General features: G+C 45.4%; 3 protein-coding genes and 1 pseudogene across 4 annotated transcripts; all 4 read right to left on the minus strand.

Moving 5' to 3' along the window:
• Positions 1-2,013: 2,013 nt before the first annotated feature.
• On the minus strand, positions 2,014-4,076 carry LOC147980900 (probably inactive leucine-rich repeat receptor-like protein kinase At5g48380). The gene is made up of 3 exons (XM_087516987.1): positions 4,068-4,076; positions 2,534-3,275; positions 2,014-2,066 (listed from the first exon to the last, which is right to left on the minus strand). Exons 1-3 carry the CDS (start codon positions 4,074-4,076, stop codon positions 2,014-2,016), a joined length of 804 nt encoding a protein of 267 aa, XP_087373113.1.
• Positions 4,077-11,711: 7,635 nt separating this feature from the next.
• On the minus strand, positions 11,712-13,392 carry LOC147980901 (uncharacterized; annotated as a pseudogene). Its single transcript, XR_015599837.1, has 2 exons — positions 13,286-13,392; positions 11,712-13,162 (listed from the first exon to the last, which is right to left on the minus strand). The product of XR_015599837.1 is annotated as an uncharacterized LOC147980901 (transcript).
• Positions 13,393-14,071: 679 nt separating this feature from the next.
• Positions 14,072-40,783, minus strand: LOC147980902 (probably inactive leucine-rich repeat receptor-like protein kinase At5g48380). Its single transcript, XM_087513659.1, has 6 exons — positions 40,488-40,783; positions 40,218-40,383; positions 39,718-39,868; positions 39,420-39,506; positions 38,524-39,234; positions 14,072-14,261 (listed from the first exon to the last, which is right to left on the minus strand). The coding sequence occupies exons 5-6, from the start codon at positions 39,201-39,203 to the stop codon at positions 14,072-14,074; spliced, it is 870 nt and encodes a 289-aa protein (XP_087369785.1). The 5' UTR covers positions 39,204-39,234; positions 39,420-39,506; positions 39,718-39,868; positions 40,218-40,383; positions 40,488-40,783.
• Positions 40,234-40,783, minus strand: LOC147980903 (2-alkenal reductase (NADP(+)-dependent)-like). Its single transcript, XM_087515789.1, has 3 exons — positions 40,771-40,783; positions 40,488-40,675; positions 40,234-40,383 (listed from the first exon to the last, which is right to left on the minus strand). Exons 1-3 carry the CDS (start codon positions 40,781-40,783, stop codon positions 40,234-40,236), a joined length of 351 nt encoding a protein of 116 aa, XP_087371915.1.
• Positions 40,784-72,089: the final 31,306 nt, after the last annotated feature.

Consider the following 72,089-nt stretch of genomic DNA (forward strand, 5'->3'; position numbering starts at 1 on the left):
ATGCGGCCCAATGTCGGCCGAAATTCTTAAAAAAAAAACTATTCGGCCGCTCGCTCTCGCCTCGCTGTAGGGCTCACTCTGCCGCCGGGGAAGAGCAGCCGCTGCTCCGCCGTCAGGGCGCGATACGCCTTAGCCGCGCCCCGGATCCGAGGAGCGAGATTCGTCGATGCGGCCGAGCTGTCGAGGCCATGAAGCCCACACGGCTGTCTCCATCGGGCCGCGACGCGCCTAGCCGTGGAGTCGACGGAGCCGGCTGCTGCCCCGCGACGGCCCGGAGCAAGCGTTAACGACGCCGCCGAGGTGTCGAGGCCACGAAGCCGACGCCGCCGTCTGCTCAGTTGATTGACTTGCATGCATTGCTCGGTACTGTCACTGGATGTTCCCAGCTACTTGTCTTGCCTTGCACTAGTTATTACTAGTTTCAGTTGGAACCAGGAGAGAAGCGACGGCAGCAAAGAAGGAAAATGCCATCTTGAGATGTACGTAATTGATGTGAATCAAGAGTGCAATGCAGTGAATAGTGTGACTGAATTTAAATTTCAGATTGTAATGTGATTTGAGAGTGGAGTTGAGTGAATAGTTTGACTGAATGCAAAATTCAGGGCTGTACACTGATGGAAATTGGGATTGCTAAAGAAATATTGAATGTGACCTTGCATACAGAACCTGTAGGTGCATTGAACAAAATCCATGCCAAACCGGACAGTATATCTCTTGAAGGAATGGCTAGAGATTGAGCATTTTAATTGCTACTTGTACATGAGCATAATTGGACTGAACTAAATGGCAAAATGTTGCCTAGAACTGAACTCAATGCCAATTGTTGCTCAGAATTGAAGCTGCCAACTAATGCTCAGAACTAAATGGCAAAATGACAATTGTACTTCACCACGACCCAGTGAAAAGATCATCTGTAATTGGTCCCTGAAAATTGAATAAACAGTAATATTACCATACACGCAAGATTTTGCCATCTCTTGTTGGATCATCTCTAGATTTCTAAACTATATGAGCAAGATTATACCGACAACAACTGAGTGAAGCTAAGATTGGTCCCATTGCCGTTATAAACTTTATCATCTGTAGCAGCAGCGATGCACTAAACACTCTCGAGACTGAAGATAGTCACACAAAATGTTTGATGCTAAAGATCAGATTGTTAGTTTGCTGGTCATTCGGCTCTCACTTAATTCGTTGATGTTTCAACAATCTAACACGCTCATTTTTTAAAAATCTAACGTGCTCATGTTTAAAAAATAACAAAAATGACCAGCGAACTAACAAATTGTAACTGAAAAGCTGAAATGATTAAAAAATGCAAAATTAGTCCTATTGGACAAGGGAAAAATGAATAGCGTAACACTTAAATTTGCATGCACTTGACATTCAGTGTACAATCTGTACCATATTACAGAAATTTGTACAATCTGTACACTAAAATGTCTTCAGGGATTGGTCCTGAGAGGCTGTTGCCTGACAGGTCTAGCCCGGTCAAATTGGTACAGAACTGAAGGCCTGAAGGAAACATGCCTCTGAAACAAAAGAATGCAGCTAGCAGAACATGCAATGTTCAAGGGCAAGCAGTGTGGTCTTCATTCGATTTATCAGGGGCCATCTCGCTCGCTATTACTACCCCTGTTTCTAGATATAAGACGTTTTTGCAGTTCAGATTGAACTGCAAAAAGTCCAATATTTAGGAACAAAGGGAGACTTGTTAGAGCCAACAGTAGCAGTATTTGCTGGTGCTTGAACATCACAATGTGCTGCCATTGGCCTGTTGTAGTATTGTAATGTAAGAGGCATATAACTCATGAGGACTGCATATCCTTTCTTTTCTAATTAAAAAAAAACAACCAAATCGTGACTTTCATTTTTCTGAAGAAATAAATCATCCAGCAGATCAACAGAAACAAATGTTGGAAGTGCAAATGTTTGGCCTTCGTAAGTTTTGACAGGCACGGTTTCAGAACAAGTGAATCATCTTTCCGAAACAAAAAAAAACATACAGGTGAATCATATATGAACGACGTAGCCATGGGGCCTCTTGGAACAGATGAAAGAGTGCGAGAAGTAAAAGGCGACGACGAATGCAATAGCTGCTCCAATATTGTAATGATCGTCGATCATGTGGCATTTACCCGATGGTTGTACCGCAAAGCAGGAATAGTCCCTGGTAACAAGTTGGCCGCAACACTGAATGTAGTTAATCGATCTAGCTTATCAAATTACAGAAACGGCCGGTACGCATTACAAGCAAAGCACTCACACTTGCTAAGTTACATATCTAGTGAAAAAGCTAGTAAGTTGTTCCTGCAGAAACAGAAGGCAACCTAAACTTGTACTCCCTTTGTGAAAAAATATATGAACATTTAGATTACTACTTTAGTAATCTAAACACTCTTATGTTTCTTTACAGAGGGGGTAGTTCAAAGTGCTCATTTGGCCACTGGTAGTTGGTGACAGACAAAAGGTTCAGAACAAGTGGATCATGTGCGGAAGACACAAGGAAGGAGCCTCTCACAACACAATAAGTGGAAGTAAAAGGCCACCACGAACCCTAGGACGAACCCGACAGCCACTCCGATACTGGACTCGTCGTTGATCTTGTGCAGCCTAATTGGTATCAGCCTCCATCTTCGACTCCGGGGGCACTCGTCCAATGGTGCACCACAAAGGTCCCGGTTACCAGCAAAGTATAAAGGCGAGAAGTCATGTGCAAAAGTAGGAATAGGCCCCGACAACAAGTTATCTGCAACAATGAACGTGGTTAACCGACTGAGCATGCTGAACCGCTCTGGAATTTGACCGCTGAGTTGGTTATGTTGAAGTTTCAATACATTCAGGTATGCCAAATTTGCGATACTCTCTGGGATTTCACTTGAAAATTTATTGTATGAGAGATTCAGAGATGTCACATATGGTATCTGCTGTGCGATACCGGAGGGAATGGGTCCTGAAAAGTTGTTATAGGACAGGTCCAAGATGTTCAAGCTTGTGCAATTTTGAAGACCCTGAGGAAATGGGCCTTCAAGTCCTAGGTTGCTGAGTTGCAGAGAGAGAACCTTGTTCTCGTAGCCGTGCCAGCATCCCACACCGGTAAAGTCGCATATGTAACCGCCGGTGGCATATCCGAAGTTCCAAGAGGATTTGAGTACGCCCAAGGGATCAATCACTGATTGTTGCACAGACCTCAGGCACGGGATATCTTGTTCAGAACCAAAACACAACGATGATGAGCTGCTCAAGAGGAGAAACAAAAAGAGGAACATGGTATCCTCTGTTGGAAATATGAGCAAATTACTACGAGATTTAATCCGAATAAACAAAAGATAAATCATGATCGCAGCAGCAGAGATTAAACTAATCATGCGAACTAGCATAGCAGATGAACATATCACATCTAGGGCACATACTAGAAACATGAATTCTACCACGATCTTGAACAGGAAGGATAGAATCACATACGGTGCAGCGGGTGCAGCACCGTCGGCGTTGATGATGTCGCCCATGTCGTCGAGGATGAGGTCGTCGAGGATGAGGTTGCCGAGGTCGGGGAAGAAGTCGTCGTTCGCGAAGTCGTCGCTGCCAGCAGTCGCGCGAGTGCGCTTCCCAAAAACCTGATCGCCCCTCTCCCGTACAGGATCACGAGAGGCGGGGTTCCGGAGGCCTGCTGTCCCTTCTCGCGGTGCACGCTGGAAGGAGGGATGGAGAAGACTTGCTTGGCGGCGCAATGATCTAAAAGGTGGTGAGAAACCATATGAAGCGGCAGCGGCTAGGGTAGACGTCTGCCTGACTATATAGTGCGGGCCGGGTACGTTAATTATTAATTAATGACTCATTAATTTTCCCATGCAGCAAAAATATAGACAACGTGCATAGCTCTGTCCTCGGCTCGGCTCAATCCCGCAAACCGCGGCGCGTCGTGACGAGGCGAGGCGTGGCGTGGCGAGGCGAGCGTGTAGGTCTCCTCTTCTCATGCTCATATAAGTGGTAGAAGAGCTCACCTTATAAAGATGTGTAACTCTCTCTCAACTTCCGGGGTGGGACTAAACTTTAGCCTCACTCACTCCACTCATATGTGTGCATGAATGGGCCAAGAGAATTTCAGAATTTTAGTTGGGCTTTGGGCCAAAGGCCTACTAGCAAAATTCCAACAATCCCCCACAAAGTCTCATTGGCACATCTCATCATTTAGTTCCAAAACATTGTTTTATATATCAGTGCTTAGTGGAGACTGTGAAGTTGAACTTCCACTTAGAAATTTATGCTACACTAGATCACAACTTGAATAGTGGACTATGCCTTGAACTACAAGTTTTCTGTGAAACTAGTTTCACACAAATTCTTGATCGATACTGGGCTGCCGCAAGGCTTCCCCGCGGGTGGAGCGTATACGTCATACTCTAGGGCCTTTCATGAATTTATTAGAGAACACTCAATTCTCACAGACTGCGACGTTAACAGTCAAATTTATATAGGTGTGTTCCTCAGAAGATGTTCTGTAGGACAACATCTCTGCTTACCCGAATAAGCCACTTGGAACACATTAAGATAAGTATCAACCTGCCATGCAGATCAGGAGAGTATTGCATCTTCATGGAGTGGGATAATTAATATAGGGATACTCTCCTCCCAGCTGACCAACAGCTTGTCTCCCACTTCTACTTCACGGGATCTCCGATCACATAGAGTGGGTTACCACTATGGACAACTCATGCGGTGGGTCTCAAACCCATCTCCATCGATGCATTATCTATCACATTATGTGATAGACCCTTTGTGAAGGGATCTGCCAAGTTTTTCGATGTTTGGATATAATCCAACGTAATAACTCTGGAGTTCCTCAATTTTCTGACAGATTTTAGTCTCCTCTTCACATGCCTTCAGGACTTCATATTGTCCTTAGAACTGTTTATCTTGACGATCACAGTTTGATTATCACAGTTCATCAGGATAGGGGGTATTGGTTTTTCAACCATAGGTAAGTCCATCAAGAGTTCACGAAGCCACTCTGCTTCAACAGTGGCAGTGTCTAATGCTGTGAGTCCTGCTTTCATAGTTGACCTCCTTAAGATGGTCTGCTTGCAAGACTTCTAGGAAACAGCGCCACCACCAAGTGTAAAAACATAACCACTTGTGGCCTTAATCTCATCAGCATCAGATATCCAGTTTGAGTCACTATAACCCTCCAGTACCCTTGGATACCCGGTGTAGTGAATCCCATAGCTCGCGGTGCCTTTCAAATAGCGCATAACTCTCTCAAGCGCATGCCAATGATCATCTCCCGGTTTTGACACAAACCGACTCAGCTTGCTCACAGCAAAAGAGATGTCAGGCCTCGTGGCACTCGCCAAATACATAAGCGAGCCAATAATCTGAGAATACCTCAGTTGATCTCTAGCAATCCGTCGATTCTTTCGAAGCAACACACTAGCATCATATGGAGTTGGAGAAGGCGTGCAGTCGCTATACCCAAAACGACTCAAGACCTTGTCCACATAATGAGACTGAAGCAGTGTGATCCCACCATTCTCATCTCTCAACAGCTTGATGTTTAAGATAACATCAGCTACTCCTAGATCCTTCATCTCAAAACAGCGAGATAAGAAATCCTTAACCTCCTTAATTAAATCAAGTTTGGTTCCAAAGATCAATATGTCGTCGACATACAGACAAAGAATAACTCCTTCGCCCCCACCATAGCGATAGTACACGCACTTGTCACCATTGTTTACTACAAAGCCGGCAGCAGTTAATGTTCTTTCGAACTTCTCATGCCACTCCTTAGGAGCTTGTTTAAGGCCATATAAAGACTTTAATAACTTGCACACCTTTCCTTCCTGACCAGGTACTACAAAACCATCTGGCTGATCCATGTAAATTTCCTCCTTCAACTCTTCATTGAGGATAGCCATCTTAACGTCCATTTGATGAACGAGAAGACCATGTGAGGCAGCCAGTGATAGTAGCACCCGAATTGTGGTCAGTCTAGCCACGGGTGAGTAAGTATCAAAGAAGTCTTCACCTTCTTTCTGGGTATAACCCTTGGCCACAAGCCGTGCCTTGTACTTTTCAATCGTACCATCAGGTCTAAACTTCTTCTTGAACACCCACTTACATCCTACAGGTTTGCACCCATAAGGATGGTCAGTGATCTCCCAGGTACCGTTAGCTAAGATGGAATCCATCTCGCTACGTACAGCTTTCTTCCAGTAGTCAGCATCAGGAGATGCATAGGCTTCTGAAATAGTCCTGGGTGTGTCATCCATGAGGTACACAATGAAATCATCACCAAAAGACTTTGCAATCCTCTGTCTCTTACTCCTCACAGGAGTTCCATTGTTACCCTCAACAGGATTCTCAACGTGTTCCATCGCAATGGTGGGTTCAGGAATTATAGTGAATTCCTCACTAGATGGAGTAGGTATCTCCTGATTTGATGAACTCGACATATCCTTCATAGGAAATATGTCCTCAAAGAAAGTTGCATCATTTGATTCCATAATCGTACCAACATGCATGTCGGATACCTCAGATTTTATTATCAAAAATCTATAGCCGATGCTATGAAAAGCATAGCCTAGAAGAACACAATCCACGGTTTTTGGTCCAAGCTTGCGCTTCTTGGGAATTGGTATATTGACTTTTGCCAAACAACCCCAAGTACGTAGGTAAGAGAGTTTCAACCTTTTCCTTTCCCATTCCTCAAATGGAGTCATGGTCTTATGCTTTGTGGGAACTCGGTTTAGGACATGGCACGCAGTCATTAGCGCCTCCCCCCATCATTCCTTGGATAGACCCGAAGTGTCTAACATGGTGTTAACCATATCAGTTAGAGTTCGGTTCTTTCTTTCGGCTACCCCATTTGACTGGGGTGAGTAGGGAGGCGTCCTCTCATGGATTATACCATGTTCCGCACAAAATAGATCAAATTCATTGGAAAAATACTCTCCACCACGATCGGACCTAAGCCGTTTAATTTTTCGATCAAGTTGGTTCTCTGCCTCAGCTTTATAGTTTTTAAAGAAAGTCAAAGCCTCATCTTTTGATTTCAGAAGATACACATAACAATATCTAGTGGAGTCATCAATCAACGTCATGAAGTATCTCTTTCCACCTTTTGTCAACACGCCATTCATCTCACAAAGATCAGAATGTATAAGCTCTAGTGACGCCAAGTCTCTTGCATCTGCAGTCTTATGGGACTTGCGAGGTTGCTTAGCTTGCACACATACTTGGCACTTGGAGCCTTTGACAAGATTTTCGGAATTAAATTCATATTGGCTAACCGTGTCATGCAACCAAAGTTAATATGACAGAGTCGTGAATGCCAAATATCAGACTCATTATTGTGGCAAACATTATTAATAACTTTAGTGCAAATATCTGACAAAGATAGGTGGAACAAGCCTCCGCACTCATAGCCTTTTCCAACAAATTGTCCATACTTAGAAATTACAACTTTATTGGATTCGAAAACCAACTTAAAACCATCTCGATATAAACGGGAACCGCTAACGAGATTTTTATTGATGGACGGAACATGATGAACGTTCTTCAGACGCACAGTCTTCCCCGAAGTAAACTTCAGATCGACCGTACCAACACCTCGAACGATGGCATGTGACCCGTTCCCCATCAGCACGGGTGAAGTCCCTGTTGCCTGGTAAGAAGAAAATATGGAGGCGTCAGCACAAACATGTACATTGGCACCGGTGTCAATTAACCAATCAGGGGATTGAAATACTGAAAGGATGGTAGGAAAAATACCGTACCCTGATTCCTTCATATCAGTATCACCGATGACAACATTAGCGGACTTGCCGCTCTTCTCATGTTCGCGCTCCTTAAAGCGGTTAGGACACTTCGGAGCCCAGTGATTAGGATCACCGCAGACATGGCAAAATCCCTTCCCCTTCTTATGAGAATTCTTCTTGAAGTTGGTAGAATGTGATGGCTTGTTCTTTGTATCAAACTTGTCTTTGCCCTGATTTTTGTTCTTATTGTTTTTGAACTTGTTGGGCTGGGAGTTCTTCTTCTGTACCATGTGGCCACTAGAACCTCCCTCAGCAACTCGAGCACGTGTGTCCTTTGCTCTCGCCTTCTCTTCAACATCAAGAGTACCAATGAGATCCACAACGGAAAACTCCTGTCTCTTGTGTTTCAGGGAAGTAGCAAAATTGTTCCACGAAGGTGGAAGCTTGGCAATGATGCTCCGGCAACAAATTTGTCCGGCAACACACACTTGAAGTACTCAAGTTCTTTTGCGAGCGACTGTATCTCATGAGCCTGCTGTACAACAGGGTGCTCATCAGTCATCTTGTAGTCATAGAATTGCTCCATGATGTACAACTCGCTGCCGGCGTCTGAGGCACCAAACTTGGCATCGAGCGCAGCCCACATGTCCTTGCCGTTGTCAAACTACATATACGAATCCACAATGGAGTCATCAAGAACACTCAGAAGAGCGCCTTTAAAGAGGGTATCGATCTTCTCAAAAGCTTCCAGCTGTGCTGGATTAAGATCGCCCTCAGGCTTGCCCTTGGTGGCATCATAGCAGCCCATGGTCTGAAACCAGTAGACTGCTCTCGTGCGCCACCTCTTATATTGCGCCCCCTTAAAGGCAGGCGGCTTCAGATGCGCAGCAAAACCACTCGGAGTAAATTGCCTATAATCAGGTTTTTGGATTGTTGGAAATATGAGCAAATTACTACGAGATTTAATCCGAATAAACAGAAGATAAATCATGACCACAGCAGCAGAGATTAAACTAATCATGCGAACTAGCATAGCAGATGAACATATCACATTTAGGGCACATACTAGAAACATGAATTCTACCACGATCTCGAACAGGAAGGATAGAATCACATACGGTGCAGCGGGTGCAGCACCGCCGGCTTTGACGTTGTCGCCCATGTTGTTGAGGATGAGGTTGCCGAGGTCGGGGAAGAAGTCGTCGTTCGCGAAGTTGTCACTGCCAGCAGTCGCGCGAGTGCGCTCCCCAAAAACCTGATCGCCCCTCTCCCGTACAGGATCACGAGAGGCAGGGTTCCGGAGGCCTGCTGTCCCTTCTCGCGGTGCACGCCGGAAGGAGGGATGGAGAAGACTTGCTTGGCGGCGCAATGATCTGGAACGGTGGTGAGAAACCATACGTAGCGGCAGTGGCTAGGGTAGACGTCTGCCTGACTATATAGTGCGGGCCGAGTAGGTCGTGGGAGTAAGCCCCACGTCCGAGTCGTCACGATCCAAAAGAATCGGAAACAGTTCAGTAATTAACGCGTCCGTTAATTATTAATTAATGACTCATTAATTTTCCCATGCAGCAAAAATATAGACAACGTGCATAGCTCTGTCCTCGGCTCAATAGTGCGGGCCGGGTAGGTCGTGGGAGTAAGCCCCACGTCCGAGTCGTCACGATCCAAAAGAATCGCAAACAGTTCAATAATTAACGCGTCCATTAATTATTAATTAATGACTCATTAATTTTCCCATGCAGCAAAAATATAGACAACGTGCATAGCTCTGTCCTCGGCTCAATCCCGCGGCGCGGCGCGGCGAGGCGAGGAGGAGGCGAGGCGTGGCGAGGCGAGCGAGGAGGAGGAGCGCGCGTGTAGGTCTCCTTTTCTCATGCTCATACAAGTGGTAGAAGAGCCCACCTTATAAAGAGGTGCAACTCTCTCTCAACTTCCGGGGTGGGACTAAACTTTAGCCTCACTCACTCCACTCACATGTGTGCATGAATGGGCCAAGAAAATTTCAGAATTTTAGTTGGGCTTTGGGCCAAAGGCCTACTAGCAAAATTCCAACATCCTCGGCCATCCCGGGCCAAAACCCGCAACTTGTCAATTCCAACGCCAGCGCCACCTAACTAAAACATGTGTAAGAACACTTATAAACTCGGATTCAAATAAACCAGGCCAAGACATGGAGACACAACAAAGCAGCCTTCAGAAAGGCAAATAATAAGGCATGTTTACTTGCTTTGTTGATTTCATGTACAAATAGTTCTTGGACAAGATGATGTGTTTCGGAAAACTCACCAATTGATGCAGCCAAAGCAGAGGCCACCGCCTACAGAGATTGAACGGGAGCAACGCGTTTAAAACGGAGAATCCCGCCAATATAGGACATAATACTTTTCCTGTTAAATTCTAAAGTCTTGTTGACGCTAGCACATTGCACCAAGGCAACAGAAATTCAGTCGCGGCCGGCTGGCCGGCCGGACGGCGGGTAACGTAACAAGGAAATTAGTGCTGTTTTGGCTTAGAGAAGGTCCAGGTTTAGAGAGTTAACTATGTTAGGAGTTCAATCATATGGTGTAAGGTGATGTCCAGAAAACATTCTAAAAAAATGGGGGGAATGCATTTTAGAAACATGGAGGACACTCATGGAGCGCCTACTCAAGACCAGAATGACGGAGCTTCAAGATTAATGAAAAGTCACTAGATGTGTCCCGTTGTCGACGGAAAACGTCAACTCCTGCTGAAATAATATTCCGTCTTAGGCCGCACTTGGATTCGCTGTAACTAATTACGGGGGTGTTTATTTTACACTTGTATCTTACTGGCTGCTCAGCAATTTTTGGCTGGAAACCAGACAATGAGCCGAGACCTGTATTTTTTACAGATTTATTTAAAGGCAACATGACAATCCAATCAGGGCCTTTAATGAGACATACTCCCTCCATTCATTTTTATAAGTCGTATCATATAAGTGAAATTGTGTTGTTTTCCACACTGTCTGAAACATCTACAAAGCCTTATAAAAGTGAAATGAGGGAGTAAATGTTTTCAAATCTGAGATTTTATTCCTGGTGGACTGGAGGTAGCCTCTTAACCATCCAACCACATGTTGATTCTCGAAACCAAAGATATGCTAGAAGAACATAGAAAATAATTGGAATTCCTACGAAAGGAATTTATTACAAGATAAAGAAAACAAAAATATAGAAATATTTTGGAGGAAGACATGAAATTTGAGACAACTCATGAAATATTGAGGAACAAACATGGAAATTCATGAATATGGTGATTTGCATGAATGATCATGATTTTTTATGAGTTTTTTTATTATCCTTTTATGAGAATGCTTCTGAATTTTGCAAGTTCTAGTAGACTTCCTAATTTATTCGTTCCTATTTCAAATTCTGAGATGTTATTGTAACTTTTCTAGAACATTTATGACGTTTTCTTCATGTTTTCTCTTACTTCACCCTAACTTCTTTATAACTGTTTTTATTTCCATGATTTGTTCATTCTAAATGATTAAGTGTCACGAGTGCGTAACCACTGCCACATGATCAGCCATACCACTTTTTGTAAGGTTGATAGTAAATCTGCTATCACAACTTATGGTTAAAATTTATTTGTTTTGTAAACTAGGGACTAAAACAAACTTAATCAGTAGTGGAGGGACCAAATTGACAAAAAACTATACATTACCTTTTCCCATTGATACCGGGCTTAGTAAAGCATGAACAAGATCACATAAATCCTCATCAGTTCCCTCAAGCCCTGGAGCCATTTTCACAAAGTTTTCTTGTTTGAATCCAGGAGACATTTTCAATACACACCAGAATGTACACAAGCTCATCGTTTTGGACACGCATATGATTTGTTTTCCGACACTGTTACCACCCAATGATGAACAGACCAACACAGGCAGCAGGTGCATTCTCCTGCTAGTTCATTCTGCACATCCTTTTTTGCGAGACATTCTGCCCATCACTAACCCCATCCATGCATCAGGCTCTCCACAATAACAGAAAACAAAACTGAAAGAAGGGAGCTTCCACAGAAACCAATCTTCTCTGTTGATGGCACACGACAGAGAGGCCGACCCGGCGTCAAGAGCCTCCGGTCTCCGTAGAATTTTCACCGGAACACGCGAAGGTGTCCTCTTCGTGAGCGAAGCCTTTCAGGAGTCGGGAGGAACTGGATCCGTACTCTCTGCCATTACAAAGACGATCGGTACGCATCGAAATGGGGAGAAAAGCACTGCAGAAGTGCAGAGATTCATAGGCTAGCCGGAGCTGCCTTGTTTTTGTTCCTTTATTAGAAACATGGACAGGGTACATAATAATCACGGTCAGTTGATGCCTCGCCTCTCTCTAGAAGAGTTCAAATATGCATTAACAAGCACCGGCAGTTGTTAATTGCCAGGCATACTACCAAGTAAATTAAGATAATCGTTACTGCAGGCAACAAGCTAAAAAAGATTTACTGCCGGAAAGTGCTCATTTGGCCTCCGGAAGCTATATCAGACAAAGTTTCAGAATAACAGGTGAATCATATGCGGACGACATAGGCTCAGAGCAGACGAAGTAGTGCGGGAGTAGAAGGCCACCACGAACCCCACCACGAATCCGACGGCCACTCCGATGCTCGACTGGTCGTTGAGCCTGTGCAGCCTGATTCGTACCGGTCTCCATCTCCTCCTCGAGGGGGGACAATCATCCAATGGTGAACCATAATGTCCTTGGTTACCAGCAAAGTTCGAAGCCGGAAACTTACGTGGTAAAGTAGGAATAGGCCCTGATAACAAGTTCTCCGCAACATTGAATGCGGTTAACCGAGTAAGCAAATCGAATTGCGGTGGAATTTGACCGCTGAGTTGGTTATGCTGGAGGTTGAGGAGATTCAGATATATCATGTTTGAGATATTCTGTGGGATCAAACCCGAAAAACTATTGTACGAAAGGTCCAGAGATGTCAGGTACGGCACCTGCCGTGAAATGTCCTGAAGAATTGGTCCTGAAAAATTGTCATTCGACAGATCCAGGCCGGTCATGCTTGCACAATCTTGAAGACCTTGGGAAAATGCGCCTTGAAGTCCTAGGTTGCCGAGACGAAGAGAGAGAACCCTGTTCTCATCGGCGAACCAGCATTCCACACCAGTAAAGCGGCATATCTAACCACGGAGGCCATTGTTGTCAAAGTTCCACGAGGATTTGAGTACACCGTTGGGATCAATCACTGATTGTTGTACAGACTTGAGGCACTGGATATCTTGTTCAAAACTAAAACACAGCGATAAGCTGCTCAAGAGGAGAAACAAAAGGAGGAACTTGGAATCATCAGTCATCGCATACGAGGACGAGGAGTGAAACAAGCAGCTGCTCTCTCCGCTAAAATCTGCAGCTTGTCAATTACAGCGTCACCTGATCAAAACATGTGTAAGATACTTGAACACGCTACTTGAAAAATAAGAAATAATTTGCTCGGACATAAGACACCGGAAAGCAGACGCCATAAGAAGTAAATAAGTCGCGTGTACTACTTGCCTTGTTGATTTCATGCAATACTTCATACACAAGATGAGTGGCTTCAGAAAACTCACCAGTTGATAGATCCAAGGCAGAAGCCACTACCTGCCATAGTTGAAGGGGCACGGCTCTTAAAGGGGCAACCCCTCCACTGGAGCACAGACTTTTTCTTCAGCTAATTAATTCCCCAGGTCCTACTGAATGGGTGAGTAGCTAGCACAAGGAAGAAAGATTGACCAGCTCACTATCCCACTCCAAGCAAGTAAGCAGTCAACCAAACTCAACACCAAAGAGAAAATAGTGGTAGAACTTTCTGCGCCGATGCATCGCATCACCGATTTATGAGGCTAGAAAAACTAAGACATATGAGAGAGACATCTACGACTTTGTCAAGAGCAAAGACAATGCTTCTCCTGGTCACTTGGATTAATTCAGGATCAAACCAGGACTTGTTAATTACAATTTGAAAAACACTTGATATTGGGCAAAGCATGGACACACTACCAGAAACTGAAATTTTTCTGTGTGCCAAATGTTTTACCTGTCGGGCCCGCAGCTAAGCACAGTAAAATTCATATCCATGTCAGCCCATTGTACAAGATCAGATAAACGCCCATCAATATGAGAAGTTTCACAATTTTTATTATTTAATTGGATCATGAGATATTCGTAATATTCATCAGAATGTAGCCGTACTTCACTCTTGTGACCACACACACGACTTGTTTGCCCACATATTTACCACTGAATAGACCAACAAAGGTAGCTGGCGCATTCTCTAGCCCAATGCTCGTGTACCCGCCGTCACCCACAAACACGAAAGGTGTAGGGCTGGAGCCTCCCACAGAACAAGAACTTGTGCGGGAAGTAGAAGGCCACCACGAACCCAAAGATGAACCCAGCCGACGCCCCGATGATGGACGCGTCGTTGATCCTGTGCAGTAGCTTCTGAACCCGGACAAACATCTCCCGAATCCGGACAAGCCGAACGTGTTGGGGAACGTAGCAGAAATTCAAAATTTTCTACGCATCATCAAGATCAATCTATGGAGTAATCTAGCAACGAGGGGAAGGCGAATGCATCTACATACCCTTGTAGATCGCTAAGCGGAAGCGTTCAAGTGAACGGGGCTGATGGAGTCGTACTCGTCGTGATCCAAATCACCGATGATCCTAGTGCCGAACGGACGGCACCTCCGTGTTCAACACACGTATAGCTCGGTGACATCTCCTACGCCTTGATCCAGCAAGGGGAGAAGGAGAGGTTGGGGAAGACTCCATCCAGCAGCAGCACGACGGCGTGGTGGTGGTGGAGGAGCGTGGTACTCCAGCAGGACTTTGCCAAGCACCGCAAGAGACGAGGAGGGAGAGGGGTAGGGCTGCGCCAAGAAGCAAATTGAATCGTGTCTCTGGCAGCCCAAAACCTCAAGTATATATAGGGGGAGGGGAGGGGTTGCGCCCCCACCTAGGTTTCCACCCCTAGGGGTGGCGGCCAGCCCTAGATCCCATCTAGGGGGGGCGGCCAAGGGGGGAGAGAGGGCGGCCAGCCCTAGATCCCATCTGAGCCTAGGGTTTGCCCCCTTCCACTCTCCCTTGCGCCTTGGGCCTTGGTGGGGGGGCGCACCAGCCCACCTGGGGCTAGTCCCCTCCCACACTTGGCCCATGCAGCCCTCCGGGGCTGGTGGCCCCACTTGGTGGACCACCGGGACCCTCCCGGTGGTCCCAGTACATTACCGATAAAACCCGAAACTTTTCCGGCGACCAAAACAGGACTTCCCATATATAAATCTTTACCTCGGACCATTCCAAAACTCCTCGTGACGTCCGGGATCTCATCCGATACTCCGAACAACATTCGGTAACCACGTATATCTATTCCCTATAACCCTAGCGTCATCGAACCTTAAGTGTGTAGACCCTATGGGTTCGGGAACCATGCAGACATGACCGAGATAACTCTCCGGTCAATAACCAACAGCGGGATCTGGATACCCATGTTGGCTCCCACATGTTCCACGATGATCTCATTAGATGAACCACGATGTCAAGGACTTAATCAATCCCGTATACAATTCCCTTTGTCTAGCAGTATGATACTTACCCGAGATTCGATCGTCGATATCCCGATACCTTGTTCAATCTCGTTACTGGCAAGTCTCTTTACTCGTTCCGTAACACATCATCCCGTGATCAACTCCTTGGTCACATTGTGCACATTATGATGATGTCCTACCGAGTGGGCCCAGAGATACCTCTCCGTTTACACGCAGTGACAAATCCCAGTCTCAATTCGAGCCAACCCAACAGACACTTTCGGAGATACCTGTAGTGTACCTTTATAGCCACCTAGTTACGTTGTGACATTTGGCACACCCAAAGCACTCCTACGGTATCCGGGAGTTGCACAATCTCATGGTCTATGGAAATGATACTTGACATTAGAAAAGCTTTAGCATACGAACTACATGATCTTGTGCTAGGCTTAGGATTGGGTCTTGTCCATCACATCATTCTCCTAATGATGTGATCCCGTTATCAACGACATCCAATGTCCATGGTTAGGAAACCGTAACCATCTATTGATCAACGAGCCAGTCAACTAGAGGATTACTAGGGACATGGTGTTGTCTATGTATCCACACATGTATCTGAGTTTCCTATCAATAAAATTCTAGCATGGATAATAAACGATTATCATGAACAAGGAAATATAATAATAACCAATTTATTATTGCCTCTAGGGCATATTTCCAACAGTCTCCCACTTGCACTAGAGTCAATAATCCAGTTCACATCGATATGTGATTAACACTCATGGTCACATCCCCATGTGACTAACACCCAAAGAGTTCTGGGTTTGATCATGTTATGCTTGTGAGAGAGGTTTCAGTCAACGGGCCTGCAACATTCATATCCGTATGTTTCGCAAATTTCTATGTCATCTTGTAGATGCAACTACTACGCTATATTTGGAGCCATTTCAAATAACTGTTCTACTTGGAGCTATTATAAATTGTTGCTCCATTATACGTATCCGGTATCTCTACTCAGAGCTATCCGGATAGGTGTTAAGCTTGCATCGACGTAACTCTTTACGTCGAACTCTTTATCACCTCCATAACCGAGGAACATATCCTTATTCCTCTAAGGATAATTTAGACCGCTATCTGGTGATCTACTCCTAGATTACCTTTGTACCCTCTTGCCAGATATGTGGCAAGGCACACATCAGGTGCGGTACTCAGCATGGCATACCGTATAGAGTCTATGACAAAAGCATAGGGGACGACCTTCGTCCTTCCTCTTTCTTCTGCCGTGGTCGAGCTTTAAGTCTTAACTTCATACCTTACAACTCAGGCAAGAACTCCTTCTTTGACTGATCCATCTTGAACACCTTCAAGATCATGTCAAGGTATGTGCTCATTTGAAAGTACCATTAAGCGTTTTGATCTATCCTTATAGATCTTGATGCTCAATGTTCAAGTAGCTTAATCCAGGCTTTCCATTGAAAAACACTTTCCAAATAACCCTATATGCTTTCCAGAAATTCTACGTCATTTCTGATCAACAATATGTCAACAACATATATTCATCAGAAATTCTATAGTGCTCCCGCTCACTTCTTTGGAAATACAAGTTTCTCATAAACTTTGTATACACCCAAAATCTTTGATCATCTCATAAAAGCATACATTCCAACTCCGAGATGCTTACTCCAGTCCTTAGAAGGATTGCTGGAGCTTTGCATACTTATTAGCATCTTTCAGGATTGACAAAACCTTCCGGTTGTATCACATACAACCTTTCCTCAAGAAAATCGTCGAGGAAACAATGTTTTTTGACATCCTATCTGCAAGATTTCATAAATAATGCAGTAATCGCTAATATAATTCCAACAGACTCTTAGCATCGCTACAAGTGAGAAAGTCTCATCGTAGTCAACTCCTTGAACTTGTCGGAAAACATCTTAATGAAAAGTCGAGCTTTCTTAATGGTGATACTTACCATCATTGTTCGTCTTCCTTTTAAGATCCATATGTACCTAACAGCCTTACGACCATCAAGTAGTTCTTCCAAAGTCTACACTTTGTTTTCATATATGGATCCTCTCTCGGATTATATGGCCTCGAGCCATTTTGGAATCCAGGCCCACCATCGCTTCTCCATAGCTCGTAGGTTCATTGTTGTCTAGCAACATGACTTCCAAGACAGGACTACGTACCACTCTGAAGTAGTACGCATCCTTGTCATCCCACGAGGTTTGGTAGTGACTTGATCTGAAGTTTCATGATCACTATCATAAGCTTCCACTTCAATTGGTGTAGGTGCCACAGGAACAACTCCCTGTGCCCTACCACACACTAGTTGAAGAGACGGTTCAATAACCTCATCAAGTCTCCACCATCCTCCCACTCAATTCTTTCGAGAGAAACTTTTTCCTCGAGAAAGGACCCGATTCTAGAAACAATCCCTTATCGCTTTCGGATCTGAGACAGGAGGTATACCCAACTGTTTTGGGTGTCCTATGAAGATGCATTTATCCGCTTTGGGTTCGAGCTTATCAGCCTGAAACTTTTTCACATAAGCGTCGCAGCCCCAAACTTTTAAGAAATGACAGCTTAGGTTTCTCTAAACCATAGTTCATACGGTGTCATCTCATCGGAATTACGTGGTGCCCTATTTAAAGTGAATGTGGTTGTCTCTAATGTCTAACCCATAAACTATCGTGATAATTCGATAAGAGACATCATGGTATGCATCATATCCAATAGGGTGCAGTTATGATGTTCGGACACACCATCACACTATGGTGTTCCAGGCTGTATTAGTTGCGAAACAATTTCCACAATGTCTTAATTCTGTGCCAAACTCGTAATTCAGATATTCATCTCTATGATCATATCATAGATCTTTTATCCTCTTGTCACGACGATCTTTCAACTTCACCCTGAAATTACTTGAACCTTTCAATAATTCAGACTCGTGATTCATCAAGTAAATATACTCAACATCTACTCAAATCATCTGTGAAGTAAGAACATAACGATATCCACTACACGCCTCAGCACTCATTGGACTGCACACATCAAAATGTATTACTTCCAACAAGTTGCTTTCTAGTTCCATTTTACTGAAACCGAGGCTTTCAGTCATCTTGCCCATGTGGTATGATTTGCATGTCTCAAGTGATTCAAAATCAAGTGAGTCCAAACGGTCCATTTGCATGGAGTTTCTTCATGCATATACACCAATAGACATGGTTCGCATGTCTCAAACTTTTCAAAACGAGTGAGCCCAAAGATCCATCAACATGGAGCTTCTTCATGCGTTTTATACCGATACGACTTACGTGGCAGTGCCACAAGTAGGTGGTACTATCATTACTATCTTATATCTTTTGGCATGAACATGTGTATCACTACGATCGAGATTCAATAAACCATTCATTTTAGGTGCAAGACCATTGAAGGTATTATTCAAATAAACAGAGTAACCATTATTCTCCTTAAATGAATAACCGTATTGCGATAGATATAATCCAATCATGTCTATGCTCAACGCAAACACCAATCTCGATGGTAGAGGGAGCATGCGATGCTTGATCACATCAAGCTTGGAAAAACTTCCAACACATATTGGCCGCTCACCTTTAGCTAGTCTCCGTTTACTCCGCAGCCTTTTATTTTGAGTTTACTAACATTTAGCAACCGAACCGGTATCTAATACCATGGAGCTACTAGGAGTACTAGTAAAGTACACATTAACACAATGTATATCCAATATACTTCTATCGACCTTGCCAGCCTTCTCATCTACCAAGTATCTAGGGTAATTCTGCTCCAGTGGCTGTTCCCCTTATTACAGAAGCACTTAGTCTCGGGTTTGGGTTCAACCTTGGGTTTCTTCACTAGAGCAGCAGCTGATTTGCCGTTTCATGAAGTATCCCTTTTTGCCCTTGCCCTTCTTGAAACTAGTGGTTTCACCAACCATCAACAATTGATGCTCCTTCTTGATTTCTACTTTTGTGGTGTCAAACATCGCGAATATCTCAAGGATCATCATATATGTCCCTGATATATTATAGTTCATCACGAAGCTCTAGCATCTTGGTGGTAATGACTTCGGAGAAACATCACTATCTCATCTGGAAGATCAACTCCCACTCGATTTAAATGATTGTTGTACTTAGACAATCTGAGCACAAGCTCAACAATTGAGCTTTTCTCCCTTAGTTTGCGGGCTAAGAAAATCGTCGGAGGTCTTATACCTCTTGACGTGGGCACGAGCCTGAAATCCCAATTTCAGCCCTCAAAACATCTCATATGTTTCGCAGCGTTTCAAAACGTCTTCGGTGCCTCAACTCTAAACTGTTTAACTGAACTATCACGTAGTTATCAAAATGTGTATGTCAGATGTTCGCAACATCCACAGACGACGTTCGAGGTTCAGCACACTAAGCGGTGCATTAAGGACATAAGCCTTCTATGAAGCAATGAGGACAATCCTCAGTTTACGGACCTAGTCCGCATAATTGCTACTATCAACTTTCAACTAAATTTTCTCTAGGAACATATCTAAACAGTAGAACTATAGCGTGAGCTACGACATAATTTGCAAAGTCCTTTTGACTATGTTCAGGATAATTAAGTTCATCTTATGAACTCCCACTCAGATAGACATCCCTCTAGTCATCTAAGTGATTACATGATCCAAGTCAACTAGGCCGTGTCCGATCATCACGTGAGACGGACTAGTCATCATCGGTGAACATCTTCATGTTGATCGTATCTACCATACGACTCATGCTCGACCTTTCGATCTATTGTGTTCCGAGGCCATGTCTGTACATGCTAGGCTCGTCAAGTCAACCTAAGTGTTTCACGTGTGTAAATCTGTCTTACACCCGTTGTATGTGAACGTTAGAATCTATCACACCCGATCATCACGTGGTGCTTCGAAACGACGAACTTTCGCAACGGTGCACAGTTAGGGGGAACACTTTCTTGAAATTTTAATGAGGGATCATCTTATTTACTACCGTCGTTCTAAGCAAATAAGATGTAAAAACATGATAAACATCACATGCAATCAAATAGTGACATGATATGGCCATCATCACTTTGCTCCTTTTGATCTCCATCTTCGGGGCTCCATGATCATCATCGTCACCGGCATGACACCATGATCTCCATCATCATGATCTCCATCATCGTGTATTCATGAAGTTGTCTCGCCAACTATTACTTCTACTACTACAGCTAACGGTTAGCAATAAAGTAAAGTAATTACATGACGTTTATGTTGACACGCAGGTCATAAATAAATTAAGACAACTCCTATGGCTCCTGCCGGTTGTCATACTCATCGACATGCAAGTCGTGATTCCTATTACAAGAACATGATCAGCTCATACATCACATATATCATTCATCACATCCTTTGGCCATATCACATCACAAAACACTTGCTGCAAAAACAAGTTAGACGTCCTCTAATTGTTGTTGCAAGTTTTTTACGTGGCTGCTATAGGTCTCTAGCAAGAACGTTTCTTACCTACCCCAAAACCACAACGTGAATTGCCAATTTCTATTTACCCTTCATAAGGACCCTGTTCATCGAATCCGATCCGACTAAAGTGGGAGAGACAGACACCCGCCAGCCACCTTATGCAACTAGTGCATGTCAGTCGGTGGAACCGGTCTCACATAAGCGTACGTGTAAGGTTGGTCCGGGCCGCTTCATCCCACGATGCTGCCGAATCAAGATAAGACTAGTAACGACAAGATAATTGACAACATCGACGCCCACAACTACTTTGTGTTCTACTCGTGCATAGTAACTACGCATAGACCTAGCTCTGATACCACTGTTGGGGAACATAGCAGAAATTCAAAATTTTCTACGCATCACCAAGATCAATCTATGGAGTAATCTAGCAACAAGGGGAAGGAGAGTGCATCTACATACCCTTGTAGATCGCTAAGCGGAAGCGTTCAAGTGAACAGGGTTGATGGAGTCGTACTCGTCGTGATCCAAATCACCGATGATCCTAGTGCCGAACGGACGGCACCTCCGTGTTCAACACACGTACAGCCCGGTGACGTCTCCTGCGCCTTGATCCAGCAAGGGGAGAAGGAGAGGTTGGGGAAGACTCCATCCAGCAGCAGCACGACGGCGTGGTGGTGGTGGAGGAGCGTGGTACTCCAGCAGGGCTTCGCCAAGCACCGCAAGAGACGAGGAGGGAGAGGGGTAGGGCTGCGCCAAGAAGGAGATTGAATCGTGTCTCTGGCAGCCCAAAACCTCAAGTATATCTAGGGGGAGGGGAGGGACTGTGCCCCCACCTAGGTTTCCACCCCTAGGGGTGGCGGCCAGCCCTAGATCCCATCTAGGGGGCGGCCAAGGGGGGAGAGAGGGGGGCGCACCACTAGGTGGGCCTTAGGCCCATCTGAGCCTAGGGTTTGCCCCCTTCCACTCTCCCTTGCGCCTTGGGCCTTGGTGGGGGGCGCACCAGCCCACATGGGGCTGGTCCCCTCCCACACTTGGCCCATGCAGCCCTCCGGGGCTGGTGGCCCCACTTGGTGGACCACCGGGACCCTCCTGGTGGTCCCGGTACATTACCGATAAAACCCGAAACATTTCCGGCGACCAAAACAGGACTTCCCATATATAAATCTTTACCTTCGGACTATTCCAGAACTCCTCGTGACGTCCGGGATCTCATCCGGGACTTCGAACAACATTCGGTAACCACGTATATCTATTCCCTATAACCCTAGCGTCATCGAACCTTAAGTGTGTAGACCCTATGGGTTCGGGAACCATGCAGACATGACCGAGATAACTCTCCGGTCAATAACCAACAGCGGGATCTGGATACCCATGTTGGCTCCCACATGTTCCACGATGATCTCATCGGATGAACCACGATGTCAAGGACTTAATCAATCCTGTATACAATTCCCTTTGTCTAGCGGTACGACACTTGCCCGAGATTCGATCGTCGGTATCCCGATACCTTGTTCAATCTCGTTACTGGCAAGTCTCTTTACTCGTTCCGTAACACATCATCCCGTGATCAACTCCTTGGTCACAATGTGCACATTATGATGATGTCCTACCGAGTGGGCCTAGAGATACCTCTCCGTTTACACGCAGTGACAAATCCCAGTCTCGATTCGAGCCAACCCAACAGACACTTTCGGAGATACCTGTAGTGTACCTTTATAGCCACCCAGTTACGTTGTGACGTTTGGCACACCCAAAGCACTCCTACGGTATCCGGGAGTTGCACAATCTCATGGTCTAAGGAAATGATACTTGACATTAGAAAAGCTTTAGCATACGAACTACATGATCTTGTGCTAGGCTTAGGATTGGGTCTTGTCCATCACATCATTCTCCTAATGATGTGATCCCGTTATCAACGACATCCAATGTCCATGGTTAGGAAACCGTAACCATCTATTGATCAACGAGCCAGTCAACTAGAGGCTTACTAGGGACATGGTGTTGTCTATGTATCCATACATGTATCTGAGTTTCCTATCAATGCAATTCTAGCATGGATAATAAACGATTATCATGAACAAGGAAATATAATAATAACCAATTTATTATTGCCTCTAGGGCATATTTCCAACAGAACGTGTATCCGCTGTTGAAAATATGCCCTAGAGGCAATAATAAAATGGTTATTATTATATTTCTTTGTTCATGATAATTGTCTATTGTTCATGCTATAATTGTGTTATCCGGAAATCGTAATACATGTGTGAATACATAGACCACAACACGTCCCTAGTGAGCCTCTAGTTGACTAGCTCGTTGATCAAAAGATAGTCATGGTTTCCTGACTATGGACATTGGATGTCATTGATAATGGGATCACATCATTAGGAGAATGATGTGATGGACAAAACTCAATCCTAAGCATAGCTCAAAGATCGTGTAGTTCGTTTGCTGTAGCTTTTCCGAATGTCAAGTATCATTTCCTTAGACCATGAGATTGTGCAACTACCGGATACCGTAGGAGTGCCTTGGGTGTGCCAAACATCACAACGTAACTGGGTGACTATAAAGGTACATTACAGGTATCTCCAAAAGTATATGTTGGGTTGGCACGAATCGAGACTGGGATTTGTCACTCCGTATGACGGAGAGGTATCTCTGGGCCCACTCGGTAATGCATCATCATAATGAGCTCAATGTGACCAAGTGGTTGATCACGGGATCATGCATTACGGCACGAGTAAAGTGACTTGCCGGTAACGAGATTGAACGAGGTATTGAGATACTGACGATCGAGTCTCGGGCAAGTAACGTACCGATTGACAAAGGGAATTGTATACGGATTGATTGAATCCTCGACATCGTGGTTCATCCGATGAGATCATCATGGAGAATGTGGGAGCCAACATGGGTATCCAGATCCCGCTGTTGGTTATTGACCGGAGAGGCGTCTCGGTCATGTCTGCATGTCTCCCGAACCTGTAGGGTCTACACACTTAAGGTTCGGTGACGCTAGGGTTGTAGAGATATTAGTATGCAGTAACCCGAAAGTTGTTCGGAGTCCCGGATGAGATCCCGGACGTCACGAGGAGTTCCGGAATGGTTCGGAGGTAAAGATTTATATATGGGAAGTCCAGTTTTGGCCATCGGGAAGGTTTTTTGGGTTACTGGTATTGTATCGGGACCACCAGAAGGGTCCCGGGGGTCCACCGGGTGGGGACACCTATCCCGGAGGGCCCCATGGGCTGAATTTGGTGGGGAACCAGCCCCTAGTGGTCTGGTGCTCCCCCCTTGGGCCTGCCCTGCGCCTAGGGTTGGGAAACCCTAGGGGTGGGGGCGCCCCCCCCACTTGGCTTGGGGGGAAAGCCACCCTTGGCCGCCGCCCCCTTGGAGATCCATCTCCCTAGGGCCGGTGCCCCCAAGGCCCCTATATAAAGGGGGGAGGGAGGGCAACCGCACCCCTTGCTCTTAGCGCCTCCCTCTCCCTCCGTAACACCTCTCCTCCCCGCTTGCGCTTGGCGAAGCCCTGCCGGGATCCTGCTGCATCCACCATCACGCCGTCGTGCTGCTGGATCTTCATCAACCTCTCCTTCCCCCTTGCTGGATCAAGAAGGAGGAGACATCTTCCTAACCGTACGTGTGTTGAATGCGGAGGTGCCGTCCGTTCGGCACTAGGTCATCGGTGATTTGAATCACGTCGTACGACTCCATCAACTCCGTTCTCTTGAACGCTTCCGCGCGCGATCTAGAAGGGTATGTAGATGCACTCCTCTCTCCCTCGTTGCTAGATGACTCCATAGATTGATCTTGGTGATGCGTAGAAAATTTTAAAATTCTGCTACGTTCCCCAACAGTGGCATCATGAGCTAGGTCTATGCGTAGTTACTATGCACGAGTAGAACACAAAGCAGTTGTGGGCGTCGATATTGTCAATTTGCTTGCCGTTACTAGTCTTATCTTGATTCGGCGGCATCGTGGGATGAAGCGGCCCGGACCAACCTTACACGTACACTTACGTGAGACTGGTTCCACCGACTGACATGCACTGGTTGCATAAGGTGGCTGGCGGGTATCTGTCTCTCCCACTTCAGTCGGATCGGATTCAATGAACAGGGTCCTTATGAAGGGTAAATAGAAATTGGCAATTCACGTTGTGGTTTTGGCGTAGGTAAGAAATGTTCTTGCTAGAAACCTATAGCAGCCACGTAAAAACTTGCAACAACAATTAGAGGACGTCTAACTTGTTTTTGCAGCAAGTGTTTTGTGATGTGATATGGCCAAAGGATGTGATGAATAATATATGTGATGTATGAGATGATCATGTTCTTGTAATAGGAATCACGACTTGCATGTCGATGAGTATGACAACCGGCAGGAGCCATAGGAGTTGTCTTTATTTATTTATGACCTGTGTGTCAGCATAAACGTCATGTAATTACTTTACTTTATTGCTAAAGCGTTATCCATAGTAGTAGAAGTAATAGATGACGAGACAACTTCAAGAAGACACGATGATGGAGATCATGATGATGGAGATCATGGTGTCATGCCGGTGACAACGATGATCATGGAGCCCCGAAGATGGAGATCAAAAGGAGCAAATTATATTGGCCATATCATGTCACTATTTGATTGCATGTGATGTTTATCATGTTTTACATCTTATTTGCTTAGAACGACGGTAACTTAAATAAGATGATCCCTCGCAATAATTTCAAGAAAGTGTTCCCCCTAATTGTGCACCGTTGCTAAGGTTCGTTGTTTCGAAGCACCCCGTGATGATCGGGTGTGATAAATTCTAATGTTCGAATACAACGGGTGTAAGCCAGATTTACACACGCAATACACTTAGGTTGACTTGACGAGCCTAGCATGTACAGACATGGCCTCAGAACACGGAAGACCTAAAGGTCGAGCATGAGTTGTATAGAAGATACGATCAACATGAAGATGTTCACCGATGTTGGCTAGTCCGTCTCACGTGATGATCGGACACGGCCTAGTTAACTCGGATCATGTTTCACTTAGATGACTAGAGGGATGTCTATCTGAGTGGGAGTTCATTGAGTAATTTGATTAGATGAACTTAATTATCATGAACTTAGTCTAAAATCTTTACAATATGTCTTGTAGATCAAATGGCCCACGTTGTCCTCAACTTCAACGCGTTCCTAGAGAAAACAAGCTGAAAGACGATGGCAGCTACTATACGGACTGGGTCCGGAACCTGAGGATCATCCTCATAGCTGTCAAGAAAGATTATGTCCTAGAAGCATCGCTAGGTGACGCACCTGTCCCACAGAACCAAGACGTTATGAACGCTTGGCAGTCACGTGCTGATGATTACTCCCTCGTTCAGTGCTCATGCCCGGGTTGAGAGATATGAAGTCTCCGACAAGTTCTTCAGCAGTAAGATGGAGGAAAATAGTTCTATCAGTGAGCACATACTCAGAATGTCTGGGTTGCATAACCGCTTGACTCAGCTGGGAGTTAATCTCCCGGATGACGCGGTCATTGACAAAATCCTTTAGTCGCTTCCACCGAGCTACAAGAGCTTTGTGCTGAACTTCAATATGCAGGGGATGGAAAAGACCATTCCTGAGGTGTATTCAATGCTGAAATCAGCAGAGGTGGAAATCAATAAGGAACATCAAGTGTTGATGGTGAATAAAACCACTAAGTTCAAGAAAGGTAGGGGTAAGAAGAACATCAAGAAGGACGACAAGGGAGTTGCCGCGCCCGGTAAGCAAGCTGCCGGGAAGAAGCCAAAGAATGGACCCAAGCCCGAGACTGAGTGTTTTTATTGCAAGGGAAGTGGTCACTGGAAGCGGAACTGCCCCAAATACTTAGCGGACAAGAAGGCCGGCAACACTAAAGGTATATGTGATATACATGTAATTGATGTGTACCTTACCAGTACTCGTAGTAGCTCCTGGGTATTTGATACCGGTGTGGTTGCTTACATTTGTAACTCAAAGCAGGAGCTGCGGAATAAGCGGAGACTGGCGAAGGACGAGGTGATGATGCGCGTCGGGAATGGTTCTAAGGTCGATGTGATCGCCGTCGGCATGCTGCCTCTACATTTACCTACGGGATTAGTTTTAAACCTCAATAATTGTTATTTAGTGCCAGCTTTGAGCATGAACATTGTATCAGGATCTCGCTTAATTCGAGATGGCTACTCATTTAAATCCGAGAATAATGGTTGTTCTATTTATATGAGAGATATGTTTTATGGTCATGCTCCGATGGTGAATGGTTTATTCTTAATGAATCTCGAGTGTAATGCTACACATATTCATAGTGTGAATACCAAAAGATGTAAGGTTGATAATGATAGTCCCACATACTTGTGGCACTGCCGCCTTGGTCACATAGGTGTCAAACGCATGAAGAAGCTCCATGCAGATGGACTTTTAGAGTCTCTTGATTACGAATCATTTGACACGTGCGAACCATGCCTCATGGGTAAAATGACCAAGACTTCGTTCTCAGGAACAATGGAGCGAGCAACCAACTTATTGAAAATCGTACATACTGATGTGTGCGGTCCAATGAGTGTTGAGGCTTGCGGTGGCTATCGTTATGTTCTCACCCTCTATGATGACTTGAGTAGATATGGGTATGTCTACTTAATGAAACACAAGTCTGAGACCTTTGAAAAGTTCAAGGAATTTCAGAGTGAGGTTGAGAATCAACGTGACAAGAAAATCAAGTTCTTGCGATCAGATCGTGGGGAAGAATACTTGAGTCACGAATTTGGCACACACTTAAGAAAATGTGGAATAGTTTCACAACTCACGCCGCCTGGAACACCTCAGCGTAATGGTGTGTCTGAACGTCGTAATCGCACTCTATTGGATATGGTGCGATCTATGATGTCTCTTACCGATTTACCGCTGTCATTTTGGGGCTATGCTTTAGAGACTGCCGCATTCACTTTAAATAGGGCTCCGTCGAAATCCGTTGAGACGACACCATATGAATTATGGTTTGGGAAGAAACCTAAGCTGTCGTTTCTAAAAGTTTGGGGATGCAATGCTTATGTCAAGAAACTTCAACCTGAAAAGCTCGAACCCAAGTCGGAAAAATGCGTCTTCATAGGATACCCTAAAGAAACTATTGGGTATACCTTCTACCTCAGATCCGAAGGCAAGATCTTTGTTGCCAAGAATGGGTCCTTTCTAGAGAAAGAGTTTCTCTCGAAAGAAATAAGTGGGAGGAAAGTAGAACTTGATGAAGTATTACCTCTTGAACCGGTAAGTGGCGCAGCTGAAGAAAATGTTCCTGAGGTGCCTGCATCGACTAGAGAGGAAGTTAATGATGATGATCATGAAACTTCAGATCAAGTTACTACTGAACTTTGTAGGTCCACGAGGACACGTTCCGCACCAGAGTGGTACGGCAACCCTGTCTTAGAAATCATGTTGTTAGACAACGGTGAACCTTCGAACTATGAAGAAGCGATGGCGGGCCCGGATTCCAACAAATGGCTAGAAGCCATGAAATGCGAGTTAGGATCCATGTATGAAAACGAAGTATGGACTTTGACTGACTTGCCCGATGATCGGCGAGCCATAGAAAATAAATGGATCTTTAAGAAGAAGACAGACACGGATGGTAATGTGACCATCTATAAAGCTCGGCTTGTCGCTAAGGGTTATCGACAAGTTCAAGGGGTTGACTACGATGAGACTTTCTCACCCGCAGCGAACCTGAAGTCTGTCCGTATCATGTTAGCAATTGCCGCATTCTATGATTATGAGATATGGCAAATGGACGCCAAAACGGCATTCCTTAATGGTTTCCTTAAGGAAGAATTGTATATGATGCAGCCGGAAGGTTTTGTCGATTCTAAGAATGCCGACAAGGTGTGCAAGCTCCAACGCTCGATTTATGGGCTGGTGCAAGCATCTCGGAGTTGGAACATTCGTTTTGATTGGATGATCAAAGCGTTTGGGTTTACGCAGACTTATGGAGAAGCCTGCATTTACAAGAAAGTGAGTGGGAGCTCTGTAGCATTTCTCATATTGTATGTGGATGACATATTGTTGATGGGAAATGATATAGAATTCTTGGAAAGCATAAAGGCCTACTTGAACAAGTTTTTTCAATGAAGGACCTTGGAGAAGCTCCTTATATATTAGGCATCAAGATCTATAGAGATAGATCGAGATGCCTCATTGGTCTTTCACAGAGTACGTACCTTGACAAGATATTGAAGAAGTTCAAAATGGATCAGACAAAGAAGGGGTTCTTGCCTGTATTGCAAGGTACGAGATTGAGCACGGCTCAATGCCCGACCATGGCAGAAGATAGAGAAAAGATGAGTGTCGTCCCCTATGCCTCGGCCATAGGGTCTATCATGTATGCTATGCTGTGTACCAGACCTGATGTAAACCTTGCCGTAAGTTTGGTAGGAAGGTACCAAAGTAATCCCGGCATGGAACACTGGACAGCGGTCAAGAATATCCTGAAGTACCTGAAAAGGACTAAGGACATGTTTCTCGTGTATGGAGGTGACGAAGAGCTCGTCGTAAAGGGTTACGTCGATGCTAGCTTCGACACAGATCTGGATGACTCTAAGTCACAAACCGGATACGTGTATATTTTGAATGGTAGGGCAGTAAGCTGGTGCAGTTGCAAGCAAAGCGTTGTGGCGGGATCTACATGTGAAGCGGAGTACATGGCAGCCTCGGAGGCAGCACAAGAAGCAGTCTGGGTGAAGGAGTTCATTACCGACCTAGGAGTCATACCCAATGTGTCCGGCCCGATGACTCTCTTCTGTGACAACACTGGAGCTATTGCCCTTGCCTAGGAGCCCAGGTTTCACAGGAAGACCAGGCATATCAAGCGTCGCTTCAACTCCATTCGTGAAAGTGTTAAAAATGGAGACATAGAGATTTGCAAAGTACATACGGACCTAAATGTGGCAGATCCGTTGACTAAACCTCTCCCTAGAGCAAAACATGATCAACACCAGAACTGCATGGGTGTTCGATTCATCATAATGTAACTAGAATATTAACTCTAGTGCAAGTGGGAGACTGTTGGAACTATGCCCTAGAGGCAATAATAAAATGGTTATTATTATATTTCTTTGTTCATGATAATTGTCTATTGTTCATGCTATAATTGTGTTATACGAAAATCGTAATACATGTGTGAATACATAGACCACAACACGTCCCTAGTGAGCCTCTAGTTGACTAGCTCGTTGATCAAAAGATAGTCATGGTTTCCTGACTATGGACATTGGGTGTCATTGATAATGGGATCACATCATTAGCAGAATGATGTGATGGACAAGACCCAATCCTAAGCATAGCTCAAAGATCGTGTAGTTCGTTTGCTGTAGCTTTTCCGAATGTCAAGTATCATTTCCTTAGACCATGAGATTGTGCAACTCCCGGATACTATAGGAGTGCCTTGGGTGTGCCAAACCTCACAACGTAACTGGGTGACTATAAAGGTACATTACAGGTATCTCTCAAAGTATCTGTTGGGTTGGCACGAATCAAGACTGGGATTTGTCACTCCATATGACGGAGAGGTATCTCTGGGCCCACTCGGTAATGCATCATCATAATGAGCTCAATGTGACCAAGTGGTTGATCATGGGATCATGCATTATGGCACGAGTAAAGTGACTTGCCGGTAACGAGATTGAACGAGGTATTGGGATACCGACGATTGAGTCTCGGGCAAGTAACGTACCGATTGACAAAGGGAATTGTATACGGATTGATTGAATCCTCGACATCGTGGTTCATCCGATGAGATCATCATGGAGCATGTGGGAGCCAACATGGGTATCCAGATCCCGCTGTTGGTTATTGACCGGAGAGGCGTCTCGTTCATGTCTGCATGTCTCCCGAACCCGTAGGGTCTACACACTTAAGGTTCGGTGACGCTAGGGTTGTAGAGACATTAGTGTGCAGTAACCCGAAAGTTGTTCGGAGTCCCGGATGAGATCCCGGACATCACGAGGAGTTCCGGAATGGTCCGGAGGTAAAGATTTATATATGGGAAGTCCAGTTTTGGCCATCGGGAAGGTTTCGGGGGTTACCGGTATTGTACCGGGACCATCGGAAGGGTCCCGGGGGTCCACCGGGTGGGGCCACCTATCCCGGAGGGCCCCATGGGCTGAATTGAGTGGGGAACCAGCCCCTAGTGGGCTGGTGCGCCCCCCCTTAGGCCTGCCCTGGGCCTAGGGTTTGGGAAACCCTAGGGGTGGGGGCACCCCCCCCCACTTGGCTTGGGGGGAAGCCACCCTTGGCCGCCGCCCCCTTGGAGATCCATCTCCCTAGGGCCGGCGCCCCCCCAAGGCCCCTATATAAAGGGGGGAGGGAGGGCAGCCGCACCCCTTGCTCTTGGCGCCTCCCTCTCCCTCCGTAACACCTCTCCTCCCCGCTTGCGCTTGGCGAAGCCCTGCCGGGATCCTGCTGCATCCACCATCACGCCGTCGTGCTGCTGGATCTTCATCAACCTCTCCTTCCCCCTTGCTGGATCAAGAAGGAGGAGACGTCTTCCTAACCGTACGTGTGTTGAATGCGGAGGTGCCGTCCGTTCGGCACTAGGTCATCGGTGATTTGAATCACGTCGAGTACGACTCCATCAACTCTGTTCTCTTGAACGCTTCCGCGCGCGATCTACAAGGATATGTAGATGCACTCCTCTCTCCCCCGTTGCTAGATGACTCCATAGATTGATCTTGGTGATGCGTAGAAAATTTTAAAATTCTGCTACGTTCCCCAACAGTGGCATCATGAGCTAGGTCTATGCGTAGTTACTCTGCACGAGTAGAACACAAAGCAGTTGTGGGCGTCGATATTGTCAATTTGCTTGCCGTTACTAGTCTTATCTTGATTCGGCGGCATCGTGGGATGAAGCGGCCCGGACCGACCTTACACGTACGCTTACGTGAGACTGGTTCCACCGACTGACATGTACTAGTTCCATAAGGTGGCTGGCGGGTGTCTGTCTCTCCCACTTTAGTCGGATCAGATTCGATGAAAAGGGTCCTTATGAAGGATAAATAGAAATTGACAATGCACGTTGTGGTTTTGGCGTAGGTAAGAAACGTTCTTGCTAGAAACCTATAGCAGCCACGTAAAAACTTGCAACAACAATTAGAGGACGTCTAACTTGTTTTTGCAGCAAGTGTTTTGTGATGTGATATGGCCAAAGGATGTGGAGAATAATATATGTGATGTATGAGATGATCATGTTCTTGTAATAGGAATCACGACTTGCATGTCGATGAGTATGACAACTGGCAGGAGCCATAGGAGTTGTCTTAATTTATTTATGACCTGCGTGTCAACATAAACGTCATGTAATTACTTTACTTTATTGCTAAAGCGTTAGCCATGGTAGTAGAAGTAATAGATGACGAGACAACTTCAAGAAGACACGATGATGGAGATCATGATGATGGAGATCATGGTGTCATGCCGGTGACAACGATGATCATGGAGCCTCGAAGATGGAGATCAAAAGGAGCAAATTATATTGGCCATATCATGTCACTATTTGATTGCATGTGATGTTTATCATGTTTTACATCTTATTTGCTTAGAACGACGGTAGCTTAAATAAGATGATCCCTCGCAATAATTTCAAGAAAGTGTTCCCCCTAATTGTGCACCGTTGCGAAGGTTCGTTGTTTCGAAGCACCCCGTGATGATCGGGTGTGATAGATTCTAACGTTCGAATACAACGGGTGTAAGCCAAATTTACACACGTAATACACTTAGGTTGACTTGACGAGCCTAGCATGTACAGACATGGCCTCGGAACACGGAAGACCGAAAGGTCGAGCATGAGTCGTATAGAAGATACGATCAACATGAAGATGTTCACCGATGTTGGCTAGTCCGTCTCACGTGATGATCGGACACGGCCTAGTTAACTCGGATCATGTTTCACTTAGATGACTAGAGGGATGTCTATCTGAGTGGGAGTTCATTGAGTAATTTGATTAGATGAACTTAATTATCATGAACTTAGTCTAAAATCTTTACAATATGTCTTGTAGATCAAATGCCCTATGTTGTCCTCAACTTCAACGCGTTCCTAGAGAAAACCAAGCTGAAAGACGATGGCAGCAACTATACGGACTGGGTCCGGAACCTGAGGATCATCCTCATAGCTGCCAAGAAAGATTATGTCCTAGAAGCACTGCTAGGTGACGCACCTGTCCCATAGAACCAAGACATTATGAATGCTTGGCAGTCATGTGTTGATGATTACTCCCTCGTTCAGTGCGGCATGCTTTACAGCTTAGAACCGGGGCTCCAAAAGCGTTTTGAGAGACACGGAGCATATGAGATGTTCGAAGAGCTGAAAATGGTTTTTCAAGCTCATGCCCGGGTCAAGAGATATGAAGTCTCTGACAAGTTCTTCAGCTGTAAGATGGAGGAAAATAGTTCTGTCAGTGAGCACATACTCAGAATGTCTGGGTTGCATAACCGCTTGACTCAGCTGGGAGTTAATCTCCCGGATGACGCGGTCATTGACAAAATCCTTCAGTCGCTTCCACCGAGCTACAAGAGCTTTGTGATGAACTTCAATATGCAGGGGATGGAAAAGACCATTCCTGAGGTGTATTCAATGCTGAAATCAGCAGAGGTGGAAATCAAAAAGGAACATCAAGTGTTGATGGTGAATAAAACCACTAAGTTCAAGAAAGGCAAGGGTAAGAAGAACTTCAAGAAGGACGGCAAGGGAGTTGCCGCGCCCGGTAAGCAAGCTGCCGGGAAGAAGCCAAAGAATGGACCCAAGCCCAAGACTGAGTGTTTTTATTGCAAGGGAAGTGGTCACTGGAAGCGGAACTGCCCCAAATACTTAGCGGACAAGAAGGCCGGCAACACTAAAGGTATATGTGATATACATGTAATTGATGTGTACCTTACCAGTACTCGTAGTAGCTCCTGGGTATTTGATACCGGTGCGGTTGCTCACATTTGTAACTCAAAGCAGGAGCTGCGGAATAAGCGGAGACTGGCGAAGGACGAGGTGACGATGCACGTCGGGAATGGTTCCAAGGTCGATGTGATCGCCGTCGGCACGCTGCCTCTACATTTACCTATGGGATTAGTTTTAAACCTCAATAATTGTTATTTAGTGCCAGCTTTGAGCATGAACATTGTATCAGGATCTCGTTTAATTCGAGATGGCTACTCATTTAAATCCAAGAATAATGGTTGTTCTATTTATATGAGAGATATGTTTTATGGTCATGCTCCGATGGTGAATGGTTTATTCTTAATGAATCTCGAGCGTAATGCTACACATATTCATAGTGTGAATACCAAAAGATGTAAGGTTGATAATGATAGTCCCACATACTTGTGGCACTGCCGCCTTGGTCACATAGGTGTCAAACGCATGAAGAAGCTCCATGCAGATGGACTTTTAGAGTCTCTTGATTACGAATCATTTGACACGTGCGAACCATGCCTCATGGGTAAAATGACCAAGACTCCGTTCTCAGGAACAATGGAGCGAGCAACCAACTTATTGGAAATCATACATACTGATGTGTGCGGTCCAATGAGTGTTCAGGCTCGCGGTGGCTATCGTTATGTTCTCACCCTCACTGATGACTTGAGTAGATATGGGTATGTCTACTTAACGAAACACAAGTCTGAGACCTTTGAAAAGTTCAAGGAATTTCAGAGTGAGGTTGAGAATCAACGTGACAAGAAAATCAAGTTCTTGCGGTCAGATCATGGGGGAGAATACTTGAGTCACGAATTTGGCACACACTTAAGAAAATGTGGAATAGTTTCACAACTCACGCCGCCTGGAACACCTCAGCGTAATGGTGTGTCTGAACGTCGTAATCGCACTCTATTGGATATGGTGCGATCTATGATGTCTCTTACTGATTTACCGCTGTCATTTTGGGGCTATGCTTTAGAGACTGCCGCATTCACTTTAAATAGGGCTCCATCGAAATCCGTTGAGACGACACCGTATGAATTATGGTTTGGGAAGAAACCTAAGCTGTCGTTTCTAAAAGTTTGGGGATGCGATGCTTATGTCAAGAAACTTCAACCTGAAAAGCTCGAACCCAAGTCGGAAAAATGCGTCTTCATAGGATACTCTAAAGAAACTGTTGGGTATACCTTCTACCTCAGATCCGATGGCAAGATCTTTGTTGCCAAGAATGGGTCCTTTCTAGAGAAAGAGTTTCTCTCGAAAGAAATAAGTGGGAGGAAAGTAGAACTTGATGAAGTATTACCTCTTGAACCGGTAAGTGGCGCAGCTCAAGAAAATGTTCCTGAGGTGCCTGCATCGACTAGAGAGGAAGTTAATGATGATGATCATGAAACTTTAGATCAAGTTACTACTGAACTTCGTAGGTCCACGAGGACACGTTCCGCACCAGAGTGGTACGGCAACCCTGTCTTAGAAATCATGTTGTTAGACAACGGTGAACCTTCGAACTATGAAGAAGCGATGGCGGGCCCGGATTCCGACAAATGGCTGGAAGCCATGAAATCCGAGATAGGATCCATGTATGAAAACGAAGTATGGACTTTGACTGACTTGCCTGATGATCGGCGAGCCATAGAAAATAAATGGATCTTTAAGAAGAAGACAGACGCGGATGGTAATGTGACCATCTATAAAGCTCGGCTTGTCGCTAAGGGTTATCGACAAGTTCAAGGGGTTGACTACGATGAGACTTTCTCACCCGTAGCGAAGCTGAAGTCCGTCCGAATCATGTTAGCAATTGCCGCATTCTATGATTATGAGATATGGCAAATGGACGTCAAAACGGCATTCCTTAATGGTTTCCTTAAGGAAGAATTGTATATGATGCAGCCGGAAGGTTTTGTCGACTCTAAGAATGCTGACAAGGTGTGCAAGCTCCAACGCTCGATTTATGGGCTGGTGCAAGCATCTCAGAGTTGGAACATTCGTTTTGATGAGATGATTAAAGCGTTTGGGTTTACGCAGACTTATGGAGAAGCCTGCATTTACAAGAAAGTGAGTGGGAGCTCTGTAGCATTTCTCATATTGTATGTGGATGACATACTGTTGATGGGAAATGATATAGAATTCTTGAAAAGCATAAAGGCCTACTTGAACAAGTGTTTTTCAATGAAGGACCTTGGAGAAGCTCCTTATATATTAGGCATCAAGATCTATAGAGATAGATCGAGATGCCTCATTGGTCTTTCACAGAGTACGTACCTTGACAAGATATTGAAGAAGTTCAAAATGGATCAGTCAAAGAAGGGGTTCTTGCCTGTATTGCAAGGTACGAGATTGAGCACGGCTCAATGCCCGACCACGGCAGAAGATAGAGAAAAGATGAGTGTCGTCCCCTATGCCTCGGCCATAGGGTCTATCATGTATGCTATGCTGTGTACCAGACCTGATGTAAACCTTGCCGTAAGTTTGGTAGGAAGGTACCAAAGTAATCCCGGCATGGAACACTGGACAGCGGTCAAGAATATCCTGAAGTACCTGAAAAGGACTAAGGACATGTTTCTCGTGTACGGAGGAGACGAAGAGCTCGTCGTAAAGGGTTACGTCGATGCTAGCTTCGACACAGATCGGATGACTCTAAGTCACAAACCGGATACGTGTATATTTTGAATGGTAGGGCAGTAAGCTGGTGCAGTTGCAAGCAAAGCGTTGTGGCGGGATCTACATGTGAAGCGGAGTACATGGCAGCCTCGGAGGCAGCACAAGAAGCAGTCTGGGTGAAGGAGTTCATTACCGACCTAGGAGTCATACCCAATGCGTCGGGCCCGATGACTCTTCTGTGACAACACTGGAGCTATTGCCCTTGCCAAGGAGCCCAGGTTTCACAGGAAGACCAGGCATATCAAGCGTCGCTTCAACTCCATTCGTGAAAGTGTTCAAAATGGAGACATAGAGATTTGGAAAGTACATACGGACCTGAATGTGGCAGATCCGTTGACTAAACCTCTCCCTAGAGCAAAACATGATCAACACCAGAACTGCATGGGTGTTCGATTCATCACAATGTAACTAGAATATTGACTCTAGTGCAAGTGGGAGACTGTTGGAAATATGCCCTAGAGGCAATAATAAAATGGTTATTATTATATTTCTTTGTTCATGATAATTGTCTATTGTTCATGCTATAATTGTGTTATCCGAAAATCGTAATACATGTGTGAATACATAGACCACAACACGTCCCTAGTGAGCCTCTAGTTGACTAGCTCGTTGATCAAAAGATAGTCATGGTTTCCTAACTATGGACATTGGATGTCATTGATAACGGGATCAAATCATTAGGAGAATGATGTGATGGACCAGACCCAATCCTAAGCATAGCTCAAAGATCGTGTAGTTCGTTTGCTGTAGCTTTTCCGAATGTCAAGTATCATTTCCTTAGACCATGAGATTGTGCAACTCCCGGATACTGTAGGAGTGCCTTGGGTGTGCCAAACGTCACAACGTAACTGGGTGACTATAAAGGTACATTACAGGTATCTCCGAAAGTATCTGTTGGGTTGGCACGAATCAAGACTGGGATTTGTCACTCCGTATGATGGAGAGGTATCTCTGGGCCCACTCGGTAATGCATTATCATAATGAGCTCAATGTGACCAAGTGGTTGATCACGGGATCATGCATTACGGCACGAGTAAAGTGACTTGCCGGTAACGAGATTGAACGAGGTATTGGGATACCGACGATCGAGTCTCGGGCAAGTAACGTACCGATTGACAAAGGGAATTGTATACGGATTGATTAAATCCTCGACATCGTGGTTCATCCGATGAGATCATCCTGGAGCATGTGGGAGCCAACATGGGTATCCAGATCCCGCTGTTGGTTATTGACCGGAGAGGCGTCTCGGTCATGTCTGCATGTCTCCCGAACCCGTAGGGTCTACACACTTAAGGTTCGGTGACGCTAGGGTTGTAGAGATATTAGTATGCAGTAACCCAAAAGTTGTTCGGAGTCCCGGACGTCACGAGGAGTTCCGGAATGGTCCGGAGGTAAAGATTTATATATGGGAAGTCTAGTTTTGGCCATCGGGAAGGTTTCGGGGGTTACCGGTATTGTACCGGGACCACCGGAAGGGTCCCAGGGGTCCACCGGGTGGGGCCACCTATCCCGGAGGGCCCCATGGGCTGAATTGGGTGGGGAATCAGCCCCTAGTGGGCTGGTGCGCCCCCCTTGGGCCTGCCCTGCGCCTAGGGTTGGGAAACCCTAGGGGTGGGGGCGCCCCCCCACTTGGCTTGGGGGGAAAGCCACCCTTGGCCGCCGCCCCCTTGGAGATCCATCTCCCTAGGGCCGGCGCCCCCCCCCAAAGCCCCTATATAAAGGGGGGGAGGGAGGGCAGCCGCACCCCTTGCTCTTGGCGCCTCCCTCTCCCTCCGTAACACCTCTCCTCCCCGCTTGCACTTGGCGAAGCCCTGCCGGGATCCTGCTGCATCCACCATCACGCCGTCGTGCTGCTGGATCTTCATCAACCTCTCCTTCCCCCTTGCTGGATCAAGAAGGAGGAGACGTCTTCCTAACCGTACGTGTGTTGAACGCGGAGATGCCGTCCGTTCGGCACTAGGTCATCGGTGATTTGAATCACGTCGAGTACGACTCCATCAACTCTGTTCTCTTGAACGCTTCCGCGCGCGATCTACAAGGGTATGTAGATGCACTCATCTCTCCCTCGTTGCTAGATAACTCCATAGATTGATCTTGGTGATGCGTAGAAAATTTTAAAATTCTGCTAGTTCCCCAACATCCGCACCCTGAACCTCTTCTTGCACTTATTGTCCAGCGGCGCCCCGCAGAGCCCCAGGTTGCCCATGAAGTTGGCGGCCGGGAAGCTCTGCAGAGAGTCCGGGACGGGACCGAACAACGAGTTCTCGGCGACGTTGAACGAAATGAGGCGTGAAAGGTTGATCGTCGGAATTTCGCTGGCGAACTGGTTGTGTTGAAGAGCGAGGATGTTGAGGTACGTCATGTTCATGATGCTTGCAGGGATTCCACCTGAGAAGCTGTTGTTCGAGAGGTCCAGAAAGCTTACATAGGGCATCTGCTCAGAGATGTGTTCCGGGAGCAGCCCTGAAAAGTTGTTGCCTGACAGGTCCAGAGTGGTCATGGAGGTGCAAAGCTCGAGGCCTCGAGGAAATGGACCTTCGAGTCCTAAGTTGCCAAGGCGCAAACTGAGAACCCTGTTTTCATTAGGGTTCCAGCATTCCACGCCGGTGAACCCGCATATGTCACTGTCATCGCGGATGTCAGTAAAATTCCACTTCCACCGGTGGGATTTTTTCCCTAGTATATCATTAGGATCAATCAACGATTGTTGGAGGTCCTTCAAGCATTGGACATCAGAAGCACTGATTACATGGCCAAAGTATGATGACGAGCTGCTTAGGAGCAGCAGCCAGACGACCAGCTTCTTGTAACCATGCATCGTGAACCTGCCGGCTGCCTTCCAGTGTCACCTGCTCCATCAAAATACGCACGATCAAGGATGTTCTGGCATATCACTTGTAATGTTTTGTATGAGAATATGCGATATAGTACTACTCTCTAGCACAAGCCTTTACAAAGACGTCCCTTCACGAAAACACGGTGGCAAAAAATAGAAAGAAAGAATCCGGCTGTTTTGAACTCGCCTGATCCGTACCTCACAGCTGCTCACCAATTATGCAGCAGAAAGCAGAGCCGGCGCTAGTAGAAATACATGAAGGAAACGCTTATGTCATCCCCTTACCTAAAGAGGAACAGACGCGAACGAATACATGATCAGAACATGTGTAAGAATACTTAAAACTCTGCTTCAAATAAGAACAAGCGATGAAAACATGGAGACAGTACAAAAGCAGCCTCTGAAAGGCAAATAATAAGCCATATTTACTTGCTTTGTTGATTTCATGTACTCCGTACTAGTTCTTAGACAAGGTAAGGTGTTTCGGAGAACTCACCAGTTAATGCAGCCAAAGCAGAGGGCACCACCTGCAGCAATTGAACAGGCACAACCCTTTGAAAACGGTGAATCTCTGCACTAGGTGACATGCTTTTTGTTCTGTTAGCTTCCAAGTCTTGCAAATTGAAATGCTGTCGCGGCCGGCCGACCTGCAGGCAAGAAGGTCAAAGTCACCAGGTTACACACCAAGAAAAGTAGTATTGTATTAGAAAGTCCTGATTTAGAGAGTTAACTAACTATGTTAGGAGTTCAATCATATGATGTAAGGCAATTTTCCCACTTAAAATAGGGGTAGAACTTTCTGCATTGATGTATCACATCATCAATTTACGAGGATAGAAAAACTAAGACATATGAGACAGACAGCTACTTTGTCAAGGGTAAAGACAATGCTTCTCATGGTCCTAGTAGGCACTTGGATTGAGGATCAAACCATGGCTTGTTAATTATAGATTAATAATCACTTAATATTGGGCAAAGCATGGACAAGAAACTAACCAAGCAGCCCCAAATGTTAGGAGAGTGGTATGGCGCTTTGCTGAATCTTATCCAGCTGTTCAGGCTTGTCAACCAAGTTGTATTCCTCCCAGCCAGTCATTCCTGAAATAATGTCACCGGCAACGAACCCCGGATGAGCGGAATCCACGCCCGACCCTTCTATAACCTTGACATATTAAAATTTGCCTGGTCAGTAAACAGCAAGTAGCCAGCAACAAGAGAGAGCAGTCAGAAGGGAAGAACTGCAAAGGGAGGGCAAAAAAGACTGACAGATCCGGGCTTCCGGCCGCGCATGTAGGGGTCGCAGGAGAGCAAGAGATTCTTCGCCAGCACGGCCGGGCCAGCGGCGCCCTCGGGGACGCGCAGCGGCACGGCGCCGCCGTCGACGAGCGCCACGTCGTCCTCCCTCGGCGCGCGGGTGATGTATTCCCACAGCACACCTTCCAGTTCCTCGCGGTCTCCGCCGACGGGGGTTCAGCCCTATTTTTGACACGAAAATCAGGGTATTCTTTTAAAAAAGGGTTGTTTTCCTCTGGTTATTGCACACTAGCACATACGCCGTGCATTGCAACGGAAGATAAAATAATATGCATTTAAAGTCGGTGAGAATTATATGTGCAAGCAAAACCATATGTGCACACGAAAAAGGAACATTTAGTTTTTAGATTTCGTCACGGGTGAAGTAATCAATCCGCTATATTTTCATTCATTGATTGAGGGCATTTAAGAGTTTTGTTACATCATCGTACGTCACAGAAGGCCTAATAAGTTATTTGATCTATTCTTCCTTTCAATCCTTTCAACCGAGGGCATTTTAAGGTATGATGTTTCTGAATATTCTGTAAATCATGAACAATTTTTTAAATACAGAACAATTTTTAAAAAAATTATGTGCACTTTTGAAGAAAACACGAACAAAATATGAAAGCGAACATCTTTTAAAATTCACAAACATTTTCTGAAAACAGCAACTTTTTTATAAAAGCATGAACATTATTTGAATTTGGAAACATTTTTTTAAAACAGGAACACTTGTTGAAAATTCGTAAGATTTTTAGAAAATGTGTATTATGAACAATATTTTTAATTTTAAAAATTTCACTAAAACAAGAATATTTTTCGAATTTGGAGCATTTTTTGTAATGCCATTTTTTTAGGAATCACGTACAATGTTTAAAAACAATAATTATTTTGACAAAATGGGAAACATTATGCAAGTTTCGAATATTTTTCCGAATAGCAACAAAAATTTGGAATTCTGAACATTTTCCAAAATTTCTTGTTTTTTAATTCTGAACTTTCTTGAGAATTTTGAATTTGCAAATTAAATTTCAAAAGAAAAATAAACTTCGAAGTGAAAAAAGATATAGGAAAAAATTAATAAAAATATAAGTAAAACACAAAAAAAGAAAAATCGGGTCAACCCATTATTGGCTGCTGGGTGCGAAACCCCTACTATTTGTCGCCCAGAACGGAAAATAGAATTTCTCAGCTGTATGGGCAGAAAAATAAGTGGACTAACTTCTCTAAGCCACATCGTGCAGCCCACGTATGAAGATTCTTTTTCTAGCAGAAGAACGCATAAGAATTTAGTACCATCTTGGATAGAAAAAAAATTCTTTTCAGCAGTAAATGGATGAAAAAATTGGTGAAAAGCACCTTGCTTTATTAGTAGGTATAGTTATAGATATAGATCTAAGTAACTCAATCAATCATAAAATGAAAAATGAAAAGGTAAACAAAAATACACACGAATCTCCACGTAAAATCAATGGCATAGGATGCAATACTTATGACACATCTAAATATGCTTTAACAAAACTGAAAATAAATAAATACAAAAACACATTTTTTTACACAATTATAAATGTCGTCTTCTACAGCTGCTCTATAATAGGACAGCCGCACAGCAGCACCATATATATTTTTCATCCATATTCATACATATTTCACATATATAAAATACTAAATACCCTCTTTGTAAGGAAATACAACTACTAAAGTAATAATCTAAATTTTTTAATAAAAGTAATAATCTAAACAATCTTACATTTATTTACAAAGAAAGTACATCTCAAATGAATTCAAAACAAAACACAAACGGTTGCATAGTTCATCAAATTCACAACATAAATTATTCATTGAGCTTAACAACAAAATTTAGCACACGATACAACAAAGTTTATCATACAAATGCAACAAACATAAAGATAAACTAAGCGTATTGTCTTTATGCCATGGCCACCACTCCTGCATCTCATCTATTTGAAAATCGATCACAAGTCGCCGATTATTTGGTCTTGGAGGTTGGCAAGGTTTGGATCTGTGTTTGAGAGGTTCACAAAAACGGTTGTTTGAGAGGTTCGATGATGCTAGATGCAACAAGCAAATGCTAAGAAATGTTGCATGCCTTGTTGTGCTTGTGGTCGCCCTCAGCAACAATTTCAAGCCACCGTTGTTCTAGTTGAACCAGACGTCCTTTGTCGTCTGGTAGGTGGACGAACAAAATCGATTCCTCTCCGAGCTTGTCGTTTTTTCCATCATTGGTAGATTTAACACTAAGATAGAGGTTGTTCGGCCCTACATTGAATGTTGCATTGTCTCCAAAACGTTCATGGATACTTGGTTTCGTTAACCATGAACGACTACTTAAGTAATGACAACAGATGGGGGGGGGGGGGGCATGAGTCCCCTCCCGTGCCCCTACTCACCTCACTACAGGACATGACATTATATCTCATTTTACATTGTAGTACACATATCATATATTCATCATTTGTTTTCTATAATCACACATGCATATCAGTACCTTATTTGCTAATAGAAATCATATTCTACACCCCATGTAGTTGAAAATAGTAACGCTAAACTAAGTGTGAGTGTAGAATAGCTTATTCTACACCCCAGTAACGACACACACAAAATATAGTAACACACTATGTAAAATATAGTAATTTTTAAAAATGTTGTAAATTACAGACTTGGGTGATAAAAATATATTTTCCAATTACTAAATTTTGTACACTGTTTTACTAGATTTTGTATGTACCATTAACATGCATGGAAAAGTTTTCATTATATTAGCCATTTATATTCATTAAATATTTTCAACTACACAATAATTAAATACAATATGCATTTTTCGTTTTGGTTCATATATTACTAATTCAACTAATCATGTTTCATACAATCAAATCATTCAAGATATATTGCAATTCATTCCCGCAGCAATGCATGGGGTATCCTCTAGTTACATGTGATGTTTATGTCTTTATAATGACTTTCATGATATGTATTGTATACACGCATGAAAGTAGTTTTCACTCTATTATGGCCGCTCATGCCTATTATACCTAGTTTGAACTAGGGCCTTTGAAATGTCAGCCCAGGCATATGTCCAGACCAAAAAACAATGAAATGTTTCATGTGTGCCGCAAATAGAGCAAAGAGGAAGAGGGCAGGTCGGGGGCAAGGGTGGAGGTCGATTTGGTATGGGCTGGGTTTGGAGGGTCCGGTTGGGTTGCTTTTTTCCTCGTCGAGGCTAACCATCGTCAGAGCACCGAGCTACTCCTGTATATGGTCACTGACAGTTCAACCATGTAATGTTTTAGATCCATGATATAATCCCCATCCTCAAAAAGAAAGGGATTTCTATTTTCATGCCCCTTATCACTTAATTCTCCTCAGTTTTGCGCACACTCTTTGGCAGTCCTCACTTTTCCCCTCCACGGCGCAGCCCACCCTCACAAAATCCCAAACGGGGGTTTGTCGTCTGGTCGAAGTCTTTTACCGTTACTGGGCATGATTATTGATGCGTGGGACACCCTGTCAGCGGTTGCCCGCTCTCGGATGGTGGGCGCATATATTGACTTGTGGGACACCTCTGTCAGTGGTTGCGCGCTCGTAGATGGTGGGCGCATATATTGACTTGTGGGACAGCACTGTCAGCGATTGCGCGCTCGTAGATGGTGGGCGCATATACTGACTTGTGAGACCCCTCTGCCCATCTCTGACAGAGGTATATCCCATACATTTTTAGAGTAATATTGCTATATCCCATACATTTAGTTGAGTTTAGTGAATTATCAGAAAATATCCAAATTTGCATTACAAGCATGAAAATAGGGAGAAAACATTACTGAAGTGCAGAGTTTTATAGGCTGAGCTGCCTTGTTTGTGTTCCTCTTGAAATGTCGATGCCTTGTTTGTACATGAATAATCACGGTCAGTTGATGCCTCGCATCTTTCTTGAAGAGTTGAACTTGAAATATGCATTAACAAGCATCGGTAGTTGCTAGTTGCCAGGCATACATATCTTGTGAATTAAATATAATCGTTATTGCAGGGAACAGATTATACTGCCGGAAGTGCTCATTTGGCCTTCGGAAGCTATGCCAAACAAAGTTTCAGAACAACAAGTGAATCATATTGTGACGCCCCGAGACCAACGCGCTAGGTGTCTTTCAGTTATTCGCTATGTTTGCCTTGTCATTTGTTTGCGTGTCATGCATTTCATATCATGTCATCAGGTGCATCGCATTTGCATACATGTTTGTCTCATGCATCCGAGCATTTTCCTCGTTGTCCGTTTTGCAATCCGACACTCCTACGCCCTCTTTTGCCTCTTTTCGTGTGCGGGTGTTAAACTTCCACGGAATGGACCGAGATTTGCCAAACGGCCTTGGTACACCACCGGTAGACCGCCTGTCAAGTTTCGTGCCATTTGGAGTCCGTTTGATACTCCAATGGTTAACCGGGGAACCGTAAAGGTCTCGTGTGTGTTGCAGCTCAACACCCCTTCAAAGTGGCCCAAAACCCATCCAAACCCCCTCCATCCTCTCTGCCGTTTGATCACGATCGCGTGGCCAAAAACCGCACCTCATTTGGACTCTCCTAGCTTCCTCTACCTATATATATATATATGTGTCTCCTCCCGAAAATTCGCGAATGAACCCTAGACTTCTTCCCCTCGCGCCGCGGGACAAAAATCCCCGCTGCCCGGACATGTCCGCCTCGTCCCACGCCCAATCATCGCGCGCCACGTGTCCCAGCGCCGCCCTCCGCCGCCGCGGCCCGCGAGGCCCATGGCCGGCCGGCCCGCGCCCGCGCTGGGCCCGAGCCGCGCCCCGCGCGCCGCCCGTCCCCGCCGCCTGTGCTCGCCGGCGCCGCCCCGCTCGCTCACCGCCGGCCACCGCCTCGCCTTGCGCCGTCGCCCGGAGCGCGCTGCCGCCGCCACCCTTCGCCGCGCCCCGCCGCCTCGCCTGCGTCGCCGCTGCCGCGCGAGACCGGAGCTGTTGCCGCCCGGCTCCTGCGCCGCTCACCTTGCCTGCGCTCGCCGCCGCCGCGTTAGCTCGCTGCCGCTCGCGCCGGCAATGGCCTCCCCGCGCCGCCCCGTCGAGACCCGGCCGGATCCGCCTACTCCAGCCGCCCCCGACCCTCTCCGGCGAGCTCCCCTTCTTCGGCTTCCTCCGGCGACGTCTCCTTCGTCTCCCCGTCAACTCCGGCGAAGATTCCCGCAAACCTCGTAATCCGTGCAAAACCCTAGATCTGCTTCGGAGGGGTATATTTCCACCAAGTCCCTTTTCTTTGTAACATTTTATGCCTCTGTTCATCGCATCATAACTTCTCATCCTTAGCTCCGTTTTGCGCGTGCAATATATCGAAATGTTCATCAGGATGTCCTCTTCATTTTGTTCCATTGTGTCATGCTTGTTTGAGTCCATCTTGATGCCTAAATTGTTGATGCAAGAGTACTATAAAATGTTAGTTCCTGTTTCTTAACAGATCTTGAGCATTTGTCATTTTTCCCATGATTATTGTGTGCTGCATATGGGCATGAGCTCTACATGTGTTTTGGGCTATGCCATGACATCTTTACAGGGGTGTATGCCATGTATTTTTGTGATCAATATGGTGACTAGCACATGCATGCAAAGTAGCTCTCGTAATATTGCTGTTTTCAGGGACTTAGAATTTCACTAAGTCATTTCCCTGCTGTTATTTTTATGACATGTATTCATGTTGCTACAGAGAGATCCATGCTTCTTTTGAGTATATTCAGTAAGGATGTTTTGGACATATGGTTATGCTCTATCCATCCATGTCCCTGTTTGCATTTATGGAGTGCCCTAGCATGACTCAATATTGCTCTACTTTTGCTATAAAATGTTCCTGGCAGATTGTTTACGTGTTAATCAATTTTGCCAAGGTTGTTGTAGTTGATCCATGCATGCTATGAGATTGTTCTTGCCATGGTTAGCTTCTTGAACATGTATTGTTGCTGGTAGTATGCTTAGCTTGTCATGCAATGCCTTTTGGTGAGTGAATCGAGCTCGCAAACATGCCTTCATAATTCTGTTGATGCCATGTCCAGTTTTCTACTTAGTCTGAATCTGTTAACGAAACTTGCTATGTTTACATGGGTGCCATCATATCTTCTGATCCCTTTTGGCTTATGGTCAGTAAGGGACTTTTGTTATATGCTTTGAGTAGATTCATGCCATGCCTTTGTTTTTATGTTCTGTTCCTATAGCATGTTGTTATCTTACTCTAAACATTGCTTCCTGATATTAATTCCTGACATGTTAGTATTTTCACTAAGTCTGTGATGCTGATATCTTTTGCACTTTTTCCATGCTTGTTTGAACCTGCTCTTCTGTGATTTAGCCGTAGCTCAGTGTTCATATTTGGTCAAGCATCTTGAGTAGATCACTGTCATGTGCTTTGTTGCTATGTTGGAGTGCAGTAGCTTAGTTTCTTGTTGCATTTTAGATGGCATCATGCTGTTAATCGCAGAATTGTGTCATTCTTGTTTTGCTTGCCATTTGCAAACCATGCATCCGATTCCGGCGATCTTTATATTGATTTCGACCGAAATCAACTCATCTTTCCAGCGGCGCACTTGGTTTGCCAAGTTGAGGCATGGTTCAATCTTTTCCTTCCGAAGCACGCATATGCATTACATATCACATCCCGCATATCATGCCATGTTTTGCATCATGTTGCTTGTGCATTGCACCGTGGTTGATTTGTTGTTTCGCTTGCTTGTGTTCTTGCCTTGGGTAGAGCCGGGAGACGAGTTCGTGATCGAGGAACCCGTTGAGTACGCTTACAAGGATCAAGCTTACGTCAACTCAGAGAACTTTGCAGGCAAGATGACCATACCCTCTATATCACTTCTATCTTTGCTTGCTAGTTGCTCGCTCTATTGCTATGCCGTGATACCTACTGAAAGGATCGCTATGGTTGACTAGAGGGGGGTGAATAGGAAACTAATAATTTTTGACTTTTCTTTGCCAAATTAAACTTTGCATCAAAGTAGGTTGTCTAGATATGCAACTAGGTGAGCAACCTATATGATGCAACAAAAACGAACAAACACGCAAGCAAGAGAAGTAACACTAATGAGCTTGCACAAGTAAAGGTAAGAGATAACCAAGAGTGGATCCGATGAAGACGAGGATGTGTTGCCGAAGTTCCTTCCTTTTGAGGGGAAGTATGTCTCCTTTAGAGCGGTGTGGAGGCACAATGCTCCCCAAGAAGCCACTAGGGCCACCGTATTCTCCTCACGCCCTCACACAATGCGAGATGCCGTGATTCCACTATTGGTGCCCTTAAAGGCGGCAACCGGACCTTTACAAACAAGGTTGGGGCAATCTCCACAACTTAATCGGAGGCTCCCAACAATACCACGAAGCTTCACCACAATGGATGTAACACCCTCGGTGCGACTATATCTCCCACGTGTCGAGGCACGACTTAGAGGCATAATCGCATTGAAGGCATATGTCGCAAGTTAGGCAATCTTCACAACATCCCATGTAATATAGATAATAAAAGGCGAGATAACATAGTTGGCTTACACTCGCCACGTCAATCAAGGTACATAAATAACATTACATCATCCAAACACTCATGGCCCGACTACGGCGCCAAAATAAAAGATAACCCAACATGCGACACGGTCCCGATCACCCCCAACTGGGCACCACTACTGATCATCAGGAAAGGAAACATAGTAACGTTGAGAGTCCTCGTCGAACTCCCACTTGAGCTCGAGCGCGTCACCTGGAGCGGAATCATCAGGCCCTGCATCTGGTGTAATAGTAATTTGTGAGCCACAGGGACTCAGCAATCTCGCACCCTCGCGATCAAGACTATTTAAACTTATAGGTAAGGTAAGGTAAATATATGTGGAGCTGCAGCAAGCGACTAGCAAATATGGTGGCTATCCTATTCGTAAAAGAGAGTGAGAAGAGGAGGCAAAGCACGAGCGAGAAACTAGAGAGCAACCTGCGCAAACATTACTCCAACACCGTGTCCACTTCCCGGACTCCACCGAGAAGAGGCCATCACGGTAACACACTCAGTTGATTCATTTTAATTAAGTTAAGGTTCAAGTTATCTACAACCGGACATTAACAAATTCCCATCTGCCCATAACCGCAGGCACGGCTTTCGAAAGTTCAAATCCCTGCAGGGGAGTCCCAACTTAGCCCATGACAAGCTCTCACGGTCAACGAAGGAATAGACCTCCTCCCAAGACGTTCCAATCAGACTCGGTATCTCGGTTCTTCAAGACACTTCGACAGGTTAAAACAAGACCAGCAACACCGCCCGAATGTGCCGACAAATCCCGATAGGAGCTGCACATATCTCTTTCTCAGGGCACACTCAGATTGTCTAAACTTCCGGTAGGCCATCCCAGAGTTGCCCCTGGTAGCCACCGGCGGCTGACAGTTTGGACCAACACTCAGAGGAGCACTGGCCCGGGGGGGTTTAAATAAGATGACCCTTGGGCTCCGGAAACCCAAGGGAAAAAGAGGCTAGGTGGAAAATGGTAAAACCAAGGTTGGGCATTGCTGGAAAAGCTTTAATCAAGGCGAACTATCAAGGGGTTCCCATTATAATCCAACCGCGTAAGGAACGCAAAATCCGGGAACATAACACCGATATGACGGAAACTAGGGCGGCAAGAGTGGAACAAAACACTAGGCGAGAGGCCGAGCCTTCCACCCTTTACCAAGTATATAGATGCATTAAGATAACATAGCAATATAATGATATCCCAACAAGTAAATAAATGTTCCAACAAGGAACGGCCTCCAATCTTCACCTGCAACTAGCAACGCTATAAGAGGGGCTGAGCAAAGCGGTAACATAGCCAATCAACGGTTTGCTAGGACATGGTGGGTTAGAGGTTTGACATGGCAATTTGGGAGGCTTGAAAGCAAGTGGTAGGCATCATAGCATTGGCATAGCAAAAGAGCGAGCAATCTAGCATAGCAAAGATAGTAGTGATTTCGAGGGTATGATCATCTTGCCTGCACAGTTGTCAGAGTTGCCTGGATCCTCGAAAGCAAACTCAACGGGCTCCTCGTTAGCGAACTCATCTCCTGGCTCTACCCAAACAAGACACACAAGCAACAAGGACACAATCAACCACGTGCAAGGATCAAACAATATGATGCAATGATGGTATGCTATGCGGGATGCATATGCAAGATATGACAGGAAATGTAAGAACCTGGCCTCAACATGGAAATCCAAGTGTGCCACTGAAAAGATGAGATGAAATCGCTTGAAAACGATATAAAGAACGTCGGAATCGGAGTTACGGTTAGGAAATGGCAAGCGATTCAAATATGACCACGGTCTGCGATTTACAGCAAGTAGCCATCTAAATGCAATGAGATGAACATGCTACAGCACCCAAACATGACAACAAAATACATGGCAGGGATGCATTCAAGATGCTTAACAAAAGTCTATCACTGAGCTACGGCCAATTCATCCATTAACAGGTTCAAACAAGCATGGCAAAAATGCATATGACAAACAGATTTCAGACTTAGTGAAATTAACACTTGTCTGGAATTTCAGATCAGGTAGCACTCTTCGGAGCAACAAAACTATATGCTACAGGACCTGAACATGGCAAAGTAAAGCATGGAATGGAGCTACTCAAAGAGCTTAACAAAAGTCCCTTAGTGACCTTGAGCCAAAAGGGATCAGAAAATACAATTGCAAGCATGTGAACATAGCAAAAAAACATAATCAGTTTTCAGACTTAGTGAAAACTGGAGCATGCTGAAAACAGATATCAAGTAGGCATGTTTACGAGCTCGATGCACTCACTATGGTGCAAGTCATGACAATCTAAGCATACACCCATCAAGAATAAACAAAATTCAAGCTATACATGGCAATAACAATAGCATAGCATGCACGGATCAACTACAACATCATCGGCAAAGTTGCAAACAAGTTGACAATCTGCCCAGATTCACAAAGTAGCAAAAGTAGAGCTCGATTGACTCAAGATAGGGTGCTCCATAATTGCAAAAAAAGACATGGATGGATAGATCACTACAAGATTAACAAAACATCCTTACTAATCATCCTCAAAAGAGGCACGGATCACTAGGAAACAACATGAACATATGGCCATATGAGATAAACAGATCAAGGACTTAGTGGAATTGCTAAGTCCCTGAAATCAGAATTACCAAGTGCCTCACTTGGCAAGCTTGTGCTAGTCACCACATACATCACAAAAATACATGGGTTGCACCTCTGGAAAGATGACAAAACCCTTAACAAAACATATGTAGAACTCATGGGCATATCATGCACACATTAATCATGGCAAAAATGACAAATATCTAAATGGAGCAGCAGATCTGACAATTATCTCAAGTAGCCCTCTTCTAACAGCATTTCGGGCATCAAGATGAACTCAAATAAAAATGATGCAATGGAATGAAATGATGTACTCTATGAGATGAACATTTTGATATGCTATATGCCAAAAATGGAGTTACGGATGCGGAGATATAGCATGATGAAAAGGAGCACATGAGCTAGGGTTTCGGGCAAAAAGTCAACCGAATCTCAGATCTGGATCGGCCGAGCGCGGAAATCGAGGATCGCTGGCGCCGGAGTTCGCGCTTACTGGAGCTGCGGGGCGTCACCGGAGTCGAGGGAGAGACGAGGAGGCGCGGGATCCGGCGTGGGGGAGGCGGCGAGGCGGCACAGACGCCGAGGCGGCCGCGGACGGCGCGGGCGGCGGGCGGCGGCGGATGGCGGCGAGCGATGGCGGCGGTGGCGCGAGGGCGGTTGGGCGGCGCGGGCACCCAGGCGGCGGGGTGGAGCCGATGGGCTCCGGGGGGCCCCGGCCGGGCCGAGCGGGCCGGCGGGACTGAGGCGGCGATGTGGGGCGGCTCGGCCACGTGGCGGCGCGCGATTCGCGGCGGCGGTGATGTCTGGCGCGGGCGGACATGTCCGGCCGGCGCGGAGACGATTTTTTTTAGGGTTAGGACGGGGGAGGATCCGGATTTGGAATGGGGGAGGTATATATAGGCATAGGGGGAGCTAGGAGAGTCCAAATGAGGTGCGGTTTGCGGCCACGCGATCGTGATCGAACGCTCTAGATGATAGAAAGGGTTTAGGTGGGTATTGGGCCAAATTGGAGGGGTGTTGGGCTGCAACACACACGAGGCCTTTTCGGTCCCTCGGTTAACCGTTGGAGTATCAAACGAAGTCCAAATGATACGAAACTTGACAGGCGGTCTACCGGTAGTAACCCAAGGCCGCTTGGCAAGTCTCGGTCCAATCCGGAAATGTTTAACCCCCACACACGAAAGAAAGGTAGAAATGACCACCGGAGGAGAACGAAGTGCCGGAATGCAAAACGGACAACGGGGAAATGCTCGAATGCATGAGATGAACACGTATGCAAATGCAATGCACATGATGACATGATATGAGATGCATGACAACGATAACAACACATGGAGACAAAGACCCGAACCCGAGAAAATAAATTAACTTAACGCCGGAAACGGCAAGAGTTGGAGTACAAATTGGGAAAGTTACATCCGGAGTGTTACAATGGACTATGGCTCCGTGGTGACCTCAACCGTCTAGGGTGCTCAAACACCCAAGAGTAACAAGATCCGCTAGGGATAGGTGGGGGAATCAAAAATCTCTTGGTGGAAGTGTAGATCGGGGCCTTCTCAACCACTCCCGAGCAAATCAACAAGTTTAATTGGCTAGAGAGATAGATCGGGCGAAAATGGAGCTTGGAGCATTAATGGAGCTTGAGGGGGAAGAGGTGAGTCAACGGGGAAGAAGGGGACCCCCTTTTATAGTGGGGGCAACAATCCAACTGTTACCCCACTAAACAGCCCCGCAGAGGGTGGTACTACCGCGGAGGGCCGCGGTACTACTGCTGGACCCGGCGGTACTACCGCTTCCTCCTACAGTACTACCGCCCAGCAGAGAGGGCAAGGAGACAGAGGAGAGACTGGCCGAGCGCGGTACTGCCGGACAGGCCTAGAGCGGTACTGCCGCGTTGGCAGGGCGGTACTACCGCTCTCGAGCGGTACTACTGCTCCTACAACCGCTGCAGGTACCGCTCAACCCGACACGAGAAATGCCCCACTCGAGTCGAGGCGGTAGTGGCCCAGTACCGCAGCGGTACTGCCGCTGAGGACACCCAAGCGGTACTACCGCTGGGCACCGCGGTACTACCGCTGGGGCTAAAGATAGCTCAAACAGCAAGGAAAGAGACCTCCGACGACGCGGGAAGGCCCAGAGGGTGAGAAACGAAGGTGTACGTGATGATTCCACCCTAGCCAAACCAAAGCGGACCCCCTCTTGATAGTACGGTGACTCCTAAGAAACTAGTCCACCAACAAGAAACCAAAGAGCTACACCGTCTTGAAAAACACTTCCGAGGGGAGAGAAATCGTCTCAGGCCAAAGGATGAATCTCTGAAACGCTCAACGCACAAGGTTAGTCCACAAATGTGTTGTCATCAGTCACCAAAACTACATTGAGAGGGATATGCTTTAACAATCTTCCCCTTTTGGTGGATTGATGACAACCAGGGATTTGCACAAGGAAAATACATAAAAGTAAGGATACTTAGAACTACAAAATATAGACGGGCTCTCCCTGAATGTGTGCACCTAGTTAGTAGTGCCTTTGGAATGCAAGACACACACATTCGGATCAACACTCCCCCTATATTTTATAGTCCAACAATTCTAAGCATAGGATATATGAGAGCAGAGTATAAAACATGATAAGCATGCAACTCATAAGATACTACAGTACTGAATAGACATAAATAATAAGGTAGCGATAGGGAAGCATATGTCTCACACCATATGTCTAGAACTTAGGTCTCACTGGCACCAAACCAAACCAAACAAAGACAACGGGAAAACACACGAGAAAACACAAGACACAAAGACACACTCGCAACACGACAACAACACAAATCCCTAAACTCTCTCCCCCTTTGGCATCGAGACACCAAAAGGGCAAAGAGCGTTGCTACGGCTCCAGGTGATGGCAAGCTGAGGATCTCGAACATCACATCTCAGCGTGATCGTCTGCACCTCCGTCGTTGGTCGGAAACTGCTCGGCGTCTGAATCGGTCCAAGGGCAATGCTGGTGAATCCATTCCTCCTCTTCAGTGATCTGGCCCTCAGAACCGCTGGCAACGGTCGCACCCAGGTGACGCATGAGCTCCTTGTGGCGCACCCTGGCCTGCTTCTCAGCCACATGAGTCATGTACTGACCATGAGACTCCATGCAGAAAAGCTTCTTCATCTTGCGTTTAAGCTTCTTTGCCTAAGAAGGTTCTGCACTAGAGGGCCCAAAGTCCTCCTCGTGATCATCAGTTGCAGCCCCACCCTCGATCTCCATGGCAGCAGCAGCAGTAGATGGACCCCCGGGTTTAGGCGCTGGGGTGCCCCAATTGTCCTTCTTCCTCAGACGCTTGATCTCATGAGAAACCAAGTCTCCAGTTTCCAACATCACTCTGGGATAGACACGTGCCCAGGCCTTCTCAATGAGCCTCATGATGAATGGACCATATATCGGGCACTTGCGCTCAGAAACGGCAGAGAGAATTTCAGACCACATAACATCAGAAATGTCCAGGCTCTCTCCAGTGTTTGCTTCCTTCTCATGCTGGCAGAAAAGAAGCATGTCGATATAGGAGTGGACCATATCCAGATTCCCGATGCGAGGGAAGAGAGTCTCACGGAAGACACGATGAAGAATGTCCAGATAAGAAGACAGATCATAGGTTTCCTTCTTAGTCACTGGGTGAACCTTCAGAGTACAGTAGGGCCAAAGGGCTTGCTTGTGAGTGGATGTAGCATTGCGGTGAGGGCGGAAGCCTATTGGAGTCTCAAGCCCGTGATCTTCCACATAAAGTAACTCCATGAAGGCCTGCCACTTGACGGAAAGCAACTTGCCATTGGTCATCCAAGTCAGAGTCCTGTCGGCATCAGTTCCAAGATGAACTGTGGCAAATAATTGAGCCACCAAATCTGCATCAAAATCCTTGTTGAACTGCATGATCCTGAGAATGTTCAGCTGAGAACACATCTGAAGGGCTTCGCCAAAGTACTCAGGGTCCTTCTCCATAGCATCTGTGTCAATGGAGCAAACATCAACATAGAGATTCTTCTTGGCCTTGATCACATCAAAATAGATGGCAAACTGAAAGCGGTTCCAGAACGGGCGGTTGACCAAAGTGGGATCTTGGTCTACCTCATAGGGGTTGCGGCGATGCTTTTCCCAAAACTCCTTGGCAGTCATCTCAGTCACGGTCTTCCCTTTTGGCTTGTTGGCGGATCTCTTCGACTGCTGAGGTGGTGGTGGAGCACTTGAGGTTGCGCCTGCGAGTGGTGGTTGAGTACTAGAGGAACCACCTGCTGGCTCAGAGGTGCGGTAGCGCTTTGATGTTGCACGCTCGGGGTTGACACGGCGGACCTGCTGCTTAGGATGATCATCACCTGGAACCAAACACACGACCAGAAGAAACACACGAAAGAAAAGAGCATAAGCCACCAAACAAAACAACAAGGATCAAAGCGTGGTAGGAAAAGGAAGGAACTGGGCATGCGGCGGTAGTACTACGACCAACCAGCGGCAGTACCGCCCCAGCGGTAGTACCGCTCGAGGCGAGCGGTAGTACCGCGCCAGATGGGGAATGGCGGTTCTTCACTACCGTGGTCAGATCCGGCACTACTGGAGATGCCAAATTCAAAAAAAAGCCTACCAAACTTCAATCCACAGAGCCTAGAAGCCATCTCCATCCTACTCAAGCCTTGCCTTAGTCAAAATACAAGAAGAACAATGCCTATTGCCCCTAAAAACTAGATGCAAGATCTAAGAAAAGAGAGAACGAGAACGGGGGCAATACCGGCATCCATGGCAAGAGGACGAGGTGGGGATCGACTCCACCGGAGGAAATGGAGAGGGACGGCATGAAAACGGCGGCCGACCGGGCCCCTCCTGCGGCGAGAGGTTGCAGGAGCAACGAAGAAGACGAGTGGGGGCAAATGGGTATGGGGGAGAAGCAACTCCCCCTGCCCCGACTTAACCCCCCAGTCGCTCGCCCCGCAGCAGTAGTACCGCTGGGTGGGCGGTAATACCGATTGACGCTTGTCAGCGGTAGTACCGCTCACGCAGCGGTAGTATCGCTCTGCCGCAAAAAGATCCGACCAAACCGGACAGAACACACGAGCGGAAACCGAGACAAAACGAAAAGACACACACACAAAACTGACAAGAAGAAAGAAGATACACACCTCTCCAAGAGAGGACGGTGGCCGAGGCCACCTATGTTTGAGTTTAGAGGTATGGCGCCGCGAAGATTTTAACCTTGGGCCCATGACCAACACTCATCTTTGAAGCACACGTGCCATAAAGAAATGGCTAATGTGAAAGAGTTTGGTTAGTTTATGCATTATGAGGGGAGGGAAAGTTCATTGAGAGAACAACACTCCCCCTATGTCCATGCCTACACCTAAACTAGACAACAAGTTGAGTGAGGTGGGGTGTGCAAGGGTTCAAGTCACATTGCTCAAATCAATGATATTTAGCTCATTCCTTAACTCGTGAAATCTTGCTTCATCCAAAGGCTTCGTGAAGATATCTGCAAGGTTATAATGAGTGTTGACATAGTTGAGCTCGATCTCCCCTCGCCTAATGTGATGCCGGATGAAGTGATACCTAATCTCAATATGCTTTGTCTTAAAGTGTTGCACCGGGTTGAGGGAAATCTTAATGGCACTTTCATTGTCACACCAAAGAGGCACTTTGTCACAAGTGACACCGTAATCCTTTAAAGTTTGACTCATCCTTAAAAGTTGTGCACAACAACTACAGCAGCCACATACTCCGCTTCCGTGGACGAGAGAGACACACAACTTTGCTTCTTGGAAGACCAACTTACCAAAGAGCAACCAAGAAACGGGTACCCTCCGGAAGTGGACTTCCTATCCACTTTGTCTCCCGCCCAATCCGAGTCTGAATAACCTACAAGCTTGAAATTTGCTCCTCTTGGGTACCATAAGCCAAAGTTTGGGGTATGAGCCAAATATCGAAAGATTCGTTTGACCGCCACATAGTGACTTTCCTTAGGTGCGGCTTGAAACCGTGCACAAATTCCCACACTCAACATGATATCCGGTCTAGATGCACAAAGGTAAAGTAAGGAGCCAATCATGGAGCGATATACCTTTTGATCCACCGCTTTACCATTGGGATCAATGTCAAGTTGGCACTTGGTGGGCATGGGAGTGGACGCCGGCTTGACATCACTTAGCTTGAATCTCTTAAGCATGTCTTGAGTATATTTGGCTTGGTTGATCAAAGTTCCTTCTCTCATTTGCTTCACTTCGAACCCGAGAAAGAACTTCAACTCTCCCATGAAAGACATCTCGAACTTTGAGGTCATGAGAGCGGCAAATTCCTCATTGAAAACTTTGTTAGGGGAACCAAAGATAATATCATCAACATATAATTGGCACACAAACAACTCCCCTTTGACCTTCTTAGTAAAAAGAGTGGGGTCGATTAGCCCAACTTTAAAACCACGGTCTTGTAACAACTCGGTAAGGTGGTCATACCACGCACGTGGGGCTTGTTTAAGGCCATAGAGTGCCTTATCGAGTTGATACACATGATCGGGAAAGTAGGGATCCTCGAACCCGGGGGGTTGCTTGACATAAACCAATTCATTAATAGGACCATTAAGAAAAGCACTCTTCACATCCATTTGTTGTAACTTAAAGTTATGATGAGAAGCATATGCAATCAACATGCGAATGGATTCAAGATGAGCAACGGGAGCAAAGGTTTCACCGTAGTCGATACCCTCGACTTGGGAGTAGCCTTGTGCTACCAAACGAGCCTTGTTGTGAATGATAATCCCATGAGCATCTTGCTTGTTCTTAAATATCCACTTGGTTCCAATGACATTGTGGTTCACCGTCGATCTTGGCACCAATCTCCACACTTTGTTGCACTCGAAGTTGTTGAGTTCTTCATGCATGGCATTGAGCCAATACGGATCTTCGAGCGCCTCATAGACCTTGTGGGGTTCGACACAAGAGACAAACGCGTGATGTTCACAATAGTTTGCTAATTGTCTACGAGTGCTTACCCCCTTTCTTAAGCTTCCAAGCACATTCGTCATGAGATGATCCTTGGTGGAGAGCTTGGAAGCAACCTTGGCGGCACGACGCTCCAATTCCTCCTCGGGGGTGAAACGAGGAGTGGTCACTTGATCATCTTGAGCGTCGTCTTGAGCTTGTTCTTGATCTCGTGGGACTTGATCTTGAACTTGCTCGAAGGAGGGAGCTTGACCTTGGGCATCACTTGATGTTACAACACCATCTTGAGATTGATCTTGCCCTTGGTCTTGTTCTTGAGGTTGATAGCCCTCACTTTGTTCTTCGGAAGCATGTGGGTCTTGGGTTGGTGAAAGTGCAACTATCCCTAGGTGGTTTTGGTAATTCATAACAACATATAGCTCATTGAGCTAATGCTATTCCAAGATGACTATTTCAGGAAAGCTCAATGATTGGCATGGCATGGATGTGAAAGTGGAACCCTCAAAATGCTAAGGACAAAGGATTGGCTCAAGTCAAAAGCTCAAGACTCTTCATTTTATATTTTAGTGATCCAAGATCACATTGAGTCTTTAGGAAAAGCCAATACTATCAAGGAGGGATGAGGTGTTGCTTAATGAGCCTCTTGCTTCATGTGCTTAATGATATGCTCCAAAATCCTCAGCTACTTTCCCATATCCACATATGACCTAAACCCTAAGCCAAACTCGGTCCTACCGATTCTTTCTATCCGGCGCCACCGAGTTTCACTTGTCATAAGCCACTGCCAAACCCTAGCAATTCGGTTCTACCGATAGGGATCTCAGTCTCACCGAGATGGGATTGCAAACTCTCTATTTCCCTTTCGTAACTTTTCGGTCTCACCGAAAGAGCGAATCGGTCCCACCGAGATTGCAGTTTAAACTCTCTGTTTCCTTTTTGTAACTTTTCGGTCTCACCGAAAGAGCAAATCGGTCCCACCGAGTTTACCTGACCAACTCTCTGGTTAGCTTATTACCAAACTCGGTGTCACCGAGTTTGTGTAATCGGTCTCACCGAGATTACATTATGCCCAAATCCTAACCATATCGGTCCTACCGAGTTGCATGTCAGTCCCACCGAAAATCTCTAACGGTCACTAGGTTTACCTTTTCGGTCCGACCGAGTTTGTTGATTCGGTCCCACCGAGATTGGAAAACTGTGTGTAACGATTGGATTTTGTGTGGAGGCTATATATACCCCTCCACCTCCTCTTCATTCGTAGAGAGAGCCATCAGAACACATACACAATTCCAACTCATATGTTCTGAGAGAGAACCACCTACTCATGTGTTGAGACCAAGATATTCCATTCCTACCATATGAATCTTGATCTCTAGCCTTCCCCAAGTTGCTTTCCACTCAAATCTTCTTTCCACAAAATCCAAATCCTATGAGAGAGAGTTGAGTGTTGGGGAGACTATCATTTGAAGCACAAGAGCAAGGAGTTCATCATCAACACACCATTTGTTACTTCTTGGAGAGTGGTGTCCCGGATTGGCTAGGTGTCACTTGGGAGCCTCCGACAAGATTGTGGAGTTGAACCAAGGAGTTTGTAAGGGCAAGGAGATCGCCTACTTCGTGAAGATCTACCGCTAGTGAGGCAAGTCCTTCGTGGGCGATGGCCATGTGGGATAGACAAGGTTGCTACTTCGTGGACCCTACGTGGGTGGAGCCTGTTGGGGAACGTAGCATAAATTCAAAATTTTCCTACGTGTCACCAAGATCTATCTATGGAGAGACTAGCAACGAGGGGAAGGAGAGTGCATCTACATACCCTTGTAGATCGCCAAGCGGAAGCGTTCAAGTGAACGGGGTTGATGGAGTCGTACTCGTCGTGATTCAAATCACCGATGATCCTAGTGCCGAACGGACAGCACCTCCGCGTTCAACACACGTACGGAAGGGAGACATCTCCCATGCCTTGATCCAGCAAGGAGGAGGGAGAGGTTGATGGAGATCCAGCAGCACGACGGCGTGATGGAAGTAGCGGGATTCCAACAGGGCTTCGCTAAGCGCTGCGGGAGGAGGAAGATGTGTCACGGGAGGGAGAGGGAGGCGCCAGGCCCTTAGATTAGTTTGCTCCTCCTTTTCCCCACTATATATAGTGCCAAGGGAGAGGGGGAGGCGCAGCCCTTGCCCCTTCCTCCAAGGAAGGGTGCGGCCAAGGGTGGGAGGAGTCCATCCTCCCCAAGGCACCTCGGAGGTGCCTTCCCCCTTTAGGACTCTCCCCTTTTTCTCTTCTCTTGGCGCATGGGCCTCTAGGGGCTGGTGCCCTTGGCCCATATAGGCCAAGGTGCACCCCCTACAGCCCATGTGGCCCCCCGGGACAGGTGGCCCCACCCGGTGGACCCCCGGGACCCTTCCGGTGGTCCCGGTACAATACCGGTGACCCCGAAACTTGTCCCGATGGCCGAAATAGCACTTCCTATATATAATTCTTTACCTCCGGACCATTCCGGAACTCCTCGTGACGTCCGGGATCTCATCCGGGACTCCGAAAAACTTTCGGATTACCGCATACTAATATCTCTATAACCCTAGCGTCACCGAACCTTAAGTGTGTAGACCCTACGGGTTCGGGAGACATGCAGACATGACCGAGACGTACTCCGGTCAATAACCAACAGCGGGATCTGGATACCCATGTTGGCTCCCACATGTTCCACGATGATCTCATCGGATGAACCACGATGTCAAGGACTTAATCAATCCCGTATACAATTCCCTTTGTCTAGCGGTATTGTACTTGCCCGAGATTCGATCGTCGGTATCCCTATACCTTGTTCAATCTCGTTACCGGCAAGTCTCTTTACTCATTCCATAACACATCATCCCGTGATCAACTCCTTGATCACATTGTGCACATTATGATGATGTCCTACCGAGTGGGCCCAGAGATACCTCTCCGCTTACACGGAGTGACAAATCCCAGTCTCGATTCGTGCCAACCCAACAGACACTTTCGGAGATACCTGTAGTGTACCTTTATAGCCACCCAGTTACGTTGTGACGTTTGGCACACCCAAAGCATTCCTACGGTATCCGGGAGTTGCACAATCTCATGGTCTAAGGAAATGATACTTGACATTAGAAAAGCTTTAGCATACGAACTACACGATCTATGAGCTAAGCTTAGGATTGGGTCTTGTCCATCACATCATTCTCCTAATGATGTGATCCCGTTATCAACGACATCCAATGTCCATGGTCAGGAAACCGTAACCATCTATTGATCAACGAGCTAGTCAACTAGAGGCTTACTAGGGACATGGTGTTGTCTATGTATCCACACATGTATCTGAGTTTCCTATCAATACAATTATAGCATGGATAATAAACGATTATCATGAACAAGGAAATATAATAATAACTAATTTATTATTGCCTCTAGGGCATATTTCCAACAGTCTCCCACTTGCACTAGAGTCAATAATCTAGTTCACATCGCCATGTGATTAACACTCACAGGTCACATCGCCATGTAACCAACATCCAAAGAGTTTACTAGAGTCAATAATCTAGTTCACATCACTATGTGATCAACACTCAATGAGTTCTGGGTTTGATCATGTTGCTTGTGAGAGAGGTTTTAGTCAACGGGTCTGAACCTTTTAGATCCGTGTGTGCTTTACAAATCTCTATGTCATCTCCTAGATGTAGCTACCACGTTCTATTTGGAGCTATTCCAAATAACTGTTCTACTTGGAGCTATTCTAAATTGTTGCTCCATTATACGTATCCGGTATCTCTACTCAGAGCTATCCGGATAGGTGTTAAGCTTGCATCGACGTAACCCTTTACGACGAACTCTTTTACCACCTCCATAATCGAGAAAATTCCTTAGTCCACTAGTTACTAAGGATAACTTTGACCGCTGTCCTGTGATCCATTCTTGGATCACTCTTGTACCCCTTGACTGACTCATGGCAAGGCACACTTCAGGTGCGGTACACAGCATAGCATACTGTAGAGCCTATGTCTTAAGCATAGGGGACGACCTTCGTCCTTTCTCTCTATTCTGCCGTGGTCGAGCTTTAAGTCTTAACTTCATACCTTACAACTCAGGCAAGAACTCCTTCTTTTGACTGATCCATCTTGAACACCTTCAAGATCATGTCAAGGTATGTGCTCATTTGAAAGTACTTTTAAGCGTTTTGATCTATCCTTATAGATCTTGATGCTCAATGTTCAAGTAGCTTAATCCAGGCTTTCCATTGAAAAACACTTTCCAAATAACCCTATATGCTTTCCAGAAATTCTACATCATTTCTGATCAACAATGTGTCAACAACATATACTCATCAGAAATTCTATAGTGCTCCCACTCACTTCTTTGGAAATACAAGTTTCTCATAAACTTTGTATACACCCAAAATCTTTGATCATCATCAAAGCATACATTCCAACTCCGAGATGCTTACTCCAGTCCTTAGAAGGATTGCTGGGGCTTTGCATACTTATTAGCATCTTTTCAGGATTGACAAAACCTTCCGGTTGTATCACATACAACCTTTCCTCAAAAACCGTCGAGGAAACAATGTTTTGACATCCTATCTGCAAGATTTCATAAATAATGCAGTAATCGCTAATATAATTCCAACAGACTCTTAGCATCGCTACGAGTGAGAAAGTCTCATCGTAGTCAACTCTTTGAACTTGTCGGAAAACATCTTAACGACAAGTCGAGCTTTCTTAATGGTGACATTTACCATCATTGTCCGTCTTCCTTTTAAAATCCATCTGTACTCAACAGCCTTATGACCATCAAGTAGTTCTTCCAAAGTCTACACTTTGTTTTCATGTATGGATCCTCTCTCGGATTATATGGCCTCGAGCCATTTATCGGAATCCGGGCCCACCATCGCTTCTCCATAGCTCATAGGTTCATTGTTGTCTAGCAACATGACTTCCAAGACAGGATTACGTACCACTCTGAAGCAGTACGCATCCTTGTCATCCTACGAGGTTTGGTAGTGACTTGATCTGAAGTTTCATGATCACTATCATAAGCTTCCACTTCAATTGGTGTAGGTGCCACAGGAACAACTTCCTGTGCCCTGCCACACACTAGTTGAAGAGACGGTTCAATAACCTCATCAAGTCTCCACCATCCTCCCACTCAATTCTTTCGAGAGAAACTTTTCCTCGAGAAAGGACCCGATTCTAGAAACAATCCCTTATTGCTTTTGGATCTGAGACAGGAGGTATACCCAACTGTTTTGGGTGTCCTATGAAGATGCATTTATCCGCTTTGGGTTCGAGCTTATCGGCCTGAAACTTTTCCACATAAGCGTCGCAGTCCCAAACTTTTAAGAAATGACAGCTTAGGTTTCTCTAAACCATAGTTCACACGGTGTCATCTCATCGGAATTACGTGGTGCCCTATTTAAAGTGAATGCGGTTGTCTTTAATGCCTAACCCATAAACTATTGTGGTAATTCGATAAGAGACATCATGGTATGCATCATATCCAATAGGGTGCAGTTATGATGTTCGGACACACCATCACACTATGGTGTTCCAGGCTGTATCAGTTGTGAAACAATTTCCACAATGTCTTAATTCTGTGCCAAACTCGTAATTCAGATATTCATCTCTATGATCATATCATAGATATTTTTATCCTCTTATCACGACGATCTTCCAACTTCACACTGAAATTACTTGAACCTTTCAATAATTCAGACTCGTGATTCATCAAGTAAATATACTCAACATCTACTCAAATCATCTGTGAAGTAAGAACATAACGATATCCACTACATGCCTCAGCACTCATTGGACTGCACACATCAAAATGTATTACTTCCAACAATTTGCTTTCTAGTTCCATTTTACTGAAACCGAGGCTTTCAGTCATCTTGCCCATGTGGTATGATTTGCATGCCTCAAGTGATTCAAAATCAAGTGAGTTCAAACGGTCCATTTGCATGGAGTTTCTTCATGCATACACACCAATAGACATGGTTCGCGTGTCTCAAACTTTTCAAAAACGAGTGAGCCCAAAGATCCATCAACATGGAGCTTCTTCATGCGTTTTATACCGATATGACTTACGTGGCTGTGCCACAAGTAGGTGGTACTATCATTACTATCTTTTGGCATGAACATGTGTATCACTACGATCGAGATTCAATAAACCATTCATTTTAGGTGTAAGACCATTGAAGGTATTATTCAAATAAACAGAGTAACCATTATTCTCCTTAAATGAATAACCGTGTTGCGATAGACATAATCCAATCATGTCTATGCTCAACACAAACACCAATCTCGATGGTAGAAGGAGCGTGCGATGCTTTATCATATCAACATTGGAAATACTTCCAACACATATCGTCAGCTCACCTTTAGCTAGTCTCCGTTTATTCCGTAGCTTTTATTTCGAGTTACTAACACTTAGCAACCGAACCGGTATCTAATACCCTGGTGCTACTAGGAGTACTAGTAAAGTACACATCAACACAATGTATATCCAATATACTTCTATCGACCTTGCCAGCCTTCTTATCTACCAAGTATCTAGGGTAATTATGCTCTAGTGGCTGTTCCCCTTATTACAGAAGCACTTAGTCTCGGGTTTGGGTTCAACCTTGGGTTTCTTCACTAGAGCAGCAGCTGAATTGCCGTTTCATGAAGTATCCCTTCGTGCCCTTGCCCTCCTTGAAACTAGTGGTTTCACCAACCATCAACAATTGATGCTCCTTCTTGATTTCTACTTTTGCGGTGTCAAACATCGTGAATATCTCAAGGATCATCATATATGTCCTCGATATATTATAGTTCATCACGAAGCTCTAGCAGCTTGGTGGTAATGTCTTCGGAGAACCATCACTATCTCATCTGGAAGATCAACTCCCACTTGATTCAAATGATTGTTGTACTCAGACAATCTGAGCACAAGCTCAACAATTGAGCTTTTCTCCTTAGTTTGCAGGTTAAGAAAATCGTCGGAGGTCTTATACCTCTTGACGTGGGCACGAGCCTGAAATTCCAATTTCAGCCCTCAAAACATCTCATATGTTTCGTGACGTTTCAAAACGTCTTTGGTGCCTCAACTCTAAACCGTTTAACTGAACTATCACGTAGTTATCAAAACGTGTATGTCAGATGTTCGCAACATCCACAGACAACGTTCGAGGTTCAGCACACTGAGCGGTGCATTAAGGACATCAGCCTTCTATGAAGCAATGAGGACAATCCTCAGTTTACGGACCTAGTCCGCATAATTGCTACTATCAACTTTCAACTAATTTTTTTCTCTAGGAACATATCTAAACAGTAGAACTAAAGCGCGAGCTACGACATAATTTGCAAAATCCTTTTGACTATGTCCAGGATAATTAAGTTCATCTTATGAACTCCCACTTAGATAGACATCCCTCTAGTCATCTAAGTGATTACATGATCTGAGTCAACTAGGCCGTGTCCGATCATCACGTGAGACGGACTAGTCAATGTCGGTGAACATCTTCATGTTGATCGTATCTTCTATACGACTCATGCTCGACCTTTCGGTCTTCTGTGTTCCGAGGCCATGTCTATACACATGCTAGGCTCGTCAAGTTAACCCTAAGTGTTTTGCTGTGTAAAACTGTCTTACACCCGTTGTATGTGAACGTAAGGATCCATCACACCCGATCATCACGGCGTGCTTAGAAACGACGAACTGTAGCAACGGTGCACAGTTAGGGGAGAACACTTCTTGAAATTTTAATGAGGGATCATCTTATTTACTACCGTCGTTCTAAGCAAATAAGATGTATAAACATGATAAACATCACATGCAATCAAATAGTGACATGATATGGCCATCATCACTTTGCTCCTTTTGATCTCCATCTTCGGGGCTCCATGATCATCATCGTCACCGGCATGACACCATGATCTCCATCATCATGATCTCCATCATCGTGTCTTCTTGAAGTTGTCACGCCAACTATTACTTCTACTACTATGGCTAACGGTTAGCAATAAAGTAAAGTAATTACATGACGTTTAAGTTGACACGCAGGTCATAAATAAATAAAGACAACTCCTATGGCTCCTGCCGGTTGTCATACTCATCGACATGCAAGTCGTGATTCCTATTACAAGAACATGATCAATCTCATACATCACATATATCATTCATCACATCCTTTGGCCATATCACATCCTTAGCATACCCTGCAAAAACAAGTTAGACGTCCTCTAATTGTTGTTTGCATGTTTTACGTGGCTGCTATGGGTTTCTAGCAAGAACGTTTCTTACCTACGCAAAACCACAACGTGATATGCCAATTGCTATTTACCCTTCATAAGGACCCTTTTCATCGAATCCGATCCGACTAGAGTAGGAGAGATAGACACCCGCTAGCCACCTTATGCAACTAGTGCATGTTTGTCGGTGGAACCGGTCTCACGTAAGAGTACGTGTAAGGTTGGTCCGGGCCGCTTCATCCCACGATGCCGCCGAATCAAGATAAGACTAGTAACGGCAAGCATATTGAACAAAATCAACACCCACAACTACTTTGTGTTCTACTCGTGCATAGAATCTACGCAATAGACCTAGCTCATGATGCCACTGTTGGGGAACGTAGCATAAATTCAAAATTTTCCTACGTGTCACCAAGATCTATCTATGGAGAGACTAGCAACGAGGGGAAGGAGAGTGCATCTACATACCCTTGTAGATCGCCAAGCGGAAGCGTTCAAGTGAACGGGGTTGATGGAGTCGTACTCGTCGTGATTCAAATCACCGATGATCCTAGTGCCGAACGGACAGCACCTCCGCGTTCAACACACGTACGGAAGGGAGACGTCTCCCATGCCTTGATCCATCAAGGAGGAGGGAGAGGTTGATGGAGATCCAGCAGCACGACGGCGTGATGGAAGTAGCGGGATTCCAACAGGGCTTCGCTAAGCGCTGCGGGAGGAGGAAGATGTGTCACGGGAGGGAGAGGGAGGCGCCAGGCCCTTAGATTGGTTTGCTCCTCCTTTTCCCCACTATATATAGTGCCAAGGGAGAGGGGGAGGCGCAGCCCTTGCCCCTTCCTCCAAGGAAGGGTGCGGCCAAGGGTGGGAGGAGTCCATCCTCCCCAAGGCACCTCGGAGGTGCCTTCCCCCTTTAGGACTCTCCCCTTTTTCTCTTCTCTTGGCGCATGGGCCTCTAGGGGCTGGTGCCCTTGGCCCATATAGGCCAAGGCGCACCCCCTACAGCCCATGTGGCCCCCCGGGATAGGTGGCCCCACCCGGTGGACCCCCAGGACCCTTCCGGTGGTCCCGGTACAATACCGGTGACCCCGAAACTTGTCCCGATGGCCGAAATAGCACTTCCTATATATAATTCTTTACCTCCGGACCATTCCGGGACTCCTCGTGACGTCTGGGATCTCATCCGGGACTCCGAACAACTTTCGGATTACCGCATACTAATATCTCTATAACCCTAGCGTCACCGAACCTTAAGTGTGTAGACCCTACGGGTTCGGGAGACATGCAGACATGACCGAGACGTTCTCCGGTCAATAACCAACAGCGGGATCTGGATACCCATGTTGGCTCCCACATGTTCCACGATGATCTCATCGGATGAACCACGATGTCAAGGACTTAATCAATCCTGTATACAATTCCCTTTGTCTAGCAGTATTGTACTTGCCCGAGATTCGATCGTCGGTATCCCTATACCTTGTTCAATCTCGTTACCGGCAAGTCTCTTTACTCGTTTCGTAACACATCATCCCGTGATCAACTCCTTGATCACATTGTGCACATTATGATGATGTCCTACCGAGTGGGCCCAGAGATACCTCTCCGCTTACACGGAGTGACAAATCCCAGTCTCGATTCGTGCCAACCCAACAGACACTTTCGGAGATACCTGTAGTGTACCTTTATAGCCACCCAGTTACGTTGTGACGTTTGGCACACCCAAAGCATTCCTACGGTATCCGGGAGTTGCACAATCTCATGGTCTAAGGAAATGATACTTGACATTAGAAAAGCTTTAGCATACGAACTACACGATCTATGAGCTAAGCTTAGGATTGGGTCTTGTCCATCACATCATTCTCCTAATGATGTGATCCCGTTATCAACGACATCCAATGTCCATGGTCAGGAAACCGTAACCATCTATTGATCAACGAGCTAGTCAACTAGAGGCTTACTAGGGACATGGTGTTGTCTATGTATCCACACATGTATCTGAGTTTCCTATCAATACAATTATAGCATGGATAATAAACGATTATCATGAACAAGGAAATATAATAATAACTAATTTATTATTGCCTCTAGGGCATATTTCCAACAGAGCCCTCCGTGGACTCGCGCGACCGTTACCCTTCGTGGGTTGAAGTCTCCATCAACGTGGATGTAGGATAGCACCACCTATCCGAACCACGGGAAAAACATCCGTGTCTCCAATTGCATTTGAATTCTCCAAACCCTTCCCTTTACATTCTTGCAAGTTGCATGCTTTACTTTCCGCTGCCAATATACTCTTTGCATGCTTGCTTGAATTGTGTGATGATTGCTTGACTTGTCCTACAATAGCTAAAATCTGCCAAGAACTAAAATTGGGAAAAGGTTAAGTTTTTATTTGGTCAAGTAGTCTAATCACCCCCCCTCTAGACATACTTTCGATCCTACAAGTGGTATCAGAGCTTTGGTCTCCATTTGCTTTGATCTCCATAGCTTTTGGTGGTCATAGCCTTGGTTTCACAACCTAGGAGAGTATGGCGTCTAGCGAGGGAAATTATCACCGTAGAGGTCCTTACTTTGATGGTACTAATTTTGCTAGTTGGAAGCATAAAATGAAAATGCATATTCTTGGACATAACCCCGCCGTTTGGGCTATTGTGTGTGTTGGTTTGCAAGGTGACTTCTTTGATGGGAAAGAACCAAATCGTGAAGCTACCGCGGATGAGTTGAAGATGTTGCAATACAATGCTCAAGCTTGTGATATTCTCTTCAACGGATTGTGCCCCGAAGAATTCCACAAAATCAGCCGTCTTGAGAATGCAAAGGAAATTTGGGACACTTTGATTGATATGCACGAAGGTACCGACTCCGTCAAGGAATCCAAGTTGGATGTGCTTCAAAGTCAACTTGACAAGTTCAAAATGAAGGATGGTGAAGGTGTCGCTGAAATGTACTCTAGGCTTGCTCTCATCACAAATGAGATTGCCGGCTTAGGAAGTGAAGAGATGACCGATAGATTCATCATCAAGAAGATTCTAAGATCCTTGGATGGAAAATATGATACCGTGTGCACATTGATCCAAATGATGCCCAATTACAAAGATCTCAAGCCAACGGAGGTGATTGGAAGAATTGTTGCTCATGAGATGTTACTTAAGGATAAAGAGGAACTTCACAACAAATCAAGTGGTGCCTACAAAGCCTCATGTGAAGCCCCTACATCAAGTGAGAAACAAAACTTCAATGAAGAATTGAGCTTAATGGTGAAGAACTTCAACAAGTTCTACAAGAGTAGAAGCAAAGATAGAAGCTTCAAGTCAAGGTCCTACAATGACAAAAGATCTTCTAGTCGAGAGCGAAACTGCTACAGTTGTGGAAGACCCAGACACTATTCCAATGAGTGTACGGCTCCCTACAAGAGAAGAGAAGATTCTCCAAAAAGAAGAAGCAAAGAATCACCACCAAGAGAGAGAAGGAGTAGAGATGATCATTATGAACGAAGATACTCACGGAGAAGCAAGGATTCGGAAAGGAAGGAAAAATCATCAAGGAGCTACACAAAACGAAGACATCAAGCTCATGTTGGTGAATGGGTATCCGGCTCCGACTCCGACAGCCACTCCGAGAGAAGTTATCACTCCGACTCCGAAGATACTCAAGATGAAGGTGTTGCCGGTCTAGCACTTGTGTCAACCAACTCCTACGACATATTTGACTCACCAAATGAAGGAATTGGAAGATGCTTCATGGCCAAAGGTCCTAAGGTAACACACCCCGAGTATGTTGATTTCAATAGTGATGAAGATGACTTGTTAGGTGATGATTTGCTTGTTGACAACTCTAGTGATGAATACTATGATGAAACGTCAATTAATCATGCTAATCAAGATAAAACGAATGACAATGATAAGGAGAAGATTGAGGCTCTAACTAAAGAACTAAACACTCTTAAGTTAGCTCATGAAACTATCTTCGAAGATCATCGAGAACTTTTAAGAGCTCATGAGAAATTACGCTTTGAAAAGCTCAATCTTGAGCAAGAGCATGAGTTCTTAAAAGCAATCAATGATGATCTCCGCAAGAAAAGTTCTTCTTACATTTCCAAGCATTTACTCTTATCCACTTACATGCCTCAAGTCAAGTCTAGTAACAAGAACAAGAAAGATTCTTCCTCTAGCAGTAACAATGATCATGCTAAATCCAATATTGTTCCTTCTAGTATTTCTCTTGATTCCACTAATGATTCTCTTAGCCAAGTTACACTTGAGCAAGAAAATAGCTTATTGAAGGGAATTATAGAGAAAGGAGTGTACAAAAGCCTTGCCGGGAGTAAGCAATTCGAGGAAATTGTGCGCAAGCAAGGAATGCACCGGAAGAATCAAGGTGTTGGTTTTGAACAAAAGTTCAATGCCAATGGAGTTGAGTGGGAAGAAGATCAATACCCCAAGACAAAGTTTGTTCCTCAACAAGAGAAGTATGATACTTCTTTCAAGGGGACACAAGCTCAAGATGATCTTCCACCACAAGACTACAAGCAAAAAGGCAAGGACAAGCTTCAAGAGGAAATTGATGCATTTGAAGAAGCTCCTAAGACCTTAGTCAAGTGGATTCCCAAGACTACTTCAAGTTCCACTTCATCAAGTACGACTACAACTCCAAGGATTCCCATCAAGATGGTGTGGATCCAAAAGAAGAAGAACTAGAGAGTTCTTGAGGGTGACTCCGCCAACATACTTCACTCTTATCATTTTGGCAAGAACAAGTGCAATCAACTTCCACATCTTGCACTAGTTCAAGGAGTCACAAACCCTCTTATTGGTAAGACAAGGGACAAGGTAACCTAAAAGTTTTCATGGACATCATCTTGTGTGTGCATCACTCTATGTCTATGGATATCCTTGTTTGTTCCTTGTGGGACTAACCCATGTAGGTATTGAAAGTGCAATTCACTCAAATGGATAGCTCCAAGTGATCTACATCAACATTGAGCATCCACATCTTCAACATCTACATGAAGTCATCATCGACAAAACCCGAGGTTAGTTCATCCCTCTAAGGGGGGATATCACATCTAGGGGGAGCTTTACTCTAAGACTTGAGCTAAAGCAACTCTAAAGATGTGAACACAACAATGCTTTATGTAAAAGTGGTAACCCCACTTGAGCTTAAACGATGAGTATGACCTATGATCAAGTGTTCTCACTTGACTCCTAAGTCAATATACTCATATATAGATGACCTTGTCATCGCAAATTGCTTGATAGATGCTAGAATTGGTTGTGCATGCCTTGTCACATATTTCATTTGCCATCTTATTGTGTGAGCATGCTGGTTGCATATTTTACTCATTCGAGGACATCCACTTGTTGTTTTGATTGTTTGGTTTTATTTCCTTTTGCCAAGTGGATGGATAAGAATGCCTAAGAACCTCCTCTAGCTATCTATGCTTTTCTCGTCTCAAACTCTATTCATGCTACATCACAAAATTTGATCAAGTCATATTCGAACCACTCTGTGTGAGGAGCGCTCGGAGTCCCCGATTTGTCATAGACTTAAACTTCCAAAACCTCTTTATGATTCTCGGTCTGACCGATACCCTACTTTCGGTCCTACCGAGATCATTAAGTTGATCTAGGTTTTCGATCTCGGTGCAACCGATTTGAACCATTCGGTCACACCGAGTTGCAACAACTGTATACAGTTTTGCATCTCGGTGCCACCGAGTTGTTTCACTCGGTCACACCGACAGGGTCGGGCTATATATAGTCACGGGCAAAAATTTGGAAATTTCTCCGAACCCCTTCGCCCGCGCGATAGCCTGCTCTGCCAACTTGGTCTCCGGATCGTCTCCTCGCCGCCAACCGCCTCCAGTCGCTGGTCTCCGTCGCCGTCAACGGAAATTCAACCCCGCCGTTGCCGCCATAGCGAGTCTCCGCCGAACTAGGGTATGGACTCGATCTTTGTGCTATTCCCCAATCCGATTCTTAGCACATTGTGATCATCATGATTCTTGCCACGTTTGTTAAACTTCTATCCAGTCAATGAACTCGTAGATTAGGTTTAATTCGAAAATTTTAGGGTTAGGTTTCCGCCGAAACCATCTTGGACCCACCGAGTTGAAAAACTCGGTCCCACCGATTTGGCTTATGCCATTGCACACGTGAGACTCGGTCTGACCGAGAATTACTTATCGGTGTGACCGATTTTGGAACTC

The sequence above is a fragment of the Triticum urartu genome, chromosome 3A (assembly GCF_056163025.1).
Source record: "Triticum urartu cultivar PI428250 chromosome 3A, HENAU_Tu73, whole genome shotgun sequence".
NCBI classification, from domain to species: Eukaryota; Viridiplantae; Streptophyta; class Magnoliopsida; order Poales; family Poaceae; genus Triticum; species Triticum urartu.

Bases quoted from the DNA above. Each gene is read 5' to 3' on its own strand.
- LOC147980900 (XM_087516987.1), bottom strand. The intron at 2,067-2,533 runs ACTTATTGTGTT...CCTTTTACTTCT, and splicing joins CGTGGTGGCCTTTTACTTCC to CGCACTCTTTCATCTGTTCC.
- LOC147980902 (XM_087513659.1), bottom strand. From the start codon at position 39,203: ATGCATGGTTACAAGAAGCTGGTCGTCTGGCTGCTGCTCCTAAGCAGC. The intron at 14,262-38,523 runs GTTGGGGAACTA...CTACGTTCCCCA, and splicing joins AAGAGGTTCAGGGTGCGGAT to ACACGTTCGGCTTGTCCGGA.
- LOC147980903 (XM_087515789.1), bottom strand. The intron at 40,384-40,487 runs GTCAGTCTTTTT...TAATATGTCAAG, and splicing joins GCGGCCGGAAGCCCGGATCT to GTTATAGAAGGGTCGGGCGT.